Source organism: Urocampus carinirostris, chromosome 7, assembly GCF_059441175.1.
Source record: "Urocampus carinirostris isolate Australia breed hairy pipefish chromosome 7, RoL_Ucar_1.0, whole genome shotgun sequence".
NCBI lineage: Eukaryota > Metazoa > Chordata > Actinopteri > Syngnathiformes > Syngnathidae > Urocampus > Urocampus carinirostris.
Window position 1 is genome coordinate 10,442,698 of NC_142355.1, and position 72,089 is coordinate 10,514,786.

General features: G+C 39.1%; 3 protein-coding genes and 1 non-coding gene across 4 annotated transcripts in view; 1 reads left to right on the top strand and 3 right to left on the bottom strand.

Moving 5' to 3' along the window:
* Nucleotides 1-379: 379 nt before the first annotated feature.
* cetp (cholesteryl ester transfer protein, plasma) lies at nucleotides 380-23,608 on the bottom strand. The gene is made up of 18 exons (XM_088339708.1): nucleotides 23,447-23,608; nucleotides 20,946-21,306; nucleotides 19,056-19,170; nucleotides 18,851-18,982; nucleotides 18,699-18,769; nucleotides 17,496-17,583; nucleotides 17,346-17,415; nucleotides 15,040-15,100; nucleotides 14,086-14,177; nucleotides 12,455-12,554; nucleotides 12,137-12,216; nucleotides 11,979-12,029; nucleotides 11,737-11,883; nucleotides 6,180-6,247; nucleotides 5,974-6,013; nucleotides 4,191-4,260; nucleotides 2,012-2,097; nucleotides 380-1,935 (listed from the first exon to the last, which is right to left on the bottom strand). Exons 2-18 carry the CDS (start codon nucleotides 21,088-21,090, stop codon nucleotides 1,858-1,860), a joined length of 1,494 nt encoding a protein of 497 aa, XP_088195834.1. The 5' UTR covers nucleotides 21,091-21,306; nucleotides 23,447-23,608; the 3' UTR covers nucleotides 380-1,857.
* A 2,117-nt stretch (nucleotides 23,609-25,725) lies between these two features.
* herpud1 (homocysteine-inducible, endoplasmic reticulum stress-inducible, ubiquitin-like domain member 1) lies at nucleotides 25,726-37,633 on the bottom strand. The gene is made up of 8 exons (XM_088339709.1): nucleotides 37,203-37,633; nucleotides 35,394-35,471; nucleotides 33,074-33,151; nucleotides 31,535-31,701; nucleotides 30,308-30,418; nucleotides 29,845-30,222; nucleotides 26,769-26,883; nucleotides 25,726-26,693 (listed from the first exon to the last, which is right to left on the bottom strand). Exons 1-8 carry the CDS (start codon nucleotides 37,353-37,355, stop codon nucleotides 26,517-26,519), a joined length of 1,257 nt encoding a protein of 418 aa, XP_088195835.1. The 5' UTR covers nucleotides 37,356-37,633; the 3' UTR covers nucleotides 25,726-26,516.
* On the top strand, nucleotides 29,614-29,685 carry trnag-ucc (transfer RNA glycine (anticodon UCC)). Its single transcript has one exon. It is a non-coding gene; the product is annotated as a tRNA-Gly (tRNA).
* A 3,500-nt stretch (nucleotides 37,634-41,133) lies between the features above and the next one.
* slc12a3 (solute carrier family 12 member 3) overlaps nucleotides 41,134-72,089 on the bottom strand; it is a 35,876-nt gene continuing 4,920 nt past the window's right edge. The window contains 23 exon segments of the mRNA XM_088339209.1: nucleotides 41,134-41,275; nucleotides 41,350-41,417; nucleotides 41,521-41,659; nucleotides 42,252-42,338; nucleotides 43,772-43,883; nucleotides 43,963-44,067; nucleotides 45,113-45,149; nucleotides 46,102-46,142; nucleotides 46,275-46,357; nucleotides 46,449-46,555; nucleotides 47,650-47,775; nucleotides 55,087-55,198; nucleotides 57,340-57,439; nucleotides 58,277-58,432; nucleotides 59,683-59,784; nucleotides 60,788-60,911; nucleotides 64,026-64,133; nucleotides 65,679-65,836; nucleotides 67,683-67,767; nucleotides 67,868-67,998; nucleotides 68,089-68,200; nucleotides 70,487-70,597; nucleotides 71,495-71,634. Coding sequence (XP_088195335.1) covers nucleotides 41,134-41,275; nucleotides 41,350-41,417; nucleotides 41,521-41,659; nucleotides 42,252-42,338; nucleotides 43,772-43,883; nucleotides 43,963-44,067; nucleotides 45,113-45,149; nucleotides 46,102-46,142; nucleotides 46,275-46,357; nucleotides 46,449-46,555; nucleotides 47,650-47,775; nucleotides 55,087-55,198; nucleotides 57,340-57,439; nucleotides 58,277-58,432; nucleotides 59,683-59,784; nucleotides 60,788-60,911; nucleotides 64,026-64,133; nucleotides 65,679-65,836; nucleotides 67,683-67,767; nucleotides 67,868-67,998; nucleotides 68,089-68,200; nucleotides 70,487-70,597; nucleotides 71,495-71,634 — 2,486 coding nt within the window.

A 72,089-nucleotide genomic window follows, 5' to 3' on the forward strand; every position in this document is an offset into this window, starting at 1 on the left:
ATTGTAAGTCGACTTTATTGAAGGTGCGCCCCCCCAAAGACATCGACTAATTTATAGTGTTTACCTTTACAATCTGACCGTTTTCTATTTGTTCTCTCTCCCTCTCTTTCTCTCTCACTCTCTCTGTAAAGCAATTTAATGGAGGCCCGCCCAACATGGACTAATTTAAAATCATGTTTAGCTTTTAAATCAAACTGTTTTTTATTTGTAAGCTCTCTTTCTCTCTGTCAGTCGGTAAATCAGAAAGTCTGGTTTTGTGAAGGACACCCCCTGACGCCCCCACCAAAAAAGGTGGGACGCTACTTCGCGGATTTTCTCTTTTCGCAGGTGGTTCTGGTCCCCATTAACTCCGAAAACCGAGGAATCACAAACACCCAAATATTGAAGGGAATTCATTTACAACTAATATACAGCATACAATTGAAACAAATGCAACACTTGGGACAAAAACAATAAAATTAAGGGATAATGTAAAAAAAAATCCCTTTTTTTGCACAGGTAGCAATGAGGGAGTCCCATGGAAACGCTGATCATAACTTTTGTCAACAAGAAAAAACTGGAGGGGACAACAACGGGTCTCCTTACTGGCAGCATGTATTAGCGTTTCAGAACTAAACTACCACCCAAAGGACCTACATAGGGGTACACAGATTGGATACAATTTACTACTACTAAATTAAAATTACTTAAAAGGATGTTAGCACATGTCTCAAGAAGCACTTTTTCTTCTCGTCACCCAAAAACAACTGGATGAAAGTTAGAACGGATGGATAACAGCTCCCCTACCTTTGCTTGGTGGGGGGAGTATTTTCATCTCATTAGCTGCACCGCTTATCCTCAGTAGGGTCGCTGGAGCCCATCCCAGCAATCATCGGGCAGTGGGCAGGGGACACCCTGAACTGGTTGCCAGCCAATCGCAGGGCACACAGGGACAGACACTCACTTGCTCATTCACAGCTAGGGACAATTTGGACCGGCCAATCCACCTGAAATGCATGTCTTTGGAATGTGGAAGGAAACCAGAGTGCCCGGAGGAAACCCACGCAAGCACGGGGAGAACATGCAAACTCCGCACAGGAAGTCCAGTAGCTGGATTTGAACCCACACAGGAGGTTCATAAGACCTTAGAACTGTGCCGCACACGCGCTAACCACTGCGCTGCCGTGCTGCCCGGGGGGGAGTATTATATATATAGTAGATTAAGGCAGCTTTGAAAGTATCTGGGTTAGATATCTTATAAGAATACTCACCCAGCCACAGAAGAGAGGCAAGATTCAGTCATTTGCAGGGTTGGATAGGGTTACTTTAACTTGATTACTTACAAAAAATGTGACAGAAACAAAATGAAAATAAATCCAAACAGCTTGCCAACATCATTTTTGCCGTTCCATGTGTTCCGTTACTCCCCGAGCCTGCACAAAATTTAGTAATTTTATTCATATTTAGTTTCTTTTGTCTTTTATTATCATATTTGGTATTGAAGTAATCCAAAAGTAATTGAAAGTAATCAAGTTAAAGTAACCCTACCCAACCCTGGTCATTTGTAACAGTTGAATGATTTAATCATTAGATACGGCTCTGAAGGCAAACGTTTTCACAGATAAACGGACCATATCTAAAACATTCCCATTTCAACTCCTCTTCTTCTGTTTTGTGCCCTCTGGAAACCGGAAAAGGAGAGAAAAGGGGGAGGAAGGGAAGTTGAAAGTTGCAATGCCCTCTACACCTAATTTGAGGAATGAAAATGCATTGAAACACTGAAAGACCATGAGCCAGCGAAGAGATTAGAACATTTTTGAAACGATGAAGCGCTCGGAATCACATCGCTTCAGGGGAGAACGACACAATTTCCCATCACTACTGTAATGTCATCTTGAGAAAGTCAACCAGAAGGTGATGGGGAAACCCAAAGTCCATTTGTATAATGACGAATCCCTGTAGGAAAGGGAATAGCACAACACAGTTTATTTAAGAGCGGCACATGAAAAGATTCATATTTTCTGACACTTACATCCTGAGGAAGCACTTCAGGATTGGAGATGTCAAATAGGTATGCTCCCTGTTTGTCCAGCAGTCTGGTTATCTCACTTGCGAGTACTAAAACAGCAAACAGAGGAACATTGTCTATTCCAGCCTTTTTGCTTACTTCCAGCGATCAGCCGAAAAACTGATGTAGTCATCCAAACCAGTAGGAGGCAACAGGTCACTATGTTTTATTATTATGTGGATTTGTATCTGCTAATGAGGAAGTACAGGGAAATACAATTACTACATAAAACTGTTTACGACTTCCCTGCCCAGGAAATAATCTCTCATCTCATCTCATTAGCTGCACCGCTTATCCTCAGTAGGGTCGCGGGGGTCCTGGAGCCCATCTAAGCAATCATCGGGCAGTGGGCAGGGGACACCCTCAACTGGTTGCCAGCCAATCGCAGGGCACACAGGGACAGACAACTCGCTCGCTCATTCACACCTAGGGACAATTTGGACCGGCCAATCCACCTGAAATACATGTCTTTGGAATGTGGGAGGAAAAACGGAGTGCCCGGAGGAAATCCACGCAAGCACGGGGAGAACATACAAACTCCGCACAGGAAGACGTCCGTTAGAGGGACATACTGTGGGCTTGAAGTCTGAGGTGGCTCGTGCATGAGGGTTGGACTATGGCTCACCTCAGCTTTGTGTACGGCGATTTCTGCCCTATTCGCAGGTTGTTCCTCCATGTAATTTTCTTGATTTTAATTTTCATTTCAAATGGTAATTGGTCTGCATTCATATAGCGCTTTTCAAGTCACGGAAGAACTCCTAAAGCTCTTCACAATGTGCTTCACACTTACCCATTCACTCACACACGCACACACCGGTAGCGGCGACAGCTATGCAAGGCCCTTACCTGCTTATCAGGGGCATTAGGGGTTTTGTGTCTTGCCCAAGAGCACTTTGACATTTAACTCTGAGGAGCCGGGAATCGGACCTCTCTCCCTTTTTACTAATAAAAGAAAAAACGGAAGAGAAAAAAAAACCCACATAGAAAAAAAGCTAGTATTTCGTTTAATAAAAGTTTTAGTGACAGGTATTTTCTGTCATGATTACCGATGTGAATCATCTGTGCCCACTCATTTGCCGCGGGTTCTGATTGGCTCCCTGTCAGTATTTGAACCAATTCCTGTCAATCCCCTGTTGTCAGTCTGTCTGTGAATCTCCGTGTATACAAGGCAAGCCTTTTTCGACCCTGACCCCTGCCTGTCCCGTTTTTGCTCAAGTTTGTCTCCGGCTACAACCCGTTTTGATCCCGATTACGTCTGCTTTCCCGTTCTGGCTTACGACTCGTTTCCGACCTGCTACCACGTCTTGCTCTACCAGTCCCGGCTACCGACCAGTTTTCCACCCCTGACACCGCCATCGCACGCTACGGAAGATCCAATCACAATCCGAGTACGAGAGCGATTTGCTTCCCGCGCCCAGAAAACTCCGGATCGTGGGCGCAGCCCTTCCCCTCTCTTTCAATAAAACTTGTGGTAAACGTCACGCAAGTGGGTCCTGTTTCTGTTCTGGTCCTGAAAACTTTCTGCTCATTTTAAGCATTTTTCCCTAAAAATAATAAAATAAAAATATAGTAAAACTTGAAAAAGAGGTTATTGATATTAAAAAAAAGTTTGTATGCAGTAAATAAAAAATAGTTCCAAGGACAGGTATTTTCAGCTCATTTTCAAGAGTACATATGGCTCAGAGAAACTGCAGTTTACAGTCACCGTGTCCTATCAACAGGAACAAGAGAAAAATATAAATTAAACTTGAAAAAAAAGTTACTACTGTAGTAAATCCAAAAACCTGTACTACTTACTGAGTCACAGGTGTTCACAAAAAAAGAAAAACTTTTAACTGACAATTTATTTCAGCTTTAAAAAACCATGAAACTGATTTTTTAAAAATTTTCGACTGAGGATGTGCATTAACGTTTTATAATGAGAAAAGTGTGCCTTGGCTCAAAAAAGGTTGTCAGTCATTTTAAAACAACAATAACATGTTTACAGATACAGGTATGATACACAAATGAGACCATGTTAAGTGACAATGTATGTAATACACACAGGATCTTTAAGTGGTACCGTAAGGCACCACGTGTGACGATGAAAAACCTTATACCAGTACTATTGATCTTGATTATTTGAATTAGTATGTGTCGTTACCTGATAAAACTTTGGGGATGCCAGTCTTCATCACAGCTTCTTGTATGAAGTTCAGATGTACTTGATCAACCTAATGAGATGAGATGAACCGATACAATATATTTGAATCGATTCTTATTGTTCAACAGGTTATCGATCCTTTCCAGGGCTGCCAAACATTAAAAGTCTAAAGTCTAAGTCTAAAGTGTTTTTTTTAGATTAAGCCCTCTAGAAAAAAAACCTCAAAAGCTCTTTTAAGTATTGCAATAGTAAGAAAGGTGCTTGAACTCACGAGTTAAAAGGCTTTAACGTTGATAGCACCAGTGCAAACAATTTGAGTGAAGTTTCTCAATTCCAAATTGATTTAAACTACCTTTAGTTTTACTTGCACAACATGAAAAATGGGAGAAACCCTGAATGAAGAGATTAAGACATAAGCAGCTAACATTTGAATAAAGGACTGTAAAATTAAAAAGCAGAGTCGCAGTGTTTGCATAGATTAGCATTCGCTAACTTTCTAATCGGCGGTTGCTCCTGTTCCGACATCTGGACCAAACTCCAACGGTCATTTGGTTTGTCAATGTGCAAATTTGTATCCAGTGATGTGTCCACTGATCGCACCAGATTGATACTTACCTGTCAATGCATATGTTTTCCAATTTCCAATTGTTTAAGCCTTCAAGCAATTTTTGTATAGGGATATTTAAACTATTTTGTTCTTGATAAACCGATCTCATCTTGCCCATTTCGACATTAAACCGGATTGTTTCAGTCACTGGTAACAGACGAAAAATTAATCGTAGATTGCCAAGATTGTCACAGTGCACAGGCAAATGTAATCCCCGATCAAGCATTTATTTGAAACTAAATTGAGATCATTTCTGTTACAGAAAGAAACCATATGTAAAACAGATGAAGTCTGTGAATTGCTGCACTGATAACCTTTAATAAGCATGACTAAATTTACTGGGAATGGGGAAAGAAGTATGAAAGATGCTGAAAGAAATGTTCGTGTTGTTTATTTGGTAAATAAAATAAACTTGTTTAAACAAATTATCGTTGTTTTTATACTACATAGTCTGTCTTGCTGAGAGTGAAAAGGTGCCAGGTGTGTTTGTAAGGTGTATTATCGCTTAATAAAGGGAATTGCACCCATTAATAAGGGGAGCAATTGGCTGAGGCTGACAGGTAAATGGATACATCCACACACTCATTGAGGAGCGCAACATACAGCTTCATGATTATTTGTTTGCATTGTTGAGGGGACAGAAAGCATGTGTATTTTCATAATATAGTAACAATAATAACATTTCCCAATATCATGTGCTTTTCAAAAATTTAGACATGTTTCACTGTAAGGGTCACCTCCAACATAAAAACACAAAGAGGTTTTAATGGGACACTGTGTAATATTTGACCACTAGATTTTGCTTTAATGTGTAGCGCAAACGAAAAGGAGTGCTCCAAAGCACAATGAAGTATACAAACTACGAGACTTAAAATGACTAAACTGCCCTTAGCAGCAAGATGGCAGATAATCATGTCAAACTAGGTTAGCCTCGTTTAATGTAAAAGAAATCCTAATTTCTTGACCTACAACAAATAAAAAAATAAATATTATATGATAGTTTATGCATTTTTGTATAGTATTCAAATCAATATTGTTTTTTTTACTGAATGAATGTTTTTTTATCTACCACTAGTAGGTACTAAATAATAAACAATGTCCCTTTAAACATTGCACAACCCTTGACACATAATATAGCAGTCAGGCTATAGACTTGTGTGCAAGCAACCCACTCACCAGAGGATACTGATACACTTCAGCATGGAGTACATCAACTCTGGAGAATAAAATCCATTGTCAAAGATCAATATGGCAGTGAAATATAAACGTTAGCTAGTTTGTTGAGCATTCAATCCTGTACAGACACATTTGATATCAGTTACTTTGAATAGGGTTTGTCTTACTCAATAGAAAATAAAAAAGATCATTTTGAAATATCTTACTTTGAAGATTTGCTGTGTAGTAAGAGATGTTTGTTGACATAAGAAGCTGTGACGTCAGTGGTGATGGACTGCACCAAAAGCAAACAACAGAAACACGTGACATGCTCATGTGAGAAAGTTAGCAAGTTGCATCATTGACAAAGTTAGAAAGGCAAAAATGTTGATTTTTGGATTTTCTTATTAAAAATAATAATTTCAGAGCAGCTCAAACAATGAAATTTACCTCAAGCATATTTATGTCAAGGTCAAGTTTGGACTGGCTGGATGAAAAAAATATTTTTTCATGTAAGTCACTTGAACTATCAAACCTTACTAGTGCACTAATTCTCTAGTTAGATACAGTATTTGGCCACATTCAGCGCAACAGATGAGGTGAGTTTGACCATCTGGAGGATTTCACCCCTCCTAAATTTGAAGTTGGATTGGCCCACCATCACTTCCAAAGCCTCTTTAGTTTATGTTGCTTTTTATACATATCAAAACTTATTATGTACAATTATGCACAAAATTACTTTTGCTGGACGAATAAAGCTAAAAAAAAAAAGGAAAAAATATAATGAAAAAGGGAACAACAGAAGACATAAATAATGGTGAAAAGAGAGAAAAACAAAGAAACAATAATAAAGGTAGAAAAAATATGTAAAAAGCTAGTAGAATCAAAAGAATACAAGGAAAATGAGGAAAAGGAAGGAAGTGGAAAAAAAGAGAAGAAAAGGGCTTGGGGAAATAAAAACAAAAGGAGAACAAGAATGAAAAAGAAAGGATAGGTCTTTACAGAATATAACCTCCTTACCTACCATGTCATTGGGCTGGCATATAAGTTCCTGTTGAGCCTTTCCTGTACTGTTGCATGACATCTGAGCTTCTCTGCTTTAAAACGGGTGAAAACTAGGCTAAGAAGCTCACTGTCTTAATGCTAATGTGCACTAAAAAAATCTAGTTTCCATAGAGTCTATGGGAAATAGCATTGTCTATCGCATAGACAATCACATTGTCATCAACAAAGTTGCAGAGACCAGTACCTTGTTTAAAAGGATTTTGATGTTTTAAGTAGCCTACTTCAAATGTGTGTCTTGAAGCTTCTTCATAAGAGTTACAAGAGTTTAGAGTAAAGCCTAACTATCTGTTGGGAAGGCAAAAGTCAAGCCGAGTCACATTTATTTGTATAGCCCTTAATCACAGGCCACAATTATAACATCCCCATATCTGAAACCTGGAACACAAGTAAAAACTCAAAAACTACAGAATCAGGAATAAAAGAGATGTTGACAAGTGGCCACATTTCAGGATGACCATGATTCTATATTTTTGGGGGATGAATCATTGACTTTCTGCTGATTTCCCCACTATTCAGTTTTACTAACTCACAACGTAAGTACAATTTTGACTTCAAATTACTGATACTGTACAATGTACAGTATACTCTGTACATTATATACACTGTACATGTAAATAGTGACATATGTTTTCATTTATATCGGAATATTTATATAATTTCCCTTTGAATTAAAATGGTAAAGTGTTTTCTGTTAGCTTATCAACATCAACATATACCTGAATTCCTTTCCAATAAAAATGCATCATAAGACCTTGCTGCTGTTCCATTCGTTTAAATTTCTCCTCTATAGCTAAGTAGGTCGGCTTTGAGTATAAAACTCCCGGTCTGAAAAAGGGGCCCACTCAAAGCATCTTTGCCCATCATTATATGCCAAAACGTTAAATGCGTTTTTCTCACACAGGATCCATTTGTCATGACCAAATAACACGGAAAAAAGCTTCCTGTTTTGTGACAGAGGTTGTTGATGAACCACTTATGTGATAGCTGTCTAACAAAACTGCCTCTAGAAACTTGTCTTGCATGTCTTAGTAAGTGACATCTAATACCTGACTACAAAAGCTGTTTTTCGCCACAGAAATCTGTTTATTGAAAGCTTTTTCTGAAAAAGTAAAAAAAAAAACATTTTACTTGTGGGCTCTAGATCACCTTTTAACACGTTGTTTTCTAAAATCATGTTGACATTTTTGGCGGTGAAATTCATCTCAGTGGGCAGTTGTATCTCTTCATTCATTATTTATTTAAGGCACCGGATCAAGCATGTGCGCTTTCCCTAAGAACTAAGTAAACTTGCACCTGACTTTTGTGAGCCTGAGTATTAAGATCACGCACCAGACAATAAATTATAGATCCTTTGCTGGCAGAGGGGATCATTTAGCAGAGGTGTGCGCAGATAAACACTAGGTGGTGTGTGAGCAGTTTACTGTGGTAGAAAGGTATAACCACTAAACATATATGCATATTAAAAATGAAATAAAAATATATAAGGAAGCAGGCATAGGCACCCTTTTTTCCGTCTGGACATTAGCTCACCAAAATATCTGAGCACATCAATGTTGATAAGTACCTTGATAAAAATGAACATTCAAACTTATTTGACTTCATTTGTTATTATGTGTTAAGTGTGAGCCACTACCTTAGCCAGGCCCCCAAAAATCGGATTTAAAGTGACTTAAATGGGTAATTCAGTATTTTACATTGGAGGAGGAACTTCCAGCAGAGACAGTCATGTATATACTTGCTTCCATTGTACTCTTGTTACATTTACTGGTAAAACAATCATGTATTGTGATTTCTGGAACACAGAGCATAACTGGTTAAAAGCAGCATGCTCAAATCTAAGAACAAAACTCAATTTTGTCTTTATAAAAGCATCACCAGATTTAAAGCTGTAGCTTAAACAGTGATAAAAAAGGAACTATTTTACATCTGTTTCTTACATATTAAGACACCTGGGGCCAACCACGTGGGGAATTAGACGTCGACGCCTTTGGCTGCAGAACACCCATGGCGCAAGCCCCCAGAGACCTGACGCCATTGTCAGCTGCGTCCTTTATAATTCTGTTTTAAAGTGTTTAGGTCACATGTTTTTGAATCATGTGACCATTCAAAATGGAAATTACAAAGACAAGCATATATTTACTACTGCACAGAAAGAAAACGCGAATGCGGGCAGCGTCGCGTAAAGTGTGAGCCCTATATTTCTTGATGACAGTGCCAGGGCAACCATACTGTGGAGAATAGTGCCATATTGCAACACAAACATGTCTTTTTGTGTTCTTGTCATTGGTGGTTGCCGCGCTAATGGACAGAATTGCTTTTGCTTGTCATCCTCGAGGGTTAAAGGACATTTCAGCGGCCTTACATTGAAGCAGATGATGAGGATAGTGAAGTGTAACATTTTTGATGGATGACTTTCACTGCTGTTCAATTCAGATGTATACATTAGGGATTTTATCTGTGGGTGAAAAAGTTGAAATAGCGAGAGTACGGAGTAAATCTTAAATAAAGTACCGTCAAACTTCCCGTTTTAATCATGTTATATATTATATGAATAATGCTGGCAAGAACAAGGACTTAATTTTCCTCAAAGGGCATCATAAATGTTTTCAGACGTAACCATCGTTTTTTGCATCCATTGCAGGCTGGTTATCCTGGAAGGGCAGTCCTTTATCAAGGTTTCTTCATTTTCCTCATGTTGTGGCTTTTGAGTTTTTCCTTGCCCTCATGTAGGTTTTAGATCAGGGGATGGTGTAATAAGTCTGTGGTTTGCAATAATCTGTGGTCAGTGCAGCCCTTTGAGACTCTTTGTGATTAAGGGCTATACAAATAAACATGACTTATAATAATTAATAATTATAATAATAATAATAATAATTTCCTTGTATTGTCATTCTGTGTAACAATGTACACAGAACGAAATGTCGATTGCACCTGACCCGTTGTAGCGAGCCGATGCAGCCGCAGCCAACAGAGGGCGCCGCCGACCACTTTTTAAGTCTTAGGAATGACTCGGCCGGGGCGCGAACCACCGACCTCCCAGTCTCAAAGCGGGCGCCTTACCATCTAGGCTACTGACTTGACTATTTAGCGCATGCGTTGTGGAAGAGAGCAGCTTGTCTTTTTCCTCGATGCCACCATATGCTTTCATATCTGAGAACAACCTTTTTGAATCGATGCAATCAGGATTCAGGGCTAACCACTCTACTGAGACAGCGCTGATCAAGGTAACAAATGATCTCCTAATGTCAATGGATTCTGGCGCTTCATCACTTTTGCTGCTGCTGGATCTTAGTGCTGCTTTTGACACAGTGCGCCACAATATCCTACTAGAACGGTTGGAAAAATGGATTGGTCTCTCAGGAACCGTCCTCTCGTGGTTCAGATCCTACCTCTCAGATAGGACGCACTGTGTGAAATATGGTGAAACGACATCTGAGCCCTTTAATGTTACCTGCGGTGTTCCGCAGGGTTCTGTGCTCGGCCCCCTACTTTTCAACATTTACATGCTTCCATTAGGTGATATTATCCGCAAGTACAATATCAGCTTCCACTGCTACGCAGACGACACTCAACTATATCTTCCGTTGGAGGAATCTTCCACACTAAACTGTGGAAATTTGGAGGCCTGTCTCACTGAGATAAAAGAGTGGATGTCACTCAATTTCTTGCGTCTTAACCCTGAAAAGACCGAAATGTTAGTCATTGGTCCTTCTAAATGCCGTGACTTCTTCTCAAAAACTGCTGTGAACCTTGACAAATGTCACATCACACAGAGTGACTCAGTTAAAAATTTAGGTGTCATATTTGACCCTGATCTATCATTTGAGATGCATGTAAAGCAAATTACTAGAACTGCCTTCTTCCATCTTCGCAACATTGCTAAAATCCGTTCAATACTGTCTCAGTCTGATGCGGAAACAATAATTCATGCATTTGTTACCTCCCGTCTCGACTACTGTAATGCACTACTTTCCGGTCTCCCGAAGTCCAGAATCAAGTCTCTTCAGCTAGTACAAAATGCCGCAGCGAGGCTTTTAACTAGGACAAAAAAGTACGATCACATAACACCGATTTTGGCTAACCTGCATTGGCTCCCAGTTAGCCAAAGATGTGACTTCAAAGTTCTCTTAGTACTGTACAAAATCATACATGGACTTGCTCCCTCTTATCTTTCAGATCTGATCTGCCGCTATGTCCCGGTCCGAAGCCTGCGATCTGAGAGTGCCGGTCTTCTGGTGATCCCGAGAGCAAAGAAGTCTTCTGCTGGTTCGAGAGCGTTCTCCATCCGGGCACCGGTGCTGTGGAATGCTCTTCCCCCTGAGATCCGATCTGCAACCTCAGTGGAAATGTTTAAATCTAAACTTAAAACTCACCTCTACTCTATTGCATACGAATAACCTACTCCTCTTGTCGGTTGACAATAGTCTGTGTAATATAGTGTAACAATCTGTGAAGCCCTTTGAGACTCTTCGTGATTTAGGGCTATACAAAAATAAATGACTTGACTTGACTTGACCATAAAGAAAAAAAAAAGCTGCACCATATTTAAAACCGCAGTGTAAAAATGTAGCAAAATGTAGCCAAAAAGTAGCGGCTTGTAGTCTGGAATTTGCAGGAATAGATTTGTGGAATGTTGACGCTGCCATGTATTTCTTTGCCAAATTCCTCCCACATTAGATATTTTGCCTCATATTTTCCACAAGTTTGACAAAATCTCACCGTCTGAAAATAGAGAGTCTGTTGACCTCCACACCACAGTTGTCCAGAGGCCTCAGCCCACACGCGTGACCCAAATGTAGAAGTGTTTATGTGGGGCGTAGATGAACTCCACACTCGTAATTCTGGATGACTTTTCTCTACAAGACACTTAACACACACACAGTAAGCCGATACCTGATGATCTAAACCTGGGAAGAATGAATGAATACATGCGCAATGACATAATGCATTGTTTACTTTACCTTTCGGAAAAAGTCTGGCATGGGGGTAGAAAGACTTATTTCGAAAAGTTCCTGAAATCAAATTCATAAGATGTAAGAAAGTTACTTGCCTTCATGGGTATCTTACGTTATTTGTTTTTTGTATATTCCAGTGGCTATTAATCTGAGGTGTTGCTTACAATTATTTCTGCTTGGGTAATGTTAAGCCGGAAGCGACCATCATCGTGGGCAGCTGTCACAATGGGGTTTAGGACCTGGTCTAGGGAAAACAAATACACTTTCACATAAAACTGAACAAAATAAGAAAGTAAAGCAATTGGTATACATTTTCAGGTAAGATATGCAGAAAATGATAGCTTATTTAACAAAAATCTCACAGTGTTATGCAATAATGAATACTTCAGCAAAACATCTGAGTGAAATAATTCTTTTTAACTGCATATAATTCAAATGATCAACAAAATGCATTTTATTTTGTTATTTCAATAAAGAATGACCTGAGATCCAGAAGTAGAGCATACGGTTCTCGGTCAGCTGACTGGGGTGGAAAGATGAATCACGAATGAAAGCAGAAATGTTGTTGAACTTTGTGAGTCCCTGCGGAGGGAAGTGCGTAAATATTTTCATTTACATAATGACAATATTAATTGTATCCCTGCCAGAAGTCATTGGTTACATATCATTTTAAGGTACTTATTTGATTTTCATCTCACTAATTTAACTGTTTATCCTTAAGTAAGTTATTGGTCCATCTAAATGCCGTGACTTGTTCTCAAAAACTGCTCTGAACATTGACAGAGTAACTCAGTCAAAAATGTAGGTGTCATATTTGACCCCCAATCCTTTCAAACACACGTTAAGAATATTACTAGAACAGCTTTTTTCCAACATTTTTCGCAACATTGCTAAAATTCACCCTGTGTTGTCTCAGTCGGATGCGGAGATTTGTTACCTCCCGTCTAAATTACTGTTATGTACTACTCTCTGGTCTCCCGAAGTCAAAAATCAAGAGCCTTCAGCTGGTACAAAATGCTGCAGCCGGGCTTTTAACTAAGACAAGAAAGCTTGATCCAATACCCCGATTTCAGCTAACCTGCATTGGCTCCCTGTTAGCTTAAGATGTAATTTTAACGTTCTGTTGGTATTACACAAAATCATTCATGGACTACATGCACCCTCATATCTTTCGGATTTAATTTCCCCCTATGTTCTGGTCTGGAGCCTTCGCTCTGAAAATGCTGGTCTACTAGTGATCCCAAGAAGAGATCCGCAGGTTCGAGAGCATTCTCGATCCGGGCCCCGGTGCTGTGGAATGTTCTTCACCCTGAGATTCGATCTGCAACCTCAGTGGAACTGTTTAAATCTAAGCTTAAAACACACTTCTATTCTATAGCATATGAATAACCTATATTTTATGTTGACAATATCTGTGTATTATTTGTTATTGCAACATTCATTGCAGCCAGGTCATCCTGGAAGGGGGATTACCTCATGTGTGGCCCCTTTTCAAGGTTTCTTCATTTTCCTCATGCTTAGGTTTTTTTGAGTTTTTCCTTGCCCTCATGTAGGTTTTAGATCAGGATGGTGTAAGAATAGTCTGTGGTTTACAATAATCTGTGGTCTGTGTAACCTTTTCTCAAAAGTTTGTGATTAAGGGCTATACAAATAAACATGACTTGACTTAAAAATCTTATTTGGCATTTTGAACATGATACGTTGTTTTACTTTCTCTTCCTCTTACAGTTTCAATCAAGGGTGGGAAAACCTTTTGAGTCAAAGGCCACAGGGATTCTGTTTTTTGGGAGTATAAAATGTTATGTCAAATAAATAGAAACCTCTCCATAAATGAGTATTTAAAATGCACATGTATGTTATAGTTTTTTTTTTTTTTCATTATTGTACTATTCTATGACACGTTTAGTTAACAGAAAACATCCAGTTTTATTAAACTCATATTTAGTTGAATTTGGTTTTATATCATATGGCTCTCACAAAAATCCCGATATTTAGCTCAATGGCTTTGTGGGTGCTGGTGGGAATGTGGGTTTTTTTCAGTTTCTTTTTCCACTAATTTTATTCCATTTTTTTATTCATTGGACTGAACTTGAGCAAGCCTATATAGTGTTACCTTGTGGTATGATTCAATGTAGTTCGCACTAATTGTGGGAGCAGTGGTGACACCGATATCTACATGGATGTCTCCATCACTAAGGAACTGTTCTGAAAACACATTTACACAAAAAACAACTACAGCACATCGTTCGAAATAATAATAAGCATAGAAGCATATGCCCGACTGTGCAGTGAAGATTTGCACGAAACAAAAAAGGTCGCAACTGGCAAGTATAGAAAGGTCTATGAAAGTTTTTCTCATATGCAGTTATTGACAGTATGTTGGTTAATCAGCAGTTAGCTCATTAAATACTTCACTTCAGGTTCATTGTCTATACCAGTGGTCGGCAACCTTTTCTGTACCACGGACCGGTTTAATGTCTGACTATATTCTAGCAACGGGGCCCAATGATAATAATCCAAATCCACAATGTAATCAATAGACCACTAGGGATATACAACATGGGAAAAGGCATTTGGTTTTATCTCATATTACATTATTTCTACTCACGGTACTACGTAGCAAAACGTTTTGGCTCTCTGACTCCTTACAATAATGCTCCATTACATTGTTGCACCGTGAGTAAAAATAGTGTGATGATGAGATAAAATGCAGTGCCTTTTTCTATGTCATCTAATATATAGGATTGGGCACTCTCAATGCCGCGATTCAGGGTTGATTCCCGTTGCATCCAATGTCGGGCAAATGAGGTCAGCGATATTCGTCAACTTATCTATCATTGCGCAATTACTCAAAAACTAAATGTAACGCGTAGCCAAGTTTTAGGCGTCTATTCGTAAGCCAAATCTATTTTCTTTCTCTACGACCCAGTATCAAACAACTTACGGCCCACTGTCAGTCTGCAGTCCGGTGGTTGCAGACCACTGATTTATATCGTGAATTTTGTCCTTAGAATATTGAAGAAAACTATACAGAAAAAATGCAGTAAAGTGTCATTGTGGAACCCACCTGCTCTGTCCTGTATAAAGTCGGCTAATATGTTGGCCACTTTGTTGATCTCCTTGCAAATCTACATAAGAAAAATATCTTCAGCGCTTTATTGTTAATAGAAGAATACAGTGATTTCCGGACTATAACCCACACCTGATTGTAGGCCACACCTAATACGTTATTAAAATAAAAACAACTTTTGTACATACACACCCTGCAAATCTCTATGATCGGTACGTGCGCACCTTAAAACATAAGATAAAGTATTTAAAAGGAAAGACGTTTTTTTGAGAAAATTTGCCACTATTTCCTCGTGCTCGGGAGGGAGTTTCTGACACAGTGTTGTCCGTGTCCTGATGGAGAGACCCCTTCGTTTCATAAATCAAAGTGACGGTCTTCCTTTGAAATGCAGAATTTTCATTTCAGTGACGACTATTTTTGCCTTCAGTCTACACAGTGGAAACGCCTCGGCCGTCTCCTCTCTGTTCAATCACCGAGCCTTCAAGAATGTGTTTCTATTCATGTCACCTGCTTGTCACCCCTGAAACCTTTTTTTTGACTTTTTACATTGCACAATTTTATCCCCCGCTGCCGTTTACAGTGTCTTGAGATCAATTCATCAGTGTTTCCTTCTTTATCAGCCGAAGCGATTGCTTTTAACTTGAAAGTTGTGTCATATGCTTTTCTTTTTGCATTTTCCATGATGAAAGTCTGTTTATGCTTATTTATTTTCATGTACGAAGTGTTTTACGTGGGATGGTAGTTTGTGGCCCCCGTCTTGCAAAAAAAGTATAGGTTTTGGTTGTTTTTAGAGTCGTTTTTAGGTCGCTTAATTGAGTTTGGTCGGTTTTCCTTTTTTGTTTTTTAGGTATTTTATTTTAGTTTTTTTGAATAATTTTCACACTTTTGAGTAATATGCAGTGAACTACTTTTCAGCACTTTTCATGCTTTTCAGTTTTTATACTTTTTAGTTCTGTTTCAGTATTTTTTTCCACAATTTTTACAAGCTTTTGTACTTTTTCTATGCTTACCAGTACTTTTTTTAGTTAATTTCTAATTTTTACATTTCTGTCACGGTTGCCATGGCGCCCAATTGGCCCCTGCCGTGTGGCGCCAGCTTCTGTCACGGTTGCCAGGGCGCCCAATTGGCCCCGCCCATGGACAGCAGCTGAAACTCGTTGACAGATTGCTCCCTGTCACTACTTAAACGCTGTCCTGTGAGTCGCCTTTTGTCGGAGCACCTGCGAATCTCCGTTTTTCCTGTGTTTTTGCTCTTGTTTTGCCAAGCCCTGTGATTCTCCATTTTCGCTGTGTTTTTGCTCCTGTTTTGCTCTCGCCACGATCTGTTTGATTTTGACCACTTCCGCGTTCCGAGCAATCTACTCCCCGCGACCAACGTTCTCCGGATCGAGTGTGCGCCCCTTTCTCTTCTCCCCAATAAACTGTAACGTTACGCGAGTGGGTTCTGCTGTATGTTTTCTGTGCTGGTACGTGAACATTTCCTGTGTTTTTTAGGTACCTTTCGCTTTTGGGTCAGTTTTCAGGTTTTTACATTGCGCAATTTTGGTCATTTTTAGGTTGTATTTTGGTCAATTTTTGGTCGATTTTCATTTTAAGTTTTGTTCTTATATTGTTTTCATTCATTTTTGGATTGTTTTTTTCTGGCAGCAAGGAGTAGGCAAGCCATGTTCAGAATAGGTAATCTTCACTGTTCCTGTTTAGAAAGTTAAAAGTTAAAGAGCTGTTAATACAGGCAATTCTACTCAATTACCTGTAAAATAACATTTTTCATACTAGTCAGCAACTATAAAGTATGTGGTTTCTTCAGTAGTTCATTTCTGCTCTATTGTTATTTTTGTACTTATTTTTTCCACATTGATTGATTTTTCTTTTTGATTTTAAATATGTTTATTTATTTTTAATTTCATTTTGTTTTAAAGAATAAAGATAATTGAGAATATTTGAATGTTTTTTATCAGAGCTATTCTTGTAAAAAAACTGATCCGGCCCAGCCTCACCCAGCCTCTGTTTCCAGCGGCCCCCAGTTAAATTGAGTTTGAGACCCCTGCCGCACTCAGAACTTCTTCTGCTATGGTGTTTAATAGCAGTTGTGACTTGCGCCTTTCTCGACACTGCCTGTCTGACTCTTATCTTTTCTGCCTGAGCGCCCCTGGTGGAGTTACAAAAAATGAATACTTTGGTTGCATCTCTGTATAAGCCCCAGGGTTGAAATTGTGTGACATACATTGAGGTTTATGTCCGTAAATTACGTTATATAACAGCCAAGATTTTGACCATCACAAAAGAATGGAAAGGTGATTTACCTGTCCCTTGATGACGACCTTCACAGTTAATGTGATAAAGTCAGTGAAGAGTTTCTTAAGCCAGTTGGGTCTAATCACAAAAAAGCACACGTTAAGATGAACTGACATCCTGAACGTAATTGCAATTTATTGATGTAAGTCATAACTCACTCCCTGTCTCCCTGCAGGTGCAAAATCAGCTTGTCAAAATTCAAGTAACAAGATGAAGTGTCTGCTGCGACCTTCCCATTACCGCAGTCTGAGACAAGATAAATAAGTTCAATGTCAAAAAGATACAGTAATCCCTCATTTTTCACGAGGGTTGCGTTCCAAAAAGGTCCCGGGATACAGTAGTCAGAACCCGTAAGTAGAAACGTTTATTTGTTCGTTGATTAAATGTTCTATTATACACAGGGATCAGAATGGAGATTTTCATTTTCAGCTGAAATAGCCAGCGTCCAGGAATAAACCAGGGCGGAGTGCCCCCCCCCCCCCCCCCAACGCCACCCCCCCCCCCAACCTGGGTTTTAGGCAATTTACTTGTCCAAAACCATGCTTATATTTATCATTTAAGTAACATTTTTAGAAGATTAAAATAATTTGCCCACATAACTGATTTTTTTGTAAATACTGCAAGATAAGTTCAAATGCAGTTCAGTCCCTGCAGCTTGTGCGACAATGCGGCCAATTTTTCTAACGGCCGCCAGGGTGCGCCAGAGCAATAAAGGAAAGAGTGAGACAGTCGGATTTTGAATTTGTTTGCTACGCAAGAGAAAAAGTGAAAAAGTCGGAATGCCTTTGGGGTTCAAAAACAGCGAAAATCCGCGGATCCGCGGAAAATTCTGATCCCTGTATACATTGGAACCAAAGAATAAACACAATCTCCAGGCTCAAGCATTTGTTAAACAAATAAAAGAAATGTAGTTTATAAAGGTTTTTTCAATTTATAAATTGAAAAATAATCTTGCTTCTATATTACACTATTTAATTTAAATATTTTGTCCCCATCATATGGACTTTATTGGCACGAAAAAAGAACATTCAAATCAACAAATATGAATATTGTAGGCGTACTTCATAAAAATACTTTTACAAATAACTCTAGTAGTGTCATATTTGCGCATACTTAATGTAGGTTTGTCCAGTTGTTTTACGTACGTGAACAACTTAGACCACAAATTTTCTTTATACACAGTCAGACACAGGCAGAAAATGGGCGATTGTATACCCAATCAAAATGCAAAACAAAAAACACAATGACAATCTGAAAAGTAGCAAGCCGCAATGAGTAAACCGCGGTACAGTGAGGGATTACTGTATATGATTATGAAATCAGTTCTCTTAGTTAAGTAAATGCATTTTATCAATACTTACAAAGTTTGGGGTTGATTCCCAGGTCAATCTGGGACTCAATCTCAAAATTAATTGCCTGGGAAACGTTGACTCTGTTAAAAACAACCCCAAAAAATCGGGGGGTTTTTGTGATGACATTGGCATTTCATCAAAAGTGTTTACAATATACTCACAGCCAACTGCCATATCCGTAATGAATGGTCCCATTGAAGACCGCAGATACGTTGCTTATCTCCATGGCGATGCCTTCACCTGGAAGAAGCTCAAAGGTGCTCTGACCAATCGTCAGGTTGTGAATCTCCATGCTGGAAGCAAAAATAGAATGTAACTCAAAGGCTTTTTTTCCCAAAACTGTTTCTATCTCATGACCTGGCTTACTTTTCAAGGCCATATGAGACTTGGCCCATGAAGGGCACAGTCTTCTCTCCCTTAACACTTGGATATCTGGCATGCTGGAATGCTGCCTCGATCACTTTGGTGGTTTTCTCATTCACTGCATGAAAGGAAATGTATGCAGTCACAAACAGGAAGATGTCACACGATGCCCACACAAGACTTATCATCTCATTTTGTGTATTGCTTGCCTTGGGACAAAACCTCCCAGGTACAATTTTACTTGATTACATATTTCTTTCCATAAATCAATACTCTTGCTTGGTCCCCAAGAGTAAAATAAAGCAATGAATTAATATAAAATTCTATTCATTTAAGAGTGGATTAGATTGCAGATTTTATCATGCATTGTGTTCAGCATTCTGATTGGCTAAACAATCCCTAAGCGAGTAGGTATTGGGAGAAAATAAATAATTAAATGTTTACAGGTACAATAAACAGTACTTTTATTTGTTAAATAAATGACTGAGCCTGTAAAGTGTTTGTTCAATTATTTCAATGCATAACAGAATATTTTAATGTATAATAATTGTTGATATATAAGTTTTGACATCACGCATTTCACAAAATGTGCACAATTATCTAATACAGGGGTCTCAAATTTAATTAAATTGATGGCCGTCGAAGCTAGGGTCTGGGTGAGGTTGGGCCAAATTGGGGTTTTCACAAGAAAACTTCTGATTTAAAAAAATATTTTGTTCTCATATATTGTTAAAAGAAATTTGACACGAGAGAAAATCTGAAAATAAAAAATGTATAAAAAAATAGGAAAATAAATCAATCTGTGATAAATTAATACATAATTTGTGTGAGCTGCACTTACATCAAAGGGACAGTGTGTATTATGTGAACACTAGTTACTTTATTATGCCACGAAACCGAAAACGGGTGCTAAAAAGAAAGAAGAGACTTAAGTGTTCAAACGACAACATTTTCCTTTTTTTTTTGCCCAGCCTTTTGCAAAGAAAGAAAAAGGAAAAAAGATAAGGGAAAAAGGGGACATAAAAAAGACAAAAGGGGGGTTAATTGGGGGAAAAGGAAAAACGACAAAGAAAGATGAAAAAAAAAGACAAAAGTGAAAAACAGAAATAGAAATAAGAAAAAATCTAGGCAAAAACAAGGTGAAAATATAAGGAAAAAAGACAATTTTTGTTGTGTTTTTGTAGCAGCAAGATGGCCGACAATTATGTCAGCTCCATCTGAGTGAGGCTAATGTCATGTTAAATAAATGAAAATTTCTCTATTTAAAAACATGGACACGTATTTCATAATTCATGAATTTTTGCTCATTTTTAAATCATTATTCGTTTTTTTTAAGGAATTATATTTTCCCCAACCGGAGGCGCTTAAAAATATACACTGTCCCTTTAGACTTGCATATTAAGGCTGGAGTCCCAAACCATCAGCCCACGGGCCGCGATCGGCCCGGGGCCGTGCGTTTGAGGCCCCTGGTCCAATATGTCATATGGTATGTAACTTTGCTCATTATTTTTCTCATTGAACAGGAAATACTTCCATGAAAATCATTATCTAGGTAGCACAGTGGATGACAGGTTAACACGTCTGCCTAACAGTCTTGGGTTCAATTCCAGCTACCAGCCTTCCTCTGTTGAGTTTGCATGTGACATTGTGAGGACAAGCAGGTGGAAAATCAATAAATAAAAATATTTTCTAAAATTATGTACCAACAGAATAAGAACACATATCTAAATAAAGACTATACATATTTGTACTTAAGTGGACTTTAAATACAGAACAATCAGAACTGTGAGGCAAATGCAAACTGTTCTACGTATTGAACATACCATCCCGACTGCTTAATTGTTTAAAGCAGATTTCCAGGTCTACGTTGGCATTTATTGTGCAGCTACTCACACACAACAGCTGCAGGGTAGGTGAGACGACACACAGCTCCAGAGAATCTGTAAGCTGAGGCAGCATCCGGCTGGCAGCCTCCAGATGATCCAAAGACACATGACATCAGTAGCGCAAATAACCGTGGAGAAACGCTGCCATTCATTTTGTAGTGGCCACTGGACAGCTCCTGAACCTCGAATCTTCTATTAGTTCCGCGTGCGGCAGGTGTCTAGCTCACTCTTCCAGTTAGTTTAGTTTTTCAGTGTAGCCCGCGGTCAGCAACAAGCGCCTCTGGAGCCGCATGCGGGCTCTTTGGCGCTCCCAAGTGGCTGTCTGCTGCTTTTTTGAAAATGCTTGATAATGGAAAATGATATGGTTTCTGTAGAAGAAGAATAGAATAGAAGAATAGAATTTGGGGCGGCAGTAGCTCAGGAGGTAGAGCGCTCGTCTTGGGATCAAGGGATCCCAGTTCGAATCCCGGCTTGTCCGTGTTACATGTCAAAGTGTCCTTGGGTAAGACACTGAACCCCTAATACCCTCAATAAGGAGGATAGCGTCTTACATGGCTGCAATACAAGACCGCTATTGGGAAATGTGGAGCACATTGTAAAGCGCTTTGGGAAGTCATTGACTTGAAAAGCGCTATATAAATGCAGATCATTTCAGATTTTCAGAATTTACTTTTATTGTCATTCTTTGTAACCATGCACACAGAACGAAATGTCAATACACCTAACCCATTCAGGTAAACTGTAGCGAGCCGATGCAGCCGCAGCCAAACAGGGCGCCGCCATTTTAGACCCAACTTTGTTGGGAGTCAGGTGACCAAACCCCCCAATTCCAACCCTTAATGCCGAGTGTCAAGCAGGGAGGCAATGAGTACCAATGTTGTAAGTCTTAGGTATGACTTGGCCAAGGCTTGAACCAGCAACCTGGTCTCGGAGCGGGCGCCCTACCATCTAGGCTACCAAATCTATATTATATTGACATTTTCCAATGAGTATAGAAATATACACTATGTAAATGTAGATGTAAATGGTCTGCATTTATATAGCACTTTTCAAGTCAAAGAAGACTTCCCAAAGCGCTTTACAATGTGCTTCACACCCATTCCCACACACTCACACACCAATAGCGGCCGTGTGGCCATGCAAGGCGCCAACCTGTTTATTAGGGGCATTAGGGATTCAGTGTCTTGCCCAAGGACACTTCGACATATAACACACTTTTCCCTTTTACACACTAACTAACCAATAGCAGCGTCAGCCATGCTATCGGGGGCATTAGGGATTCAGTGTCTTGCCCATGGACACTTCGACAAATAACACGGAGGAGCCGGAAATCGAACATGTGACCTCTTGATCCCAGGAAAAACCCAAGATGATTCCAGAAATTCTTTATGTTTTTGAACCATACAAGTGAATGTTTACAATGCAACAATTGCAAAAAAAAAAAAAAAAAAATATTATATGACTGCGAGGGGTTGTAAACATTGCATTTATGTTGCTTTCTTCAAAAGGTTTACAAAAAGCTTTTAATATTTGGGTCTTCAAACATTTTTATTTTTAGGGAAGATCCAATATGGTTCTTCCAATATTTTGGGTTGAAGACGCTGGTATCGCAATAATTCATGATGGTCCAGAAATGAAAGGAATGATAAATCAGTGTTGAATTAAAAGCAATAATAAGGACAGCATTGGGATTTGACTTTTCTCAGAAAATATAAAAGATCTTAAACTTTCCTATGAAAAACAGTACATGCAAAGTACTGTTTCGGTTCTAGAAAATGTTGCATTGCGCTGTAATCCTGATCATAAGCAGGGTTGGGTAGGGTTACTTTAACTGGATTACTTTCAATTACTTTTGGATTACTCCAATACCAAATATGCTAATAAAAGACAAAATAAACTAAATATGAATAAAATGACTAAATTTTGTGCAGGCTTGAGGGGTAACGGAATACATGGAACGGCAAAAAAGATGTTGGCAAGCTGTTTGGATTTATTTTCATTTTGTTTCTGTCGCATTTTATGTTAGTTTTGCCGGAGATCAAAGCCAGGAGAGAGAGCTTACCACGTGTTGTGAGTCATAATTTTATTCATATTTAGTTTCTTTTGTCTTTTATTAGCATATTTGGTATTGGAGTAATCCAAAAGTAATTGAAAGTAATCCAGTTAAAGTAACCCTACCCAACCCTGATCATAAGAACAGACTTGTTCCCATGTTAGCCTAAATAAATATTACTGTTTAGTAAGACGGACTAGAAACCTTTTCCCATGTTTGCCTAAATTAATATACAATAATGGTGTCGTGAAGAATAGAGCAAACTAAATTAGCTTGAACAACAAAAAAATGAGACTATTTTCCCCATGTTGAATTGAATAAATTTTACAGTTTCATCGAAGAATAAACCAAACTAGAATTAGCTTGTACCACAAAATAATGACGAAGTGTTCATATTGCCCAAACATCAATTGCAGAATTACGACATGACAAACAAAAGCGTGACGAGAACAAACCTTTTTTAGCTCCCGAATAGCATCTTCTTTTCTTGTGCTTCCTATTTCAAAGTGATATGAGTTTAACCGGGAATATAAAGTGAATAACCCCACACGTTTTCGGCTACTATTTCGATTTAAGCGAACTGTCCAGCGAGTAATTCTTATTTGTGCTGAGTAACTGATTAACAGGAGCGAGTATTTATAAAACCTCGAATATAGCGTCGTCTAGCGGATTTAAGTGAGTATACAATATTCACATTTTATTTAAGGCTGCTGTACTTTATTTACACTAATTACACCCTTTAGCAGCAATGTTTAGTGTTTCCCTCGTAATATAATTTCATGTTTCATTTTAAATTTACTGAATAAGTACAAATACTTCTGAGTTTTAGGAATTTCAATTTATGGGGACAGATTGTAGCTATATATTGGGTTGGGTAGGGATACTTTAACTGGATTACTTTCAATTACTTTTGGATTACTCCAATACCAAATATGCTAATAAAAGACAAACTAAACTAAATATGAATAAAATTATGACTCACAACACGTGGTAAGCTTTATCTACTGGCTTTGATCTCCGGCAAAACTAACATAAAATGCGACAGAAACAAAATGAAAATAAATCCAAACAGCTTGCCAACATCATTTTTGCCGTTCCATGTGTTCCGTTACTCCCCAAGCCTGCACAAAATTTAGTCATTTTATTCATATTTACTTTATTTTGTCTTTTATTAGCATATTTGGTATTGGAGTAATCCAAAAGTAATTGAAAGTAATCCAGTTAAAGTAACCCTACCCAACCCTGTTTACATGTATTTTCTATCCACCTTTTAAGTTAATTTCAGATCTCTTCTCTTGGTGGGGACAAAAAGTTAATGTATCATGTGAGGTTGCATTAATCAAATATGTAATAGCACTTTTTTATTAATGTCTTAACAATTCGAATTTAAATATATATATATTTAAAACACTAAAATGGGTATTTGGGGATAATCTGGTGTAAAGTTAGAGACAACTCCTATAGTATTAGATTTAATTAGATAGATAGATAGATAGATAGATAGATAGATAGATAGATAGATAGATACTTTATTCATCCCCGCAGGGAAATTCACATTTTTGGAAAACGGTACATTAACTTTTTTTCCCCACCAAGAGTAGAGATCTGAAATTAACTTATAAGATGGAGAGAAACTACATGAATAACATCAAAAAAACATATTTTCTTCTTATCAAAAAGATAATCATGGTGGATGTATCAGGTAACCAATAATATATAGCTACAAACTGTCCCCATAAATTAATATTCCTAAAACTCGGAAGTATTTGTACTTAAAACGGGAAAAAACACATTCACACAATTAGCTCGATTATTAAAAATACCTCTGTGCAAGCAAAGGAAACTGAGGATGAGAAAATGCTCTACTAGGATTATATCATGTGTATATGCTAATCAATAATTAAAAGACTTGATATATGCGCCAAATGGTTCTTGGAGGGAGGTGTTCATTATAATAGCTATTTGAGGACCATTGTTGTGTTGATCTCAAAATAACTATTTACTGCAATATATTAACTATTTTACCATTAAATCTAGGTGCTTATCTGGTATCTAAAATAAAATGAATCCCAATACATGTTTATTGATACCCCTTGTCAACTGTGGATTTGTGAAGCTCTTTGTAATTTAGGACAGTACACATAAATGTGATGTGATTTCTTTGAAATACCTGGTTCATGACTCAGTATTGTTTGCTAAACTGAACGTTGGACATTGAGGCCTCCTGCAGATGGAAAACACGTGGGCATCGCGAGAATGTTTTCACTGGTAGCGCTTAAGCTGAAGAGCACACTGTTGGTCTCAATATTTATCATGGTGCAGAGTTGTGTTGACAAGTACATTTCAGGGCTCAGGTCAAAAACCTTTGTACTCTTGACATGTTTCCACACTGAAGTCAGTTTGCAACAAACAACATTTTGAAGTTAAGAATATTTATTGCATCTTATTGCAAGTATTTGCAGTTCATACAAAAGAACTCAAGTTTATAGAGCAAACTTTCAAATGTTCGTTGGTATTGCAGCAAGCAAGATCAAAACATCTTCCCACACACCTGGGTATCAATAGCAATAGCTCGATACTTCATTTCGAAATGACTGAATTGCAGTTGTAATCAACTGCTGGTAAAAACAAACAATTAACTCTTAAAGCTTGTTATTATTACACACCAATGTATGATGGATTGGGCCTTCAAGCTATTACAAAATAATAACTCGCTAAAAAGATTCCAAACACATACTGTTGACTCTCCATATATACTCTTTATTTTTTAAGGAATTGTTTTATTAACAACCCTCTTTAAAGATTCTTGCATACAGTATTAAAGTGCATTATATAATATTTACAATAGTTTAATAATGCCAACATAGAATAAGCTTTAAGAAGCCGTGTTTGTACAAGAGGACATTTTGTGAATCATCCTGGAATAATTATCTGCATTACATGATTTTAAATTGTGTAAAATTAGTTCATATAGTTATGTATGTATCCAGTCAGGTATAATTAAGTGCTGTGCTCGATAGCTATAGTCACCCCACCGAAAATCTCATCATTTTGCTCTACACAGAAGACATTAGGTACTGTAATCACATCCGTTGGTTTTAACATGGAGTAACAGTACACAAAATGAAAGACTTGTCTGATATCCCACAGTATCTTATTTTGGCACATTTATGAATGATTAATAGAGCCACCATGCATTGCTCTGCACAGGTACACTCACTTTTCCATCTTGGACCTTCACAAAAATCAACCTCCCCGACCACATCTTCAAATATTTACCAAGATAAGTGATTTTTATACAGTAGGATTTTTATTTCTTGTTGCTCAAAGTCGGTTTTTGCCCTTCATTAGAAAGCTACAGAGCATCTTCTGCCCACAAGCTAACTACCGTTAGCCACAGTCCTTTCACACGTGTGCTTTACACGTGTGTCTATGATGCTGCTGATTTCCGTAAGGTCGAGGTCTACCTCAAAACCTTGACCAGGGAAAACTCTGAAAAACCGGCAACACATATAACTAAGCAAGTCAGTTCGCCATGCCTTGCGGAGCATCTGGTATTAGCGAGGAGAAGAATGTTTTAAAAAAGACCCATGCTGTCCACATGACTGAAACCCTGTGCGGCGGGACCAAAACAGCAGTCGTTGGCTCCTGTTCATCTGATTGCTCAGCTTCAGCAGAAAGCTCTCTCTGTTCTTCATCACCCTGAGAATGATACACCCAAAAGTTAACAAAAATTATGACTTATCTTCAAGTCATCATGAACAGAAGTTTACATACAGGGTTTGGGATTCTGTCCTCATTTTCCTGATTGTGCTGGACTTGAGGGGGTGGCAGGGGGTTGTTTCCATGGACCTGCTGCAGTCTTCGAATGGTAAACCACCCTGCGGTATGCCTGCATGTGCAAGGTACAATTATTTAAAACAGCCATAAATATAATCTACCCTTAAACTGAGTATGAAGACAAGTTTAGAACATATAAACCAAGGTTCGTACACCTTTTCCAAGTACTTTTTAAGGACTTTGAGAGCCAATTTTCTAATTTATGTAGTATCATTAAAAAAAAATCAGTGAATCATGTATTTTGCAGTGCCATAAATATAGCTGCGATTTACATGTACATTTAAGATTAAAAACGGCATATTTATTAAGACTTCATATGTGTTTTAAATCTTGAGTAAATCACAAATACATTTGTGAATCTAAACAATACATGGGTAAATATTTTTGAGACAAATCTCTCCCCTATAGGTGTTGCGTAAAAATGACAGTAATATGTAAGTGAGCTCACATTTTCTGTTGCAGGAAGTTCTTCCTATTACAATTTACTACTGGGAAAAGCTACCTTGATTTTTTTGCATGGCCCATAATTGATATGTAATCCTGGCACTAGTACATATTTTATACTGCCTTGTTAAGGTGAAATCACAAGGGAAAAAAGAAATGCAAAGGCAAGGCGAAGTCACTAGAGAGCAGTGTCCGCGTCATTTTTAGGCAGACGACTTGTTAAAAAACATGGTAACAATTTCAAGCATTTACAAGCTCTTGACCCAAAACTCAAGCGCTTTTATATCCTTGAAAACACGTTAACATTCAAACATTCAAGTAGGTACAACCGCTGATAAACATTCTTCCTTTGGGATTTGTGAGAGTAGACACAGGTGTCTTAGTTTGCGTTGTGTAATGCATGATAATCATTTGCAGGACATGAACAAACAAGCTGTTCAGGGTGCCGAAGTTACTGTAACACAAAGTGAAAGTCATATAGAAAGAAAAAACGCAATTTTTATCTGCAATTTACTGTAAGGCACACCTGATTATGAGGCGCACCCTCAAAATATTCCTCTGTAAGCCATTAGTTTCATATAAAATTTGGCCAGAAATAATGGGAGGGGACTTAAATCTAGTAATGCAACAATATCCAAAATGTTGGTAAAAAATGTAATTGAGCTCAAGCATTAAAGGTGCAGTCCGGAATTTTTACATTTTCTACTCGCTGATGCCATCCTCTGGCTTCAGTCATCATTGCAGCCTCTTTTAAGCTGCTTGGTGTGTGCAACTACGTGCAATTCGTAGACACACTTGAAAAAAACACTTCATTTCATCTTTTTGGGGGTTTGGCTTGATGTTTGTACTGTATTTAAAAGTCCTTTTAGTCTTACCATTTTCATGCTATACAAAAAGTAAACCACAAGCAAGGGAATGAAATAACTGTACACTGCTTCCCCCCTTTATAATGTGTTGCCAGTCCCCAACGGCTCAGATAAAAAGAGCAGATAGGCTCAGTGAGAAATTGCTAAAGGCTCTTTGAACTCTGTTGGGTAATTTTAACACATACTTAATTGAGAAATTATTCTACTTTCAACTTTTTAAGAGCACCTCAAACGACGCACTCGCCTTTAAGGAACATATCAGACACAGCGTGGCAAGTTAAACTTCCTTCGCCAAAAAAACAGTTGAAAAGATGTTCTTAAGCACCGTATACTGTAATCGAGAATAACGCACAACTTGTTTTACCTGAAAAATGCGTGGTATAAACAAGGGCTTAGGTGACACATGTAGATTTCATCGCTGATCACAATTGCAAAACCTTGAATGCAACCACATCACTAGACCCACAATACACCTAAGGTCAATTTTTATTAACAGTATCCAAATCACCTGCGTGGACAGCCCAAAATGAATAATTGTTGATGGCTGGTGTGCAGAGGGGAGGCGAAGCTACGGGTATTGTATTCGATAATGAAATGCTTCATCGGCAGATTTTCTCAGATGGTGCAATTTAAGAGAATTCTTATCATCTGGTGTTACGTATGGTATTTGATTATTGATAACCAACTACTTTTAAGCCCGCACACCTGATGCCATTTCAGCAGCGTCGTTTTCAGTTCTGCACAGAGCGATTACGAAGATAAGCATACACATTTACTAAAGGTGAACCCTATATTTCTAGACAACCGCGCCAGGCAAACCATACTGTGGAGAATAGTGCCAGATTGCAATACAACGTGTATTTTTGTGTTGTTGTCATTGGTGGTTTCTTCTATAATGAACCAAATTACATTTGCCTGTTATCGTTCCTCGAGAGTCAAAGGACACTTAGGCAACCTGACATTGACGGCAATGACAGGAAATGAAAAATGCAGTGTTTTTGACTGAGAACTTCCACTGCTTATCAAATTGGATGTATTAATTGAGGTCTTCATTGGTAGGTGAAGAAATATCGCGAGTACAGAGTAAATATTCAATAAAGTACTGCCAGACTTCACAAGTTGCTCCTGTAATGTTTTTTTTTAATGTTTGTAAAAACAGCGACTTATTTTTCTTGAAAGGCGAGTTTTTTCACTCCACCCCTCTCTGTTAAGCTCACTGACTTGCGTTGTAGGTGACGTAAACCGTTTCTCAACGTGCTGAGTGATGCATAAATTGCGCAACAACACAAACCGATGAGGAAATTGCCAGCACTTTAAATAATCAAATCTAATTAATTTCATGGATTAATTGTTTAACTGATGGTGTAAAAATCACCTCGACATTTTCCTCACTGCCAGCACAGAAAAAATGTATTTAAATCAGCAGCAGAAAAAAAGAGGCTTGAAGTCCATAATCTACAGTACCTTAGATGGCATTAGTGGTCTAGTGGTTAGCATAGCTGCTTTCCAAGCAGTTGACCTGGGTTCGATTCCCAGCTAATGCAAGATTATGCCAAACTTGCCCAATTTCGTCGTCACAATATGTAATCCCATTTTGTAACCATGACAATAAAGGTATATTCTATTCTATTCTATTCTATAAAATATATTCAGAACATAGTTTGGGTGTGGATGCAGAGCTTAGGTTACCAGACAAAACTCACATGTACATGAGGAGGAGGGTGCCCATGACCAGAAGAAAGCGACTCAGGTTGGAGTTGAAGTACACAATCATGAGAAGAACGCCAAGCCTCGCGGCGGAATACAACCAGTCCAACCAGTCTCGCTCTATGTCTTCTTCGTCCTCCATTACAGGTCCCCCCTGAGCGTTCATTCGCATATTCTGATTGGCGACGCCCGGGTCAATGAACGCAGCACCATCTTGCGCTGGGTTCTGGTTTGCTGGTTGAAGATTATCGATGGGGTTCTGATTGACAATGGGTGCAGGCACAGGTAGCTGGTGGGCGGGAACAGCAGGGTGAATGGCAACAGTTGCAGGTGTTAGGGATGGGGTGCTGCCAGCTGCTGCCATTGCAGCTTGACTGTTGGCGAAACGGAGTCAAGTTATGCGTCAGCATTAAAAGGATTAAGGTGAATGTTTTCAGACATTATATTGTGACAACTCACTATTGCATGTAATACTGCCGAGCATAGACTTGTTGGAGCCACATTAGTTGTTGAGGGCTGTACAGAGAGTAAGCTGGAAACGCTGGTTGAGCCATTTGTGGTGTTCCATTCCTAAGACAAAAATGAGGAGGGAAATCATATTTTTACGTCAAGATTACCTGTTTTGTTTCACATACACAGTTTTATTTTCAAAGATCGTTGATCAATAAATAACAACGGAAAAGTAAGTAAAAACCAGTGTTAGGTCCAACGCGTGACAAATGAACGCGTTCCTGCAATGCAATTACTTGTATTGATAACATTATGCAATTCTACTGCAAATGCAAATCATGGATTACAATGTCCTTAATAACTCTACGTCTATCACATTGTAATATATCACCCTCGATACATCAGAAACATTGTTTGAATGGTTTGTATGACTGAATAGGAATGGTGGCCCTCTCAAGCAGAGTATGAGGGCTCTGAATTTCTCAACACAGATATTCTTCCTACCATATATACTCTGATCCAAACCGAATTTACAACTGTAGAATATTATACTCTAATCAGGGGGCAGTGTGTGGGGAGGGAGGTGAGGCTTATTCAGAAAAAAAACAACCCAATAAGAAGTCAATTGGGTATTTGTTAGCACAGAATTGACGGAGCTGAATTTGGTCTTTTTTGGCAACCCACCATTCCTCATGAAAAAGAGAAAATGTCTTGAAAAGTACCCATAAATGGAGGACATCTTGGAGTTGTTTAAAGCACAGAGACAAAATGGATATGAAGTGTCTCGGCTATGTGTTTGTTTGCAAGCTCTTAAAGTTGCACAAGCCGAAAAATATTAAAGCATTTTCTTCTACTTCTTTTATTTGTCCATTTTAAATAATCTTAAGGGTTCGGCTTCCATGCGAGTTTATACAGTATTGACTAGATCTTTACTGTACTTAAGGAACAACGTGCTAATTTCTAATGTCAGTAATCTGGGGGGTAACTGAGTTACTTTTTAAATAAAGTAACATACAAAGTGTAACTCATTACTATTTTTTCAGGAACATGCCAAAAACTGGTAAAAACAGCAGTAATATGGTTTGTGTTCAGAGATCAAGCAGGTTGGGTGATGAAACATGTTTGACCATAAAAATCCATGAATGCAACACTTGTTGATTTTAGTGAGAATCAAAAATTCAGAACGCATTCAACGCCTACAGAAAACCCCCAGCAAGTGTCGACTTTTATTCTTACATGTTGATGGCAGGCGATATGGGAATTCCCGGGGCTGATGTAGGTGTGCGCATGTTTGCTGAAGCGATACCGGATGTTGAAGACGTTTGCCTCCTCTGTCTCAAATCTGCTGAGCTGGATGAGAGCCTTGGATTGGAAGCATGTGGTTGGGTTGGTTCCATCGCCTCCTAAATTAAGACAAGAGTCATCAAAATTATGAAACATGAGATGTTTTGTGAAGGAGTGCCTTGACCAAATATTTGTCTTTAAAGGTATTCCCGAACAGATTAGGCACAGAACATGTAGTGTTCCTCCAGATAGTTACACAAATATGTTGAAAAATATTCCACGTGCTGGGGAACTTTATAAATTTAGTCTTAAAGTAGACCCATCCGGCTTGTTTACCAGAAAGAACACAACAATTACTGAATAGAGAATCCCATTAACAAAGCAAGTGAGGCGACCTCCGAAACAGACAGCGATTTTAATAAACAGTGATTGTAAATCGCTCAAATCTGCTAGGAGAAAATAAATTTTGCGCACCTCGTCATCGCCTCATTTTAGGTAAGCCATTGTGGCTTTTCGTTTGCGTTTTTCGCCACGTCTGTGGTAAAATTTTGTCCAGCCACGAACAATTTAGCGTCAGCACCGCAGAGGACTTTCCTGTTTTGTATGCTCCGGCTGGCGCTTGTTGGCTGCCCACTTGTTTGGCCAGCTAGACTGGCATTAGTACCAGTTTTGCAGTGTCCCTTGCTTTATTTCCGGCCGGCTTCGTGTTTAGTGCCAGTGCCGCTTTTCGTTGTTGGTTCCCGGTTAGCCTGGCTGCTCACTGCATGTTTTTTCATTGGCTAGCCTGGCGTTAATGCCAGTTTTACCATATTCCTTGGTTTGTTTCCCCGTCTGTCTTCGTGTTTGTCACCATAGCTGGTGCTGCTTTTCCCCAATTAGCCTGGCTGCTCACTGCATGTACTAGATTTGCCAGGATTAGTTTTTTCCACCGAGGTCACAACTGCCTTCCATTGATTGGTCCCGGTTGGCCCCCCCAACGACAGATCTGTTTTTTTTGCCAGTTAGCTCCATTTTGGCTGTGTGCCCTTTGTTTTAAAATTACTGAATCCAGCTGTGACATAAAGCCTGGGCATTCTCCACAAAAACTACCAAAACTTTGCTTGAAACAACCGTAACCTTGTAACCTTTTTGACTAATAAACACACGTCACAATTTAGGATGACAGAGAAAAGACATGCTGTCTTCAAAATGCATAATCTTAAAATAATTAGAACGTACTGATGAGATCAATTCTTTTTGTTCCATGGACTATTTCCTCCCATTTTGCATGTTTTGAGATGTTGGGATTACCTTTAAAGTCAAAAATTAAAATTACTTTGAACATTTACTGAACTTGGGTTTTAGATATTTTTTTAACTTCTCTTTTTAAGTTCTCTACCATTGTATAATTTTTTTCAGTTTATTGAATCTAGTGAAGATGGGTGGCAGAGCTTTTTATGCATTGCTCGATTTGGCTAATAATGTAATTGTGACGTATGATGCACCTCTCACCTTTGGTCTTTCTCCCAGCTGCGCTTTGGGTTGCATCCTCACAGCAAAGACTAGATGCAGCGTGGGAATGGTATCCGTCTGAGAAAGCAAAAGAGACTTTTACGTCAGACATGCAGTTTTCCTCCACTTTCAACAAAGGTTTATGATTGTCCGTAATCTATATTGTCTTGTGCAAAATTTCAAACTTACAGCTTACGTGTTTACACGCTTATATCACAAAGAAATAATTTTCCTCAAGAACGCAAACTATCAAAACTAGTGTGGCTGTTTTTTTGGGGGGGAAAGAGCATTTTAAGTTTCTAGCGCCGACTTAATGTAACCAGAGAAACCTTTCAGTGTGTGTAGGGACTACCTACTTGCTTGCTTGAAAAAGCAATAATGGAACGATGTGGAATTACTACCATTTGCATTTGAACATTCGTGGTTTGTAGGTAAATACAGGCCACGGCTAATTTAGACCTGGCACATTTTTTCTGCGAGTAGGAATACAGACGCTCCCCTACTTACAACCATTCGACTTGCGTAAAACGGTAGATACGAACATTTTTTTCGGGATGTCGAAAAATATCCGGACATTGTTGTGCGTTAGAATTTGTGTTGTGTGCACCTTTTTCCGAGTACAGAACAGGACTGAAGTGCTTCTTTTCACCACTACCAGCGTGTGGTGGCACTGTGAGAGGTCACCCAGCATCCACCTCGAAGAAGAACTCAGGCTTTTACTTCCTGGTTCGTGTACTGTATCGCTACTTTGACATTTTTATTGTTTAATATCTCGTGCATCCATTCAATAATGTTGGTGTAAAGTGTAAAGAAGAGGCAAACAGTTTCTTTTGAAACGAAAGTGGAATAAGAAAGCTTGATGCAGTTGAGAAAATGGTCGGATCGCTTTTTTTCGGCCACTTTTTACAACTGAGGAGGACTTCTTAGAGCGTATCTTCCAAAAGTAAGTTAAACTCAACTTTATTTATCTTTATAGAGCATATTATTGCACGAAATGTTTATTTTTTTTGTACAAAACAATACAGGTTACCTATACAAGCCTTAAACATACTTATATAAACCTTAAACATACACTGAAGCAACTTACTAACTAATCCAACTTACTAACTAATCCAACTTACGAACGATCGGCCGGAACCTATCTTGTTCATAAGTAGGGCAGCATCTGTAATGTGGTGAATGTTAGATAACATTTTTCCATCATCTTTTTGTAACATAGATTTCAAAAAACCTAAAATTGCTGCATGTCACTAAGAGTGACTCAAACTAACTAAATTGTATCAAACACTTCTCACCACTGAATCTTTCTAACATAATTGTTTCACACACAATTGGTGGTTGAAGACCCGGTATCGTGACTTCATGTGTATTGCTATACAAGGTTTTACGGTATTTGTCCAATTATCAGTCAAAAAACATTACTGACCAAAATCGCAAAACAATGTACAAAATGGGTATCGAACCCAGGTGAGGTGGCAGTGAAGGGGCAGAAATCCAACCACTAGATCAGCAGTCATGCAAAAGACACATAAAGAAGTAAGAGTAAATGTTATCTCTTTATCACAATATTCTTACTCGCGGCGCCAATAACAAGCGTTTGAGAATGGAGAAAACAGAGTCGGCCCGAAAGATGAATAAACAGAAAGTCCGAGTCATCATCAGATACACGAAAGAGTTGTTTCCCTTGAAATGCTTTTGTTGCAATTATATCTTTCAGGACAATTTTCTGTTTTCTCCATTCTCCAACGTTCATTTATAGCACCGTGAGTAAAAACAGTGTGATTATGAAACACAGTCTAATACCATTCCCGACGTCATATGTATCACTATTGATTTGGTGATTATGTATCTGCCCTTTTAACACCGCAGCCCGGATTCATTTCTTGTTACATACAATGTTTTTATATTTTAGTCAGTGACATTTTTCAACAGATCAATCATTGCACCAATACATACAGCCAGTGTATAAACACGCGCAACGCTTATACACGAATTAATATGGTAAAACTTAATGTAGTTTAAATTCTGAAAATACGGCAGTAGGTTTTAGTAATATTCCCAAAAGCCATTAAACCACCATTTGTCATTGATGGATAAAAGAGGCGGCACTCCAGATCATAATTCATTTGCAAATAAGCAATTTTTTAAAAATGTAATCAAATTAGTGCCCTTTAATTGCTCGGTTAATACTAATCATTTAACGTTTCTTTAATCATTCCAGTTGAGTCAGAACCTTTTAAATGTGGTACATGTTTAAGTGGTACATAACAGCTTGTAGTAGTAATAAGATGTGCAAAGAGAAAATCTCTTGCAATTATACCTTTCTGAAGAGATCTCTAATGTGAAGATGGTCAGGTAGAAGTTTGCCAGCATAGATAAGTCTCTGGTCACTCTCCGCCTGAAGGCAAAATGGCAACATTGCTTTAGAGTTTTTCATTGGAGTAAAAAATACACAACATAAAATAAAAAACAAATGACATTTTTGCCTTCTACCAAACCATTGTATGACTGGAATTAACTTTAAACTATCATAAATTATTGCTATACCAATGGTATTTAAAAGTGATAACGTTGTCTCTTAATACTTATAACATATTTCTCGTGTTGTTTTTCCCACAATGGGAGGGTGAGACATTCGCCACAGGGACCTGCCCCTTTAGGGGAAATAATTTAACATGTTTCTTATATCAGAACACACCCACTTTTCAAAAGGCATTGAGAAAAGGATTACTCTTAGTTAAAGTCAGTTTTGTTGTGAAGCGCTAGAAAATGACTTTTTAAAAAAAGACAAATGAAAAACATGTAGATCTATCAATACTTCAGATTAGCAGACTAGGAACATTCAAACCAGTGACGAATTAAAAGAAAGCGACAAACCAAATCCAATTAATGACAGAATATGACCAACCAAAACAGATCAGAACAAAAAAAAACAAACAAAAACTAAATCTCGAGTAAGAAAAACGAAAACATACCCCAATAATTGTATTTCAATTTAAAAAAAAGATAAATATGTACCACACATTATAATCTGGGGCAGCACGGCGGCGCAGTGGTTAGCGCGTGTGCGGCACAGTTCTAAGGTCTTTGGAACCCCCTGTGTAGGTTCAAATCCAGCTACCGGACTTCCTGTGCGGAGTTTAATTGTTCTCCCCGTGCTTGTGTGGGTTTCCTCCAGGCACACCGGTTTCCTCCCACATTCCAAAGACATGTATTTCAGGTTGATTGGCCGGTCCAAATTGTCCCTAGGTGTGAATGAGCGAGCGAGTTGTCTGTCCCTGTGTGCCAACCAGTTCAGGGTGTCCCCTGCCCACTGCCCGATGATTGCTGGGATGGGCTCCAGCACCCCCGCGACCCTACTGAGGATAAGCGGTGCAGCTATGTGAATTTCCCTTCGGGGATGAACAAAGTATCTATCTATCTATCTATCTAATGAGATGAGAGACATTATAATCTGTGTCAACAAATGTTTGAGCCTGTAAATTGAGTTTGTTCCTTGGTTTCAATGTATAATGGAGTATTTAATTATTAAAAGTTATTACTTCGCGGGTTTTGATGGTGCCTTGCATGGCTGACTCCCTATTGGTGTGTGAGAGTGTGTGTGAATGGGTAAATGTGAAGCACATTGTAAAGCGCTTTGGGAGGTCTTCATTGACCTGAAAAGCGCTATATAAATGCAGACCATTTACCATTTGACGGAAGATTTTAGAATGCAACCCCCGCGAAAAACGAGGGATTACTGTATTTTGTATTTTTTTTATGGTTCTACATCTTGTTTTTACCTCAATGTTTTTTCTTTAAGAATATTATATGCAGTTTTGTTTTACACTTTTGTTGAATTAATGCCGTTTTGGTCCACCATTTGTAGCATTATTGGCGCAGAAAGTGAAGATAGTGACAAGCTACATTGTAATGTTTGTCATAATACAAAAAGAAATGGTACTCTTTTGGATTTATCGTAGATGCTTGATCCAAAATGTAGAGGAACTTGGACGACAACGAAACAAAAACAAAACAATAAAGACGTAACAGCTGTTCGAAGTCGTCTGCCAGTCTCGCTGGTTGACCAACACTAACACGCCTGACATTCCAACACTGGGCTGTCGATCCCGCTAACCAAAACACTTACTACTTGGATCGGATAGACTGCCTTCAAATGCGTCTTTAGCTCCTTCACCGTCCAATCGAGGCGAACTCCTTCGATCGTTTGGTCCTCCACCGCCTGGCTTGGTGTTTTTATGAAAATAGTTATGGTCGTCGGTTGACGATCCGTCGGGTCCATTTTTTTTTCCCACTTCTCACGTTTGGTGTCACGTTTCGGCGACGTCTCGCAGCAGTTTTCGTTAAAAAAAGTGTTTTGGGTTTTTGTTTCTCACTGAAGATAAAGCATCGAGATAATTTTTCGTCCGAATCAAAACTATATATCGTGAAATAAGCTGAGGTAGAAATGCTGTCAAAACTGCGACGAGACTGAATGTTGTTTCCAAACAAGCAGTGTGGCCGCTGCTGATTGGTCAAATCTCGCTTGCGTTTAGACGTGGAGTGTCAGAACTGCGACCTGTTCTGCGCATGCGTACATCGTATTTGAGGGGAAAAAAAAACGTAGAAAAGATCGTCTATTTTTATTGCGAGTCCAGTTTCTTTTTAACTTAAATATTTTTTTATCGTCTTCTATAATCGTTTACCTTTCAAAATGGATTTATAGACTCTTGTATATTTTTTGCAACCTATGGTTTACTGAAAATGCCGCCAAATGACACTTCCTGGAAAGTATTGTAGAAGACATAATAGCAAGAGTAAGACTTCAGGTGTGCTTGGTTATCACGAAAATGCATCCTCGTGTTGCATCATTTGGGCAAAAGCCTTCAAAACATTTACATAATGAACACTTTTTACATTAATCACATATATGCTAACCTTTTGACGTTAAAAAGTGGTATATTTTGACCATGCGCAAAACACAATGTGTCTCCATAAAATTAAACAACAAACAAACAAGTCTGTGTTCGAAACCGGAAGTAGCAAACATCTGTTTTTCTATAGCAATGTCACCAAATGAGCAGATGTTATCTTCAAATTTAAAACGTGATTTTAATCATTATCGATCATTGTCTAGTTACCATTATAATGCTGTCTAAAAATATCATCGCAGAGATATCTGCTTCACCATTAACTGATCATTGTGCTATTCACAATCAAACCAAACCTGGCCTATCATCTCCGCTTTTACCGCTACCCTGCCCAGAGAATATATAACGTTTGGACTAATTATGTGTCATGTCCTGCACAGTTGTCATGGCACCCAGCTGGTCCCGCCCCTTGACACCGGCTGAGACAGATTGACTTGACAACGCATCGGACGCCAGATGGAGCAATTCGCTCAGCGGGCTGAGCGTCTGTCGCGTTATCTGTATGAGCTGTCCGAGGCGCCTCAACGCCGCGCCTGTCGGCCTCAACGCCGCGCATGTAGGCCGACCTTTCATTCCGGCTTGCCTGTCTGACCCCCTTGCTTGCCTGTCTGACCCCCCTGCTCGCCTGTCTGACCCCCCTGCTCACCTGTCTGACCCCCCTGCTCGCCTGTCCGACCCCCCTTCTCGCCTGTCCGACCCCCTTACTCGCCAGTCCGACTCCCCTGCTCGCCAGGCCAACTCCGCCGATCGCCAGCCCGACTCCGCCGATCGCCAGCCCGACTCCGCCGATCGCCAGCCCGACTCCGCCGGCGGCCAGCCCGACTCCGCCGGCGGCCAGCCAGACTCCGCCGGCGGCCAGCCCGACTACGACCGCTCCTGCCTCTTCCCGTTCCTGCGTTTTCGGAAGAGGGAGTGGGGTTGCCTTCATCGGGAGCGTCGACCCATTCTCGGGGGCGAGGTATTTATTTCCTTTTAGTACCTCAGGAGCTCTCCCTTGAAGGGGGGGTTCTGTCATGTCCTGCACGGTCGTCATGGCACCCAGGTGGTCCCGCCCCTTGACACCGGCTGAGACAGATTGACTTGATTGCGTGTGGGATACTTAAGCGCTCCTTTTGGGACTGCCCGTTGCCAGACCATTGCTTAACTTAAGGAAAGACCTGTTCATGCCCGTTTGTTCTGAGTAAATGCCTAGTTTGTGATTTTGATTGCCTTTAAGCCTCGTTTGTGAGTATTACCTAGTTTGAATATTTGATTGCCTATAACCTGTTTTGTTTTGTCTTTAGTCCCTGCGTGTTGGACAACTTTTATTTTCTAAATTAAAGTGACAGATCGTACAGGCAAAATGAGTTCACACTCCCTGCCTCCTGGTCCGTTCTGTGACATTATGAATAACAAAAACAACTAGAATATAGTAAATCTTTTTCTGTGTATTTCTACAGCACTTCCCGTTCCCTTAAACTTGCTAGCTAAATGGATAGTTTTTTGGCTGTTTCATGGCGATTCTGTTTGGAATGATGCAATGTTGGGCGGCATCGTGGCTGGGTGGTTAGTGTGCAGCCCCACGGTGTCCAGGGTTCGATTCCAGCTACAGCAGCCTCCCTGTGTGGAGTTTGCATGTTCTTCACTTGCTTGAATGGGTTTCCTCTCGGCACTTCGGTTTAATGTCACATTCCAAAAACTTGCAGGTCAGGTTGATTGGTAGGTCCCAATTGTCCCTAGGTGTGAATGAGCGAGTGTGGATGGTTGTATGTCTCTGCGACCGGCTGGAAACCAGTTTAAGGTGTTCCGTGCCCACTGCCCAAAGTTGGCTGGGGCGGGCTCCAGCAACCCCGCGACCCTAGTGGCTCAGAAAATAAAAGGGTGGATGATGCAATGTTCAATTTAAAAAAAAACCAACCTGAAACCTAATGCAATCATCGGCGCGATATACTCACTCTCGCTTTAAAATATAGCAGGCGTAAACTAAAATGCTTGTCTGGATGTCACAAGCCAGAAACTGAGACAGGACCCAGTAGTGTTCGTTTAATCAGTTTTATTGATAAAGAGAGAGATGTTTTAGCAATAATGATAATTCAAATACCACTCATAGTACGAGGACTCCTCCGAGTGCAGGCATGTCAAATATATGGTGTATCCGGACAGTTAGATGATTCAATACGACCCGCCATTAATTTTGTGAGTATGTCAAAAAAAGAAGTGAGTCTCTAGGTAATTTTCAACAAAAGTTACGATTTTAATACATGCACACCAAATGCTCTTTCCGCCCGCTATAGGGAAGTGTTGAGTTTGTGTCGCATGGTGAGTGTGTTCATGTGTAAAACTGCAGTCATTTAACTGTTAATATAAACCATTTAACACATTCAATGACAAACGTGAAAAACTTCCCCCCGGATTGTTTTTATCATTCGTGATTATGACATGAAGTGTAGGCTACTAATGTAGACTGAACAATAAATCATAACAGTGAAAAACAAAGCTAAACATTTTGAATTGACATTCTTTTACTGATCCGGCCTACCTAAAAAACGAAAGTCTGAATCCTGCCCCAGAGCCCAACTGAGTTTGACATCCTCTCTTCAGTGTTTGTGAAAAAAACCACAGTTAGAACATTGTTAAGTAGTATTTAAAAGAGTGTTAAAAACAATTTGAGTTGAAATAACTCATTACTGATAGAGTTACTAATCAGAAATCATGATATGTTGAAAAAGTCTAGTAAATTATTGGTCACAGTGATTAATATATACTATAAGTGATTGTGATTTTTAGTCATTCCATTTTTTTTAATTCGACTTCTGTATGTCACACGAGAAGGATGCTTTTCACATGACTACATATAATACATTGTTATAATAATTTGGTGACACGATTTGATTAATGTAAAAAGTGTTTAGAGTGTCAAGGAAACGGGACCAAGATAAGCTCTGGCTTTTTCTCATCATCTTTTTTTCCCCTTCTGTTCCGTTTATCAAAGCTTTTGATTTTGAATTAATTGTAAACCTTGGATTTAATGAACAAAGGAAAAAAATAGAAATGTCTGTGAATCAATTTAGAGTGATAAATTATTTTGAACGTCTAAAGAGATTAGGGTTGAATGAATTAAGTTTGTTAAAAATTATAAATCATTATTCCGGTTACATGCACAGACAAAGTTCACTGGCAGTACAAGGTGAGGACGTTTTCCTGGTTCCCCCTGACCAGTAGGACTGGGGGTTTTAAATCAACTGTCAGAAATTCCAGCCAAGAAAGGTACAGGATACTGGGACACAGTCCTCTTCTCCCCACTGGCATGGTGCTGGATGCATTAAAGCTAGATTATTTTCAGTTATATTGAAAAGTAATGTAGAATGCATAAATGCGAAAACTCACATGACTATCAGTGCGGCCTCCTGAGACTTTTCCTGCAGAATCTCATTTAGGCGGATTTGACGGAAGGACTGATTGTCACACAAATATGTACACGTTTAGTAGAGTATATTTCATCAACTTTGGGAAAATAAATCTGAGCATTGTATCAATTTGGGTGTTTTTCAGCTGCACCTTGACTCTGTTCCTCTCCAGATCCTGGTCAGTGATCCACCAGGGCTCCTCCTGGATTCTTGATGAGCAAGAATCGGGTTCGCTTTTCTGGTTTGTGTCCCGTTTGAAGGAACTCATCATTTTCTCAAACAAATGAACGCTGTTACAAACAATGAGATAAAGGAATTGCAGTTAAAAGACACATTATGAAAACAAAGTGTTTTCTGCAAGAAGTTCGAGAGCGTTCTCCATCCGGGCACCGGTAGTGTGGAATGCTCTTCCCCCTGAGATCCGATCTGCAACCTAAGTGGAAATGTTTAAATCTAAGCTTAAAACACACTTCTACGCTATAGCATATGAATAACCTATACTTTTTGTGGACAATGTCTCTGTATTATTTGTGATTGCAACCTCCTTTGCTGTCTGGTAATCCTGAAAGGGGGATACCACATGTGCGGTCCTCTTCTTCGTGTTGAGGTTTTTGAGTTTTTCCTTGCCCTCATGTTGGTTCCAGATCAGGGGATGGTGTAAATATAATCTGAAATAACAGTCTGTGCAATAACCTGTGCAGCCCTTTGAGACTCTTTGTGATTAAGGGCTATACAAATAAAAAAAATGACTTGACTTGTTTCCACATTCTGCATTCCACAAATGCAATGTTGATCCAAATGCAGTGTTTACATGAACTGCACATGGAACACAACATAGTAAAATTATCATTTCTGAGGAGGCAAATAAACTGCTAAGCTTACTTTCCAGGCTGAGGTTTTTGAAATAGGTCAGGAAGCACTTGGACATCATTGAATCCCAGACGAAACTTCTTGATTAATATCATCATCCTGAAAATAGAGAATATGTTCGTTCTGGTCCGGAAATTATTTTAATTTTATATCCATCCATCTATTTTTGGCTAAACATTTTCTCTCAATTGGGTTGCTGTGTGTTGGGATAAATCACGATTTAGTTAGGATTGGTCACCAGCAATTACCAGCATCGTAAACTCAACATCAGCCGGTGAGTACTTGGATGCACAGTGGTTAAATGGCTCTGTTAGCTGCATAGCTCTATAGTCTATATAAATTAAGTGCCATTTAAAAACCAGTCAAATTGTTGTGATCACAAAAATATCCTTTTACATTCAACCCATTAAACAGAGCAATGGCCATGAGTGTGTTTGCATTCTTCATAAAAGTAAAAGCTCTTTCACCAATCATGTATTGACACGTAACATAAGTAACTTACCTGTTATCCTAATATTTTAATATTTTGAATCATACAAAAGTTTCTATTTGTGGAGAAATGGCGATATCAGATTCTCCAAGCTCAATGCGTTTATCTCAAACTCTGATTACACTGTGCACACACCTTGAAATTGTACATGCACCACCCAAAGTTTTGAGTTTTTGGCTAAAACCAAAACGTTTTAAAAATGCAATTAAAGTTATAGTGGGTGAAAAATTTCGGTTCAACTTGCTGAACATGATTCTGTAAGCAAGTATAGTCTAGTGGTTGTCAACAGTTGCTTAAATACAATCTAACCCACAATGTCCTTTTGCTGCAACTCGGTTTTGTAGAAATTAATGACAGGGAACCTTTTTTAAATACTCCAATGCATGCAACTAATTAATGATAGTTGATCAATTTGTGTGGAAAGTGTGTGATTGGCTAATGGCTCTATTTTCACATTATATGGACTCGCCACTCGCAGCTTACAGAAAACAACATTTATGGCAGAAGAAAATTTCTGATTTCAGTAAAAAAAAGAAAAAAAAAGAAACAGTGGCTTGCGAAATTATTTGCCTCCCTTGAACTTTGTGACCTTTTGCCACATTTCAGACTTCAAACATAAAGATATAAAACTGTAATTTCTTGTGAAGCTAGTGGCTTCACGATCAACTCAAAGTGCATGAGATTGATGGGAACCAAAACAAAGTTATTTGTTCTATAATAAGTGTTTTATTTTTATTACGCTGCTGTTGGGTCGGTTAGTTGTCAGTGAGAGGAGTTTTTAAGGTCCTGCTGCCTCTTTACTGGTTCTTTCTTTGATTGTTGTCACTGCGCCCTCGTTAGCATGTCTTTTGACATAAGTTTGCATAATAAAGAAGAAATGATACGGCTATGCTATCAGGACTAGCGACTAAAATTGTTTCGCCAACCCTATTTGCTCCATGTGTAATACATGGATCCCGTAATTATGGTGGGAGTAGCTTAGCTCTCTCTTTGTTGAATCTATTAATTGTTAGATGAAGGTTGTTACAAGAAAAGTTCTTACTCTTCTCGTAACTCATCATTTTTGGAATTGCCTCCTCCCACAAAGACTCGAACTCGACATTTGGCCCAGCGTTTCCTGCGAGTTAAGAGGTAAGGGAGCAGCAGAGTAAGACCTATGAACGACACAAGAACTTCATTAAGAAGAAAGGGTTTACATTTACATTGCAGATCTTCACATGCGTGCAATCAGACCTCCATCATCAGACAGCCAGTATACATCAATTGTCTTCTTTCCTTGTTTTTTTTGAAAAGGTGTAGGCCTTCTTGGTTGAGCCTGTGGCCCAATGGGAACATTTGCTGCAAAGTATAAACGTGTGTTATTTTGTTCATCCAAATGATTGTGTGTGCCATACCTGTCAACTTATTTGTTTCTTCCATATTTTATAGTATTTTTTTGATAATTCAAAGAAGTGTAAGGCATATTTTTGTACAGAGATTTATTTTTTAACGATATATTTTTTTTTTTTTTTTTTTAGGTAGGCCGATATTGTCTTGCCCATCTCGACTCTAATCTCGGTCTTTTCAATCATTGGTAGAAGACGACAAAGTCATCGTAAATTGCTTATATTGTCGGGGTACACTATTGCAAATGTAACCATCGATCAATAATTTATTTTGTAAATAAAATACACTTGTTCATGTAAATTATCTTTGTTTTTAATTCTACATAGCCTGTCTTCAAGCTGTTAGTAAATCGGTGCACCGCAGCTGAGTGGTTTGCAGATCTGCGGCACAGTTCTGAGGTCATGTGTTCAAATCCAGCTACCAGCCCTCCAGTGTGGGGTTTGCATGTTCTCCCTGTGCTTGCGTGGGTTTCCTCTGGGCTTTCCGGTTTCCTCCCACTTTCCAAAAACATGCATGTCAGGTTAATTGGCCGGTCCATATTGTCCCTACATGTGAATGAGCAAGTGAGTTGTCTGTTCCTGTGTGCCCTGCGACTGGTTGGTAACCAGTTCAGGGTGTCCCCTGCCCACTGCCCGTAGACAGCTGGGATGGGCTGCAGCCACCCCCACGACCCTACTGAGGATAGGCAGTGCAGATAATGGATGGATTGATGGTGTGATGCCCCCTCTTCTGGAATCTGAGGAAATTATAGTTGGCCCTTCAGCTATTCATCCATTTTGTTTAGAAATAAGATAAATACGCTATACTAGGGATGTCAAACTCATTTTGGTTCTGGGGCCAGATACAGACTTTCTGTTCTCAGGTGGGCCAGATCAGTAAAATTACGCAACTGCAAATTTTTAGCTTTGTTTTTCTGTATTATTCTTTACCATTCAGCTTAGATTAGTAATCTACCCTGCATATTACAATCATGAATGACCTGTGATCATTTCTAAACACAAAACATTTATTCACAAACAACTGGGAAAACAATTGTCATGTTTGGCATCAAATGTGTTAACGCTGTAAAAAGGTGAAGCAACTGGAAGCTGTTTTAACGACACAATAGCGCTTTTTCACGAGATTTTAAGTCACATAAAATGCTACAAGGGAAAGCTGCACGGTTGTGACAAGGACTGCAAACCTTTCACGGAAGGTGAATTTATTAAAGACTGTTCAAAGAATGCCAGGCTGAATAGTTTGCCCTCACACATTTTCTCATGACCAAATCAGGCCCGCTTTCTGAAAGTTTGGACACCCCAGACCTAGACACTCAGTTCATTTTTTGAAATATTCATAAATTTATGGTGGGCCAGAGTGAATCATCCAACGGGCGGGATCTGGCCCATTGTGTTTGGAATACCTGCGCTACAGCATATACAGGGTGTCTCAAAAAATGTACTCACTCTTTTTTTCCCCCAGACCTAACACCCATGGACTTTTTTTTGTGGGGATACTTAAAAGACCACGTTTATGGCAACAAACTAAGGACAATTGATGCATTGAAATTGGAAATTGAGAGACAATGTCGTGATATTCCTAATGACATGTTTCGCGACGTTTGTGAATCCCTCGGTGCGCGTTATCAGCGTTGTCCGGACAATAATGGTCATCACTTTGAACATTTTCGTACATATTCTTCAATTACATTTGTCTCATGTATTCGATGCTATTTCACTTCACTCTATGTTCATAAATAAAGGTTTTCTCATCATTCTAAAAGTGAGTACATTTTTTTGAGACAGCCTGTATGTATGTACAGTCCGTATCATTAAAAGCACAGACATAGGACAGTGTGAATGTATGGATGGACCTTAATAAAAACTTTTTTTAATAGTATATATACTTTTTTTTATCGTACGGAAGTGATTTTCAATGTCAAATGTACACACAAATTTTTAAAGTGTACTTACCTGAAAACATGTTAAGTCCAGAAGCTGTATAAATGGTGTTCATGCTTTCACGCTCTCCATCGAAGCCTGGATTCACTGAATAAATATATACATAAATACGGTAAGTAAATAGATAAATAAATGCAGCTTAATTGATCACCTTTGTGATTTAACAATATTATTTGTACTGTTAGATTAATACTGATGACATAGAGTTGAGATTCTCACCGTGTGACTGATATAGACCAGTGACATCCGGTCTCTCTCTTGTTCTTAACACGCACACACCGTATTGAAGGTCAAATGCATCCCTAAAGAATAGTAGAAAAAAATTTCAGTTCGTGGACCAATTATCTCACTTTTCATTGTCTGAAGTATTCTACACGATCAAATACTACTCACTGCAAAATTCCTACATAGCTGTGGGCGGCCTGGGGTGAGTCAGTGGGCCAGTTTGCCTTGAACCCCATCACAACGACATTGGGTCGCATCCTGCCCAACCCTGTTCCCTGGTGTACACATGACATCATTAAAATAGAAAAAGAAAAGCCTTTTGACGATTGGGAAACGTAAACAATTCCAAAACATTTCATTTCATTTTGTTAATCGTTAGTGTTGCATTAGAATTCTGTCGAATTTTGTTGCTGCTTCATGTTATTGCACTACTTTTCTGTATACTTTTGTTGCAATGCACTATTGTTATTGCAATATATCATAGAAGAAAAATGCACTTAGAACCATTCTCTAAGCACTACCTTGTAATATTTGGGTCAATTTATCCTGACATTCTTATCGTTATTTTTTAAATCTTTAAAACATCTCATCAGCTGCACCGCTTATCCTCAGTAGGGTCGCGGGGGTGCTGGAGCCCATCCCAGCAATAATCGGGCAGTGGGCAGGGGACACCCTGAACTGGTTGCCAGCCAATTACCGGGCACACAGGGACAGACAACTCGCTCGTTCATTCACACCTAGGGACGATTTGGACCGGCCAATCCACCTGAAATGCATGTATTTGGAATGTGGGAGGAAACCGGAGTGCCCGGAGGAAACCCAGGCAAGCAAGGGGAGAAAATACAAACTCCGCACAGGAAGTCCGGTAGCTGGATTTGAACCCACACAGGAGGTTCCCAAGACCTTAGAACTGTGCCGCACACGCACTAACCACTGCTCCGCCGTACTGCCATCTTCAAAACATGGTCTTCTTATTTATCGTGGAGTGTCACATCTAATCTCATTGAAAACAATGTCCACTACGTTGTTATCAATTAAAACAAAGACTACAGTAGTCTACTCTACTCTACTCTACTCTACTCTACTCTACTCTACTCTACTCTACTCTACTCTACTCTACTCTATTTGTCCACATTCTCGCTGTACTTAAAAAGTCAAAAATTGGTCAGGTTGTATGGGCATATATTATAGTTTCTTTGATTTTCAACGTGCATTCATCCATACGTGTTTTTTACATTTACTTCTATAACTCGGATTTTTTACATTTTGGAGATCACCGGGAAACAAGGTATAAAATGATGGATTACAAAGCAAGGTTGAATGATGACAGACAGGAATTACACATGGTACCAAATACTTTATATCAGACCTGTAGCAGCATGTTCACTCCTGAGCGCAGGTCTGTAGCAAACACATTTTTATAAAAAGACTTCACCTTTCTTTGGTTCAACCAGGAAATGTGACTTTCACTTTGGCACAATTCAGAGGGATCATTCTGGAAAAGAGTATGATCAAATGATGACAGGAATAAATACAGTCAAACAAGTACATATCTGCAACCATTTTATGAGTTCCATCCATTCAATCATTCATCAATTACTTCATCTATTTAATTTAATTTTGTGCCAGAGAAATGAAAAATAATCTCATGACCAACAGTGGAGGCAAAACCCATCTGAGGTGACACAAAATACCATTACATTATTTAAGCCACCTCGGAAATAATTTAACTAAACAACCAGTAAAAAATTGGGAAAGAGTCAAAGGCAGTGGTTCACAGCTGGAAGGTCGGGACCCAAAATCGGGACACGGACCTGATTTCAATGGGTCGCAGGCGTTTTCCTTGGCAAAATAATACAGATACAAAAAAATAACTGAGGTTCAAATACACTCCTTAACAGTAGATGGCGATAATGCCCGGCAAATGGGAGTTTTACATTTTTTGCAAGCTATTAAGATACATTTTGGCCTCCTTTCCAACTAGATATCTAGCTTTTTTTTAGTTTTCTATCTGGCTATTTAGATGGCAGTTTACTCTTTTAGCCGGCTACCTAGCTTCCTTTTAGTTTTTTTTACCCGTTTACCTTAATAGGTAACTATCAAGCTACATTTTTAGCTATTTAGCAAGCCATCTACCTAAGTTGCTATTTTATATATTGATATCAAAGTGGGTGCCATTTGCGCCAATTAGTTACAAAAAGTAGCTCGACGCCTAAAAAGACTGAAGACCCTTGGTTTAGTGGACTGAAAATGAGTGCTACAAAGCACATGGAAGAATACAAACTACGGCAAATCAAACTGACCAAAAAGCAAGATTTTTCCTTGTCAAGCCATTTGTGGGAAAATGAAAGAATGAAAGATAAAAGAAAGGAAGAAGGAAAAGGGAGATAAAGAGAAAGAAAAACCAAAAGAAAAAAAAGAAAAAGAAAAGGAGAATAAAGGGAAAAGAAAGAACAGTAGAAAAAGACAGAAAAAAGGAAAAATGCAGAAAAGAGAGAAAAAAGAAAAGCTTTTGGGTTTTTTCAGGTACTCGTGGCAACAAGATGGCAGCTAATTATGTTGAGGCTCATGCTATGTCAAATGAATACAAAAATTAAAATTTCCCAGCAGAAAAAGCTAATGTTGTGACTCATCCATTTGCAGAAACTGTAATAATAAAAACCTCATCATCCAGTCCAGCGTGAATGTGGATCTTTGGTGGGACACGTACACCGCGGTTACATTGGTGCCGTGACCCGTGACTTCTATCAAGCTCTCCGAACCGAGGACTGTCCTACCTGCCACATCATTTCATGAAGCCATCAGCTCACAGTATTTAAAACTGCTATACAGTGACGTGTTACGCAGGCGATTTTGACTTATTTACATCTTTGAAACATGTTTACTCAGAGCACAAGTGACGTTTCTGAGGGTGTAGCTGATCAGATGACAAATATTATTCAGGAGATAGGACATAAATTGGCTGATAGCATATTCACAAATATACAGTCACGTAATATAGTAGCTCCTAACGCTGCTGCCACACAAGATGTAGCAAACAGATTGAGTCAGGTGGTTACGCAGAGAAAGGTTAAGGAACCGCCGTCATTTATTGGGGATGGCTCAGACTCAATAACAATACATGAGTGGGAAGATCTAATGAGGACATTTATAAAAAGGAGTGATGTGAGACTTGAAGAGCAAGCAGAGGAAATCCTTATACATTTGAGAGGAAAAGCTAAAGATGTAGTTAGGTTTAGCATTAGAAACAGTAATATAGACGTCTATACCCGCCCTGACATGATTTATAGTCTTCTCAGGAAATACTTTAGCTGTACCAAGTACTCTGCTGTCCCTTTAGCTGACTTTTATTCAACTTTGCCCAAAGACCAGGAAGACCCCTATGACTACTGGCTGAGACTAAACAGAGCAGCTGACCTTGCCTCTGAGTGCTTGAGAGAGCAGGGCAAAACATTTGACAACCCTGAAATAGAGGTTACTCGCATGTTTATTAGGAACTGCCCATGCAAGGAACTGGCACTCACTTACAGATCAAAAACCATCGAAAAGTGGTCAGCATGTGAGGTACTAGAGGTGCTGAATGAATACCACGCTGAGAAGAGCTACAAAGCAAATTCCCTACAGCAACCTGCGAATAGAGCGGAAATTGCAGTACACAAAGCTGAGCTGAACCATGGTCCAACCCTCGTGCACGAGCCACCTCAGACTTCGAGCCCACAGTATGTCTCTCTAACGGACGTTATTAGTATGTTGGAGAAAGTTCTGATACGTGTTACCTCGAACCAGTTTCAAGAGAGAGGGGGAGCTCCAACCAGGCGACCTGGAGCCAGAATCAATGGTTTCACTGCCAAGCCATGTATCATTTGCAAAGAGGTCGAACACAGTGCTCTCTCTCATTGCCGAGACAAAAACCTTTGCTTTCACTGCCATGCCCCAGGGCATTCTCGACGTGATTGTCCAGTGACGAAAGTTGTCCCGCTGCCTCAGGGAAACTAACTGATCTGCGCTTAGGGGAGAACAGTGCAGATCAACTGAGTATACCTCCCACCACTAATGTGAAGCCTGACATGCAAGATAATAAATCAATTTATGAGTTGTATAGCAACAAGATACCTCCATCGAAGAAGCTGATCTTTCAGGGGTTTCAGAGAATAGCGGAGACTGACGAACTGTTTTACACACCTGTACTTGTGCAAGAAGGCCCCACTTTCAGAGCGCTGTTGGACAGTGGGTCGATGGCTTGTACAGTAAGTGAGGACACGGCTAAGTCCCTCCTGCAGCAATTCCCTGATATGATGAGTTACACGGCCGAGGATTATGTCATTGTAGGCTGCGGTGGACACCAAGTTTCTCCCAGAGATATGTACGACATTCACGTCACAGTTTACGGGTGCCAAATGATAATACCAGTAATGGTGGTGCCAGGCCAGACAGAACAGATGATCCTTGGCAGCAATGCCATCAAATATATTTTGACTCAATTGAAAAGTACTGATGGCTATTGGAGATTAGTTTCCACTCCTGACAACGGTCTGTCCGATAACCACAGTCAATTCCTGTCAATGCTTTCCAACACAGAGAGATGGAGAGGTGACTGCATTCCAGACAAAGTAGGGACAGTAAAAATCAAGAGTTGCGTGACGCTGAATCCACGGACCGAGTACGTTATTTGGGGCAAGTTACCTGAGTTGGCCGGGACGTCTGCGGGCAGCACAGTGGTCGTTGAGCCAACCCAATCAAAGGCTGGGCCCAGACAAGGCCTTGTCGCACGAGTTGTTACTCCACTCTGGGGAGATGGATGGGTGCCTGTTAAAGTCTTTAATCCCACGGACAGAGTTGTGGTGCTGAGGAGAAACAGGAAAATTGCAGATGTGTCTCCTTGTATCGCAGCGGAAGACCTGCCCAATGCAGAGGAGGTCAAGTGCAACGTGCAGAGTGTACAGAGCAAAGAGGTCCGACCCAGGTCAGAAGAGGACATGATGCGTACATTGGAAGCTCTGGGACTGCAAGACATTGACCTGAAGTCATGTGAGGTTTCGCTGCAGTGTAAAGACAAGCTCCTTCATATCATCGAACAATTCGAGTCAATCTTTTCTCGCCATAAGATGGACTGTGGAGAGGCCAAAGAGTTTGTACATCGTATCCACCTTGTTGATGATAAGCCGTTCCGTCTACCCTACAGACGTATACCACCAAGTCAGTATGAAAAACTGAGGACAACTCTGAACGAGATGGAAGAGATAGGAATTATTCAGAAGTCGACTAGCGACTATGCATCTGCGCTTGTTCTCATATGGAAGCGGAATGGAGAACTAAGGGTATGTACTGATTTCAGAAGGCTTAATGCAAGAACCATAAAGGATGCCTACCCACTACCGCATCAAGCTGATGCTTTGGCCGCACTTGGGGGAAATGCCTTTTTCTCCACAATGGATCTGACGTCAGGCTACTACAATGTCCCCTTGCACCCTGACGACAAAAAGTACACGGCATTCTCCTCACCATTCGGCCTTCACGAGTACAACCGGCTCCCTCAGGGACTTTGCAACAGCCCAGCAACATTTATGAGGATGATGATGTCAATATTTGGTGATCAGAATTTCATGAGCCTATTATGTTACCTCGACGATCTGATGGTGTTTGCCCCCACAGAGGAAGTTGCACTCCAACGCCTGCAGATGGTGTTTACTCGCCTTAAGGAACACAACCTCAAGCTCGCACCCAAAAAGTGTTTTTTCCTCAGACGGACTGTGAAATTTCTTGGGCATGTCATCAGTGAGGATGGAATTCGGACTGACCCCGAGAAAGTGAGAGCGATAAATGACGTACAAGTCGCTGATCTAATGGAGTCGGATGGCAAGACGCCATGCCCTAGTAAAATCAGATCTTTTCTACTCCATTGCATACGAATAACCTACTCCTCTTGTCGGTTGAAAATAGTTTGTGTAATATAGTGTAACAATCTGTGAAGCCCTTTGAGACTCTTCGTGATTTAGGGCTATACAAATAAAAATGACTTGACTTGACTTGACTTGACTATTTATTTAAAATAATGTATGTTTGTATGCAATGAACGTATTTTCCGTTTTAATTTTTTTTTAAATAACGATTTACGTTGTGGGGCAGCACGGCGGCGCAGTGGTTAGCGCTTGTGCGGCACAGTTCATGTCTCGGGAACCTGTCGTGGGTTCAAATCCAGCTCCAGACTTCCTGTGCGGAGTTTGTATGTTCTCCCCATGCTTGCGTGGGTTTCCTCCGGGCACTCCGGTTTCCTCCCACATTCCAAAGACATGCATTTCAGGTGGATTGGCCGGTCCAAATTGTCCCTAGGTGTGAATGAGCGAATGAGCTGTCTGTCCCTGTGTGCCCTGCGACTGGCTGGCAACCAGTTCAGGGTGTCCCCTGCCCACTGCCCGGAGATGGCTGGGATGGGCTCCAGCCCCCCCGCGACCCTAATGAGGATAAGCGGTATGGCTAATGAGATGAGATGAGATGAGATTTACGTTGTTTTTTTTAACTTATTGCAATCGCTAAATAATACACACAGTCTATTTATCCATCCATCCATTATCTGCACCGCTTATCCTCAGTAGGGTCGCGGGGATGCTGGAGCCCATCCCAGCTATCTTCGGGCAGCGGGCAGGGGACACCCTGAACTGGTTGCCAGCCAGTCGCAGGGCACACAGGGACAGACAATTCGCTTGCTCATTCACACCTAGGGTCGATTTGGACCTAACATGCATGTTTTTGGAGTGTGGGAGGAAACCCACGCAAGCACTGGGAGAACATACAAACTCACACAGGAGGTTCGATCTCATGGCCTCAAAACTGTGCCGCACACGCGCTAACCACTGCTCTACCGTGCTGCCCAACAAAAATACAAATTAAGATAAAACTGAAAAAAAAAAAAAACTTTGTATACAAAAATCCTCTGATGTTGTTAAAAATAAATAAGGTACAGGAAGCAAAAATGACATTACCTCAAAGGGTCTCCTACTGGTTGAAATACTTTATCCATTAAATAAAAACATTGTTTGTTCAACTTATAACCAAAAATACATAAACTATCACTTAAACATGCCTTTTTAAAAATACTAGTAGGTTGAGAAATTTGTTTTCATTTTACATAACATACGTCTCACCCAGGGGGGAGCTGGCATAATGTTCCACCATCTTGCTGCTACGGGTAACCAAAAAACTCAAAAAGGCTGGGTAAAAAAGAAGTCAATTTGAGTCTCGAAGTTTGTATTCTTCTTTGTGCTTTGTTGCACTCCTTCTCGGTTGCACTACACAATATTTAGTGGTCAAATAATACTCACTGTCCCTTTAACATTTTGGAAATCTCTAAATTTACCTATAAATTAAATGATCTTCCTCTTTTTTGTTTCTGCAGCTGAGTTGAACACAATTACCCCGATCATTTCCAACAGACAGTTTGCTCGCTCATTCACACATAGGGACAATTTGGAACCGCCAATTAACCTAGCATGCATGTTTTTGGAATGTGGGAGGAAATACACGCAAGCATGGGGAGAAGATGGAAACCCCACACAGGAGGTTTGATCTCATGCGCTAACCACTGCACCGCCGTGCTGCACATTCTATTTATTTAAAGGGAATATTATTACTTTAAGTTTTTTTTTTCTGGCCATTAAAAAGATATGAATACAGTGGGACCTCGCTACTTCGCAATTCGACGTTCGCGGCTTCAGAGCTTCGCGGTCTGTAATAGTTAAATTTTATTTTTCATTTATTTTTATTTTTTGATGGGGCGTCGCTACTTTGCAGATTTTCACTTTTTGTGGGAATCCCCCTCGGCCGACGACCCTAGCACGGCGCGCCGTTCTCGTTTCCCGGCGCGGTTTCGGTGCGGCTTCCGCCTCACTGCCCCCCCTAACCCCACAGGTCCCACCAGCTTCCCCTTTCCCCCGCGGCCGCCCGTCCGTCGGCCGGAGCCGTCGAGGGCCGTGTAGCGCCTCCCAGCCGTGTAGCGCCTCCGAGCCGAGCGCCCCACCCGCTCGGCTTGTCGCGGTGTCGTGCGTATCGCGGCCAAAAGTACCCATGCCGCGTGGTAGGGGCTCGCTCGTGGAGCGACCGAACGGCACCCGCGGTGCGGCGCAAGTATAAACCCTGTCGTGAATTTGTCTGAGATCGTCACGGGCGGACGGAAAATCGCCCAGCTGTACGACTCTTAGCGGTGGATCACTTGGCTCGTGCGTCGATGAAGAACTAATGTGATTTGCAACTGCGATTGGCTGGCAACCAGTTCAGGGTGTCCCCTGCCCACTGCCCGGAGATGGCTGGGACGGGCTCCAGCTCCCCCGCGACCCTAAAAAGGATAAGCAGTGCAGATAATGAGATGAGATGAGATTTTATTTTATTTATTTATTTATTTTTTTTGAAGGGGCGTCGCTACTTCGCAGATTTTCACTTATCGCGGGTGGTTTTGGTCCCCATTAACCGCGATAACCGAGGTCCCACTGTACACTCTTTTATCTTTGGTTAAAACTGCATGATCCTTTTGTTAAAAACACTTGAACATTTTTTGAACATCTATAACTTCGGTCAAAGGTAAAGTTTGTTGCACACACACGTTTTTCCTCCTGAGCAAAATTCAATGCTTGAATACTAGATTCCTTTATGCTCCCCTTTGTGATGTGCAACATGATTTGGATAATGCTCATTTCCTAGACTCTGGAGATGCTGACTCAGATTCTTTCCTACAACATCAGAAATGGTAGGTAACCACTTAAACACAAGCAAATTGTTAATCAGTATTAACCATTGCACATTGTGTTGCACTCACAGTGATGACATGGCCACACACCATGAGACTAAGATCCTTTGTAAAACAGCCAACAAGATCCACGAGAGCCGGTCGATTGCTGGGAGGTCCACTCAGCACTAAACACTGTGGCCTAAAATCAAGACAATAAGTCTCACTCCAGTGGCAGAACATTTGAGTTATTCTCTGTATAATCTTGATTTTTTTAAAGGTATGTTTTCAATCATTATTATTATTTTTTTTTTTTTTGGGGGGGGGGGGGGGTTGGGGGGGCTGAAACTAAGCCAAAGGCAAAAAATCCTTAAAATAAGCATCATTATCCGAAATAGCAGAAGATTGATTATTCACCAAGATTAGTATATACATACCACAGCCATATCTCCCTAGTGAGAGGTGGCTAGCGTCATTTCTGACTCTTTTTGGGAGATTGATTCAGAGGAGGGGATTCCCAGCCCCCTCGCTCAACCCAACTGAAGTGTTGGAAGTCATTAGGTGACCAAACCCCCCAATTCCAACCCCTAATGCTGAACGCCAAGCAGGGAGGCAACGGGTACCAGTGTTTAAGTCTTAGGTATGACTCGGCCGAAGCTTGAACCACAACCTCCCAGTCTCGGGGCGGGCGCCATACCCCCAAGGCCACCGAGCTGGTTAGTTTAAGAGTAGTAGGATAAGACAAGATAATCAGATTAGTGATAAATGTATTTTGTTTTGGTATTAGAAACATACAAAGGTGATTGCATAAGATGCCTGTTCATTATTGTGACCATTATACTGTTGTTTTGTTGTGTGACCAGTCATGTAAGTTTACATCATTTTCACTGTTTGCCAATCATGTTGCTGTTTTTTGATTTCCACACCCTTTAGGGCAGGGATAGGGAACCTATGGCTCGGGAGCCATATATGGTTCTTTTCATGAGTACATATGGCTCCGAAATAAAATGTAACTATTGCACATCTCTCTGTGGCCTTCCAAAGTCAAGTGATTTCGTCCCGATTTTGGTCCATATAAAGCCGAAGCAACTTAATGCAGAAGTTCGATAAGAAACCATTTAAACTGATAAATGAAAACGCTGGCAAACGACTTTGATTGGGTGAGCAGTACAGGTGGGCGGGTCCCTGCACACAGCGCAAGGCACTTCCTTCTCTCTCTCTCTCGCTCATTGCAGTCTACAGCGAAAGTGAATTTGACGATATGCTTATCGTTTGCAGTAATTTGTGACATTTTTACAAAAGAACTTTGCATGCACATTGATTTGAAACTGTTATTAAGGACAAATTTCATGGAAAAAATTGCCTCAACACTCTTAACTGAAGGTGGAAGACAAATTGTAAATGGCATATTTACATTTATTTGGGACACAGGATTTGGCATTATTATCATTTCATAGATTTGATTAAATCATCAAATGACCCACAGTGAAATAAAATGTGCTGAAGAATTAGCTTAGTCTAGAGAGTGTGTTTGGCAGTTTTTTCAATTTTGTCTGAAAATATATGATGTGGCTCTCTCAATTTATTTTTAAAACATTTTTTGCTTTTATGGCTCTGTGGGTCAAAAAGGTTCCTGACCCCTGCTTTAGAGTAATCTAAACCTAGGATATTTAATAACAAGAAAGGGCTAAGGCGAGGGCTTTTAGAATGGGTTGGAATTTCTTATCTGAGGTTTAGATGCTATTCGGTTCTTTCATGTACAAAATCAGTTGATGCCTTCTCTCCTTATTTCAGTGTCTACTATTTATAAACTTATCAATTGGAAAAAAATACTTGGGATGAGCAAAACAATCTGCCACAGTAAACAATCTTGCTTATTTTAAGTGTGATTTGTTTTCCTTTTCCTTTTTGACTAAAAAGCAAGTTTAACATAAAGTAAAAAAGACACACTTAAAATTTGTTTTCAGGTATTTTGGTAAAAAAACAACAACACATTTTGCAGTGTTAATCAAAGTTTAAGTCAAACATACTCTTATAACAGACCAACCAACAACAAAAACTATCACTGCTGCCCCGATATTCGCCATATTACCCCTTGTTTTAGATTTCCTTAATTCATTACAATTGTATGTAAACTGTACTGTACATACAAATTTGGGGAACAAACATTGGTTTAAATTATATGTTATTAGTTTCACTATTAACCAGTCACTAAATTATCCTTTGGGATTGTATGACATTAGTTAATCTCAATAGCTTATTTCAACCAATCTAACCAGTAAGAACAAAAGTAAGCAAGATACATTACCCTCAATAAAATAATTATTACTGTGAGGCATTTACCTGTAGTTCTTCACATGGTCTTCCACATTGTTTAGACTCAAACATTGGTTCAATGCAATGTTGTAGGAGCTGGCCTGCACCGATGAGCCCCAGTTTACAGCTTGGCACAGATGAGAGAAAAGCAAGCACATGAGTTAATAACACAGAATATAGGGTGCTGTCCAGGCCATAATTAAGGATTGGCTCTCATACGTGAACAGGAAATTTTCTCAGATGAGTGAAAAACGCATGTCGAAACCTGACACACGTACTGGTCACTTTCAAACAAATTGGTCAAATGTTTGCAATTATAAAAGCTGGTGAAATATTTGTGTTCGTAAAGTAAGCTAAAAGGAACGTGTCTCACTTAAGTGAATGAACACTTTTGACAGTGTATTTGGAAGCCTTTGACCAGTACATGTTTAACATTTTGACGTATATTTATGAGACCATTTCAGTACTGTAAGTGTCCGTGTTTGCCCTGTGTTTTTGGAGACAAATGTTTGACCAGAGTGTTTGAAAGTGTACGACCAGTACGTGCGAAAGGTTTTGACATGTGTTTCCTTTCACTCTTATGTACTGTATGAGAGCATTTCACTTGCATATGTAAGAGCTAGAGGTATTATCTTAGGCCAGAAACTCTAACCTGGCCCGATTCTTGTGTTGGGTCGGGCCTAAAATGTCAATCATTGAGCTTAGTTTTGGGCTGACCCAGGAGGGTGTTTGGGTGAGAGTGAGCCAAAAACTCCTGAAAATTCAGGTTTGCTTCGGGTTCGGTCCCTCAAATCAAGTTACTATGTTGGGCTCGGACTGGGCCGGCCTTTGATACTTGCAGGCCGTGGGGCTGGATTGTTTAGTCCTAATCTTACCTCTAGTGATAACCAATCCTGAATTATGGCACAGATGGCGCACTGTAACAGAGTGGGCCTTCAACTGTTGGCAGTTACAGTGTGCTTACAAGGTTTTTTGTAGAGAGTGTATCCTAAAAGGAGCAGAACAACTCCAAAAGCAATGAGCGCTGCCCACCAGTTCAAAAAGAACATGATAACCAGACAACACACGGCACACAGCAAAGACAACCATTTATTGTAGAACCTGAAGGATGGACGCCAACCTGTAACACAATTAACACACAATCTTAAAATCCATTGCTTTTTATTCGTCCACACTCATATTAACAAATAGGTCACGCCCGTTGTTTGCGAACTGGAGTCGTCCAATTTCGTTGTCACAGCATATCCCATGTTGTAACAATGACAATAAAGGCATATTCTATTCTATTCTATTCTATTCTATTCTATTCTATTCTATTCTATTCTATTGTCAGTATTGGGGATAACAGCATTATCTGTTTAGTAACAGGTAATCTAACTATTTTTTTTCCTGACATTACATAGCTGTTATCGTTACTGACGGTCAAAAGCGGTGCGTTACTTTAAATAAAGCAGTTTGCTGCTCTCCTCCGAGTAAGTTTATGTTCACGTCTTTTCAGATCACATCACCATTCAAAATAGCGACTACCACAAAGTAAGAAAGAGATTACTCGCCGAAAGAAAAGGGGCTTTTGATTTAAATTTGATGAGAATGAAAAAGGTTACAATTTTTTTGTATTAGATATTTTTCTTTGTAGATTTATAGATTTTTCATTTATGTTTTCTGTGTTTTTCAGTGTTAACGATTTAGTGTTGATTTTAATTTATTTCCCCTTGTTCAAGTCATTCATAATGATACATATTCAATGGTAATATAAGGATTAAACAACCAAAACATGCTGAAGAGCCATTTGGGAAGCCAAGCGAAAATGTCGTTTCTCTAAAAAGTGTCGGAATTCCTATCTCTAAACCGGACCATTCAAGTAAGAATTAATTTATCAAACTTATTTTATATTGTTGACTGCTGATTGTTAATTCATTATATTGTCAAGTGTTTCTTTTGTTGCACTTCAAATATAGGATAAATATTTTGCCAGTGAGGTGCAATAAATATTAAAATGTTCTGTGACACAACTACCTCTGTTTTTCTCTATTCAACTGACTCGAATACTGCACAGAAAATTTCAACAACTTATTTTTAAGTAATGGAAACAGTTACTTTTCCTGGTAACAAGTTACTTTTACGATAGAGTAACTCAGTTACTAACTCAGTTAACCCCTACTTCTTCCAAAAAGTAACTATAACTAATCCATTTTTTTAAGTACTTGCCCAACACTGGCTAGTTTGTTTAGAATACACAGATCAATTAGTTTGTACTGGATAATAAAAAAGATGAGAGTAATAATAATGAATCAAAATAAAAATCATTATCACATTTAAAGTTATCATAAATCAACGCATACACTGTAGGAACAAATCATCGTATTTTACCTGGTGAGTTCGTAATTGAGGCATGGAAGCAGCTGAAGTTGATCAAACAGTAAGAGCAGAGAAAGAAGTTGGAAATGATCGGAGCAATTGTGTTCAACTCAGCTGCAATAACAAAAAAGATTAAGATCAATTAATTTATAGGTAAATTTACAACTTGTCAAAATTTTAAAGGGACAGTGAGTATTATTTGACCACTAGATATTGCGTAGTGCAACCCAGAAGGAGTGTAACAAAGCACAAAAAAGAATACAAACTACGAGACTCAAATTGACTTCTCATTATTTACCCAGTCCTTTTGAGTTTTTTGGTTACCCGTAGCAGCAAGATGGTGGAACACTATGCCAGCTCCCCCCTGGGTGAGACGCATGTTATGTAAAATAAATACAAATTTCTCGACCTACTAGTATTTTTAACAAGGCATGTTTATATGATAGTTTGTGTATTTTTGGTTATAAGTTGAACAAATAATGTTTTTCTTTTATGAATAAAGTATTTTAACCAGTAGGAGGCCCTTTGAGGTAATGCCATTTTTGCTTCCTGTACCCTTTTTATTTTTTAACAATCTAAGAGGGTTTTTTTATACACAAAGTATATGTTTTTTCAGTTTTATCTTAATTTGTATTTTTATTGTAAAAATGAAGTTTTAAGGTAATATAATAAATGACTTTTAGTGTTGTCGAATCTCCCCTTAAAACTAAATTAGAGTAAGAGTCACCAAAAAGGCAAGTAAAGCAAGACAAGTAAATGTATAGCCTTTCTGTACGGAGAAACACGTTTCCTCTAAATATATAACTATTTTTTGTCAAAAAAAATATATTAAAAAAAAAAAGGGAAAATACGTTGAATGCATACAAACATACATTATTTTAAAACACTCGTGGAATATTAATTTTTGCATTTATTTGACATAGCATGAGCCTCAACATAATTAGCTGCCATCTTGTTACCTGAAAAAAACCCAAAGCTTTTCTTTTACTGTCAGGTCATTAGGCATCATAAATATTTATTTTTGTGATTTCCATTTTAGGAAATATTTTATTTCCCCATATTTTAAGACGAACGAAGACATTGTATGAACACATTTCAGTTCTGGTTCAGTCCTCACCAATGAGAATGAAGCAAAGAGCAATTACAAATGCCAAGAGGTAGCTCCGCAATGCCTCCTCATTTTTGCCATAACCTTTGCCAAAGAAGCCAATCAAAGGGTAGAGCTCATCCTTGCAGAGACACTATGAAAAGAAAAGACAAAATAAAACAAATCAAACCCCTAATCCTATTGGTCCCGCATCTCCCACAGCAAAACACCAAAAAACAAAAACAAAATAATTATTATAAGATAAAGGGCTTAGTCAGAATAGAGCCAACATAAAAACATTTACAAACATTTAAGAACATTTTTCAAATATGTATATGTAACGGGTGTAATAATAACTTGTTTTATTGAAATTCCTGCTGAAATATGTTTTATAGTTTATGTGTAAGAGTCCTGCAATGATGAGTCCAACAGTGCCACCTGCTAGTAAGGGGTAAGGTTTGGTTTGGCTTTTGATCTTGTGACCGGAAGGCGGATGCCGTTGGCAGTCTACAGCGCGCTGCTAACGGTAAGGCACGATCTTGTAGTGCTCCGCAAAAAGTTAATTTTAAACATTAAAACCACAGCTGACAAATCTCTCAACATGCACAGTAATGTGATGGATGTTGTCAAGCTGTTTGGATTTATTTTCGTTTTGTTTCTGTCGCCATTTATATTAGTTTTGCCGGACGTTGCATGTTGTGCTAAAATGCTAATCCCCCTTATAGTGTTGAAAGCCAGCAGAGGAGCTAACCACGTGTTGTGTGTGACTCATTCATTTGCAGGTAAATGTACCCGTTTTTATACTCGTTATTGTTATTATATCTATTTTCTCATATATATATATATATATATATATATATATATATATATATATATATATATATATATATATATATATATATATATATATATAGGATGATGATGGTTAAAATTCAGTTTAAATATAAGAAAAATATGTTGAATTTATTGTGAACGTTAAAAAAAACATTATACGATCTCTTGTTAAAAGTATCTTGTTAAAATGGATGTAAAATGTATTGAGATGGTTGATATTCTAAAATCTATTTTATGTAAACTGAAAAGAAAGCTATTTGATATGTTTAGGGCAGTCTACAGCGCGCTGCTAATGTGTTGAAAACCAGCAAAGGAGCTAACCACATGTTGTGTGTGACTCATTCATTTGCAGCAACTGTAATAAAAACCTCATCATCCAGTCCAGCGTGAATGTATATATATATATATATATATATATATATATATATATATATATATATATATATATATATATATATATATATATATATATATATATATATATATATATATATATATATATATATATATATATATATATATATATATATATATATATATATATATATATGCACATCCTTATTCAACAAGGCACACTTACATTTTCGCTATAGTGAAATAATGCTAATATTGTATCAAATTATCTTCGCAGATACTGTAGTGCCAGTCAATCAACTTCAGGAACTAATATATTGAATGTCACACCTAACGTTTACAGATTAAAACTGCTGAATGGTCAGCCCTGTAGTGTTAGCTTGTAAACATTAGCCAAAGTCCGGCTAGCAACTAACACAAAAGTGGAATTATTTTCCAACCACATGTAGAAACAGCTTAAATGACCTAATCAGTCACATGCAAAAACATGTATGCAACTTTGATGTTAAATTTTATCAATAGCAGTGAACTGAAAACACATAGTTCAAGCCTGAAATTGATTTTTGACCTTTTATGTAAGATTCAGTTTGTGTAGTAAGTCTACAGCCATCGATGTGAATTATCCTAACCATACAAAGGTATAATAAGTTGATAAAATAGATGTAATATTCAATAAGTTGATGCTTTTATTGTCCTAAAAACACAAGTATTCTGAAGTGGGATGGTTGAACCCAACCTGTAAAATACCACTTCAATTAGAATGACCAGTTAATCATTGGCAATGAGGGGTGTATGAATGGAAATGATATCAGACCGATGTTCCCTCTAATTTTCCACAGGTCTGAGCGTTCACACAAAGTCGGTGAGCAACACTTGAAACAACAGTGAGCAACAGCAACCCCAAGTGTGGCAACTAAATCATTATCAAATATGTCCAAAACTTGACATCACGTTACATTTTGCTGAGTTTCCGGCAATGCAAAATTATTTTTCACTTTTGAAAGAATTGACTAATGTACGATTGCAAAGGTTGCAGGGCCTACAAACGTCATTTGTTTTTACAATTCTTTCACAAGATTTCCATTACTTTTATTCCTGGTATCTTTTGTAGCATAATACTAACATTTTTGGGGGCTTATTTAGTCGGTTGCACGATACAGAACTGTATTTAATTACATTTTTTAGTGGAAGTACAATGTTGGCAACACGATAACTTGATATAATTGGAAATTATTTGAATGCAACACAAACTTTTTCCTCTTATTCCCTGTTTTTTTTCTCCCTTTTTTCAAATTCATTTAAAAAAAAATCTCATAGTGTTTATTTTTTCCTAGCTGTTACTTTTTTCTTGCTTTTTTTGTTCTCTATTACCCTTTTCCCTTTATTTGCTTCCTTCTTTTCTTTTGGCTTTTTATCTGAATTTTTCCTGCTCTTTTTTTCTCTTTTTCTCTCCTTTTGTTTCGTTTTTTTTCTCAGCTTTTCACTACTTTTACATTTTTTGTATTTTTTTTCTTTTTTTGTTCCATCCCCCCTTCCTTTAGGTCATTTTGTGCACAATTTTACATAATATTTGGTCGTGTAGGGATTACAGAAGCAAAAACAACATGAAGAGCCGCTTGGGACCCGAAAAGGTCGGTTCTTTTTAGTGAGCCGAGCCGAAGAAGCCGGTTCTCGAAAAACTCTACTGACTTTACTCAGCTTCGTTCTACTTCGACATTGACTTCAAAGTACCGCATTTAGAACCCAGCGTCAGGGGAACCCGTGTATTTTTACCTTCATGCACAGTAACTTTGACTTAATTCGCTTTTTAATTAGCAATTTCGAGCCCTCATTTTTGTGAGCAGGCTAGATTTTCTTGTGCGCGGAAAAGCTCTGGGTAGTGCGCAATTGCGCACACACGCAGCTTAGAGGGAACATTCTATCAGACAAATTAATATCGCCTTAGTCATGTTTTATTTTATTAAATATTAACGATTTTGTGTTGTTTTGCATTGTCTTACTTTAAAACTTTAAAAAAATAAAAGGTACATGAGGTATCATTTGAATATCGAAACACCTGGAGTATATTTCTCTTTGTTACCTGGAACACTTTGGGTGCAGACACGAGACAGGCCAACGCAGAAGAGAGTGTTGCACCAAATATGCCAGCTGTGATGAGTGGAGCAAAAGCTGACACCATGCTCATTGACTAGGGAGACAAAAATTAAACGTAATTGTTCCTCAATTTCTCACTACTGGTGATCAAGAAATTGTTGTTCACAAAGCTACTTATTCCACAATAACCAGACCAAGTGTTTCCTTGTGCAAAAAATAAAATGTTGGATTGCTGAAAGCTGAAGAAGGCTGTTGAATATGGGTTGATTGCTGAATCGCACCAAAATCTGATCAAAATTAAGTTATAAATATGGTTAAAATAGGGAAAATTCTGTATGAGTTATCAAAGAACAAAAGTAAAACATGGTAACAGGCATAATTAATAGATCCGACAGAGAGCGCTAAGCCACGCCCAACATAGTTACGGTATTTATTTATCACATGCTGAGCAAATAGAAAAAACAGCGAGCGATTCTTTAGTTGCTATTCCTGATCGCATAGCCGTATCATTTCTTCCTTATCATGCAATCGTATCTCAAAAGGGTTTCAATTATTATACAGTATACAGAGTTATATTCATGGCATCAAGATGTCCAAAGATGCTAATAACCTTTTAAGGGTGGATGCAAAATGTTGGCGATATATGAGGAAGTCTGAAGCCCCGTACCAACTACACATAGAAATAGATTCAGATTTGAGACAGATAATGGTATATAGAGGCTGGGTTGGGTAGGGTTACTTTAACTGGATTACTTTCAATTACTTTTGGATTACTCCAATACCAAATATGCTAATAAAAGACAAAAGAAACTAAATATGAATACACTACTAAACTTAATAAATTTTGTGCAGGCTTGGGGAGTAACGGAACACATGGAACGGCAAAAATGATGTTGGCAAGCTGTTTGGATTTATTTTCATTTTGTTTCTGTCGCATTTTATGTTAGTTTTGCCGGAGATCAAAGCCAGGAAAGAAAGCTTACCACGTGATGTGAGTCATAATTTTATTCATATTTAGTTTCTTTTGTCTTTTATTAGCATATTTGGTGTTGGAGTCATCCAAAAGTAATTGAAAGTAATCCAGTTAAAGTAACCCTACCCAACCCTGTATAGAGGATATACAAATGAGTGACCCAGCATATCAAATTCACGAAACGAGTGATGGCATCTCCACCCGTTCCGAGTCTCCGGTGAGGAACATTTGGAAAGTACATCACGGGCGTCACAAACCCGATACATAATTTTACTTTAATGACCAAACGCCACCTTCTCTTTTATTTTTTTTTCTCATATACTCATGAAAAAGCAGCCACAGTAACTTACAAACTCCTCTCACTGACAACTAACCAACAAAACAGCAGCGTAATAAAAAAAATAACACTTTCTGAGGAACAAATGACTTTGTTTCGGTTACTATCGATCCTATGAACGTTGAAATGGTGAAGCTGCTAGCATGCAATGCATTGTGTTGATACAAAAAATGGCAGGGCTGTCATCTGCCTCGTGTTCTAATTGGCTAAAAAAAGCGCTGTCGGATCTATTAATTGAGAAGCAAAGGGCAATAGCAATAAGCACTTTCAGCATTCCATTTAACGGAGTAACATTCATTTTGATACTGTTTGAGTTTGTGTGTGTTGACCTGATAGTAATTACGAATGCCAAATTTGCATGTGTTGTTGGCGACACAACCACTAAAGTCCCAGCCATACTGACAAGCTAAACCAGTACAATTGTTGCTTGTTGAGGAGGTCAAAGTGTCATTTAACAGTCCAGATGCATCCCTGACAACACAGGAGCCTAGAAACAAGAAGAAATACATCGAGGTTACACACACAGATAATTAAATTAAATTTACACATCAAATTAAATTATTTTCTATCAGTACATATTTACAAGTTTACACTATTATAACATTTTCATGACACTCAATTGTTGTTTATATGAAGTATTTTGTGTTCTGCCTACTGAAAGTAAAAGTTAATCCCCCAACTAGTTATTTGTGACTATTTTTCTGACCCTATTTATGGTCAAAAATAGCATTTATGTTATTGGGTTTGCAGAATATAAATCAAGCAACAAAATGTTTTCTTTTTCACCTGACGAGCCTGCTATGTAGTCTGACATGGGTTGTCAATGTCATGTCCTGCACGGTTGTCATGGCGCCCAGCTGGCCCCGCCCCATGAACACCGGCTGATGCGCATTGGACTGATTGCTCTTGGAGTACTTAAGCGCGCTCCTTTGTACTGTGTGTTGCTGGAACGTTTGTTAAACCTGCTTAAACTCCATGAGACTTCTGTTAAAACCTGTTAAATGCCTAGTTCTGTGAATCTGCCCGTATTTGATCCTGTTTTGTTTTTGGTCTGATCCGTTTGTTTGTTTTTGACAACTTTTCTTTTGTTTGGATTTCTAATCCACTCTGCGACCATCGATCCCCGGATCGAGTGTGCGCACCCTCCTCATCCTTCCCCCAATAAATTGTGAGTACGTCTACGCGAATGGGTCCTTTTTTCCTGTTTCCCGCTCCGTTCTGTGACAGTCAAATGCGGACGATATCACTCTTTATAAAGTCACAAGTAAGTTCCAATCACGACTTCTCCAGAAAACAGGTCAATAGTGATTGTTTCAGTATTGGGGATCACTTTTTTAATTGAAAAAATGTATATTTATCTCAAGCCACACTACCCATGTGAAACATATACAAAAAATCTCGTACTCGGATTAATGTTCTCACATTTAATCGCTAATACAGGATATAATGTAACCTCAGCTATAATCTCATCTCATCTCATTATCTGCACCGCTTATCCTCAGTAGGGTCGCGGGGGTGCTGGAGCCCATCCCAGCAATCATCGGGCAGTGGGCAGGGGACACTCTGAACTGGTTGCCAGCCAGACAGACAACTCGCTCGCTCATTCACACCTAGGTACAATTTGGACCGGCCAATCCACCTGAAATGCATGTCTTTGGAACGTGGGAGGAAACCGGAATGCCCGGAGGAAACCCACGCAAGCACGGGGAGAACATACAAACTCCGCACAGGACGGCTGGTAGCTGCATTTGAATCCGTGACCTCAGAACTGTGCGACGGATGCGCTAACAACTCAGCTGCCGTGCCGCCCATATGATATAATGTAAGATAATATAATATGATATAATATAAAAAAAATACAAAACATCGGATGTTAGATTACAAAAAATGAATACAATTTTTCAAAATTTTAGCAATTGAGCAGCAATATTTTCTTGCAAACTTAAATAATCCATTATAAACACAAGATTAACCATTTAATTTGTTTTTGTAAGAGATTGTTCCACACAAAAGTGGGGCTTCAGTGGGGCAACAGGACTACAACCAGTGTAGGCTTAATGTAGAACCCAGCTTCTCTATGAATATGAATCATTACCAACTGGATAAATATCATTATCCAAGGGCGTAGTTTTGGCATGGACGGAGGGGACGTGTGCCCACCAATATCGAGCAGTCATTGTTTTGTCCCCACCAACATTATGTGATCACTGTCCCCACAAATACCAAGTCCAAACCTATGCCCTTTTTATGATCTAACACATTATTGCAATATATAGATTTTTTATTCAGACACAAACAGCACAGTTTGGGTTTCTAATAGGAGAATACACTACCAATTGTAGCAGAAATGATAAGGTAGGACAAAGTAGTCCAAAATATAGCCATTAGTGTTCCTCTGGGGATAGCCACTGTTGGATCCTGACAAGGGCAGAACAAAAAAATAGACAATTTGATAAATGGCAATGGTAAATATAATTTAACAAAGGGGACCAACACAAGGAGGAAAACAGTGAAATACCTTCAGATCCCCAGAAATGTTAGCTCCTGCCAGAATTCCAGTTGCAGAGGGGAAAAAAATGGAGAACATGCCAAAGAAGCTTCCCTCAGCTCCACGCCAATCAGGCACAAAATTGTCTGCAAAAATGTCCTCTTTGGGGAGTGAATTTTTATTTTTAGTGAGATGGTTAAGAAAAGGTGAATGTGATACTAAAAAATATAAAAAATATACAATTAATTGACCTTTATAGCTGAAAAATCCCTTGGCCTGTCTCTCTGGTGATGCAGGGATGATAGTTCCAACAATGTAACTTGCAAATGACACCATGATGACCAGAAAAAATAAAACCTGGGCCTTTGGAAAAAAAAGTAATTTACATTCACAGAGGAAAGAAGTAACTTCCAGTTGATTCATTCAATGCGGCTCTGCAAAATCCAACAAGCAGAAGGCATTCCCACTGACGCTATAAAGCAGGGGTGTCCAAATCATTTTAACTCGGGGGCCACACGATAGAACAAACATTCTGTCGGGGGCCGGACTAGTAGATTAAAGAGAAAGAAAAAGAGAGATAAAGAAATAAGAGAAAGAGGGAGGGAAAAGGAGAGGGGGCCTGACAAAGAAAGAAAAAGAGAGAGGGAGGGAGAGAGCGTGAGAAAAAAAGATTAAAAGTCGTGAGAGAGGGGGAAAAGAAAGGGAGAGGAAGAAAGAAATCCAAAGAGAAGTAGAAAAACAGAAGGAGAGAAAAGAGTAAAAAAAGCGCGAAGGGTATGAAGAGAGAAAGAGAAAAGAGAGAAAAAGAAAAAAGGAAGTTAGAGCAAAAAAGGGTTAAAATACACAGAGAGAGAAAGAGACAAAGAGCAACAAAGGAAGAGAAAAAGAGAGACAAATAAAGTGAAAGAGACAGAGACAGAGTGGAAGAAAGGGGTGGAAAAGAAAGAGAGAGAGAGAGAGAGAGAGAGAGAGAGAAAGAGAGAGAAAGAGAGAGAGAAATAAATACAAGTACAGTGTCTTTGTTCGAGGCACCTGGCTTTGGTAACAGCAAGTTGACATATTTCAACCTGCAGCTTATTTTTCTCTTGCGCTTCTCTGCTGAGTGTTGTCTCGCGGGCCGGATTCAATCCCTTAGCGGGCCTGATCTGGCCCGCGGGCCGCCTGTTTGACACCTGTGCAATAAAGGAAAGCGTTCCAAGAACGCAATTACTTTTCTCTGTACAGATTACTGTTACACGTTATTGATAACTCAACTGTTGTTACTACATGGTATGTTTAAGTTATTTCACCACTCATTAAATGCGATACATGAATTACAATGATGAACATCCATGCATAAATTACGTTATCACATAAAACCGTCATTCACCGGCAACATTCACTTAAGGATTGACATGCTTGTGCATCTATAACTTTGCTGTCTTAGTTGTACATGTGCATAAAACAGATTAACAAATCTACATTACGTACGTGCAAATCCTTTTTAATTTTTGGTTTCACTAACAGCCATCATGTCAACAAAATGCACTGGACCGACAAAAAGCACCTGCTGCCAGGCCCAAAAGGCAAATGCTGTCTATTGCAGGAAAAGTTGTATTAAAAGGGAAGGTAAAGCATTTTTACAACACATTTGTTTCCCCAATAACGTCCACTTGATGGCAACAAAATATCATTGGAAGTTAAAAAAGTGGTTTCAAGGTAGTGCAATATGTATGCGAGATAAATTTTCAAACTATTAATTGACAGTACAGAAGATATTATTAAGAAAAATATTAAGGCTATACGAGACATACATTAGTTCAGGGGTGTCAAACTCATTTTAACTCGGGGGCCACACGATAGAACAAACATTCTGTCGGGGGCCGGACTAGTAGATTAAAGAGAAAGAAAAAGAGAGATAAAGAAATAAGAGAAGAGAGAGGGCGGGACAAAGAAAGAAAAAGAGACAGAGGGAGAGAGTGTGAGAAACAAAAGAGATAAAAAGTCGTGAGAAACAAAAGAGATAAAAAGTCGTGAGAGAGGGGAAGAGGAAAGGGAGAGGAAGAAAGAAATCCAAAGAGAAATAGAAAGACAGCAGGAGAGAAAAGAGAAAAGAAAGCGCAAAGGGTAGAAAGAGAGCAAGAGAAAAGAGAGAAAAGGAAAAAAGGAAGAGAAAAAGAGAGTCACAGAGAGTGAAAGAGACAGAGAGTGGGGGAAAAGGGGTGAAAAAGAGAAGGAGAGAGAAAGAGAGAGAGAGAGAAAGAAACACAAGTACAGTGTCTTTGTTGGAGGCACCTGGCTTTGGCAAAAACAAGCTGACATTTTTCAACCTGCAGCTTGTTTTTCTCTTGTGCTCCTCTGAGTGTTGTCTCGCGGGCCGGATTCAATCCCTTAGCGGGCCTGATTTGGCCCGCGGGCCGCCTGTTTGACACCTGTGCATTAGTTCTTTGTTAAATAAATGCTTGAGCCTGTGAATAGAGTTTGTTCTTGGGTTTAATGTATAATATAGTACATGATCACTAAAAAAAGGTTTCTACTTTGCGAATTTAGGCTATTAATGGTTATTTTGGGATCGCAACTCCTGCAAAAACGAGTGATTACTGTACTTATGTTTCTTTCTTTAAAAAACGAAAGAATGACTGATATGGACATAAGAATAGATTAGCATACCTTTGACTCCCATGCCATGCCCGCCATAGAGATTCCCAGAAGACATGTTACTGTGATGATACCAATGATGCGGATGTCATTGATACGGCTCACCATCACTGCACCATTTTCCTTTAAGAAAAGGAAAATCTTTGAGATCATTTAAAGTCTGCAAAAACGACACAATAATAAATTATACAATAAAATCACAAAATCATTAACAAATGATTTGGGTGAGTTTGCGTCACGGTAGTCTCTTTACTAGACCATTAAGGAGTCACTTTTATTATTGTTCCCAAACAGTTGGCCAAACTCCCCAACATATTTGAACGGAATTAACTATAAAAGATAAATAATGTGTGAATTAGATACTCTTTGAAAATGACAGGAAGGGAGAATTGATGACGACAATGATGCACTGTAATAATAGTCTGTGGTTTTCTATAATCTGTGGTCTGTGTAGCCCTTTAAGTCTCTTTGTGATTAAGGGCTATACCAATAAACATGACTTGACTTGTCTAGTTGGCACAGCCTAATTGAACGAGGCACACTTGCATATTCGCTATAGTAAAATAATGATAATAGTACAGTTTTATATTAAATTATCTTTGCAGATGGCTTAGCACCAGTCAATCGACTTAAAGGACTAATGTATTGAATGCCACAACCGCAGGTTACAAACTGTAGATAGTTGACCCTGTACTGTTAGCATGTAAATATTACTCAAAGTCTGGCTAGCGGTTAACTAGTACTTGGAATTTATTCATTTTCAAACCGTTTGTAGTCACAGGGTAAATCTGACTTAGATGTAAGAATTTGTCAGTGGTAGTGAGTTGAAAACGAATCTTTGAAGTCTGAAATTGATTCCTGACCTTTTAGGTAAGAGTAAGTGTTTGTGGTGTGTCTGTAAACCCTCAAAGTAAATTATCTCAACTATACAAATGTTTCATAAGTTCGTGAAATTAGCTCTTAAAATGAACCAAAATGAACTTTTTATCTACATTTGGTAGAACTCAGTGAACCACTTACATGCATGAGGTCTACAACAGTCTCAGCGAAGCCCACAGTGTGCATGGCCACAGCAACCGCATTGGCAAAGGCAAAAATCAGACCGATGGACCCACCAAGCTCTGGACCTAAGCTCCGACTTATCAAGAAGTACGTCCCTCCTAAGAAAAACATTTAGCATTTATCATGGCCAATCAAAATAAAATATGTTTCAAGACTTAAAAAGTTTTGTTTTATACAAGAGATTCCATTAACTTCTAATGGTAAATGGTAATAGCACTTAATATTTCATTGCCCTGCGATTGGCTGGCAACCAGTTCAGGGTGTCCCCTGCCCAATGCCCGATGATTGCTGGAATGGGCTCCAGCACCCCCGCGACCCTACTGAGGATAAGCGGTGTAGCTAATGAGATTTCTAACATTTTTTTTACCAAAAACATAGAAAGAAAATACATTTTCCAATCAAAGTAAAAAGAAGAGCCATTTCTGCAAGCAAGCCCCTCAGAAAACACCACTCCCAATACTTTATACATCATCTTAGGTGAGCCAATTGGTTTCTTTATTTTTGGCTAGCTACAACAACAAAAAATGTTCTTGCACAGGGGTGGGCAAACTTT

What these genes read in the sequence shown, in the direction of transcription:
- cetp (XM_088339708.1), bottom strand. Translation starts at nt 21,090, where the DNA reads ATGAATGGCAGCGTTTCTCCACGGTTATTTGCGCTACTGATGTCATGT. An exon ending in GCTCTACTTCTGGATCTCAG is followed by an intron (nt 12,217 to 12,454) that starts GTCATTCTTTAT and finishes TGTTTTCCCTAG; the next exon opens with ACCAGGTCCTAAACCCCATT. An exon ending in CATCCCCAAAGTTTTATCAG is followed by an intron (nt 2,098 to 4,190) that starts GTAACGACACAT and finishes TTGCTGTTTTAG; the next exon opens with TACTCGCAAGTGAGATAACC.
- herpud1 (XM_088339709.1), bottom strand. Translation starts at nt 37,355, where the DNA reads ATGGACCCGACGGATCGTCAACCGACGACCATAACTATTTTCATAAAA. An exon ending in AGCTGGGAGAAAGACCAAAG is followed by an intron (nt 31,702 to 33,073) that starts GTGAGAGGTGCA and finishes GTCTTAATTTAG; the next exon opens with GAGGCGATGGAACCAACCCA. An exon ending in ACCCTCCTCCTCATGTACAT is followed by an intron (nt 26,884 to 29,844) that starts GTGAGTTTTGTC and finishes TTGCACATGCAG; the next exon opens with GCATACCGCAGGGTGGTTTA.